Below are 72,089 nucleotides of genomic sequence, written 5' to 3' on the forward strand. Positions count from 1 at the left end.
AATAAACATATACAAGAGCCTTTAGTCCCAAAAACTGTATCCTGATGTACATGGAACATTCTACTAGATAGGTAGTATATTGGTATGCAATGAAAGTATACGATAGAATTACAAAGGGATAAATTATATCAAATATTTTAGATTGCAATGCCAAAAATGTAGAAATCAATCATAAAACAACATTGTGACAATTTCTAGCAAGAGGAATTAAAGCAACATATTGTCAAATAAACATTTTATCAAAGAGGAACTCAAAGAAGAAATAAAATATAACTCCAAATGAAAAGCAATAAATACAAAATATAAGAACCTATGGGAAACAACAAAATCTGTGGGGAAAGTTTATAACAATGCGGGGTTAAAAGAGACAGTTCAGAAGAATACAAACGTTCATTAAGAAGAAAACGGTATAATCACTTAAATAAAATAACAACTCAAGAAACTAGGAAAATAAGAGCAAACAAATCTGACAATAATAGAATTTATTTGCATTGAATTTGTATATTCCTTGATATATTTTCATTGATTTCATTGATTTCTGATCTTACTTTTATTATTTTAATTATTTTACTGTCAGATTTGTTTGCTCTTATTTTCCTCATTTCTTGAGTTGTTATTTTAAGTGATTATACCATTTTCTTCTTGATGAAAAAGAATTAAAATAATAAAAATGATATCAGAAATTAATGAAAAATATATCAAGGAATATACAAATTCAATGCCAATAAAACTTCATTTTTCAAAAGAAAATGTAAATTTGACATACCATTACTAGAATATTGAAGAAAAATGAACAGTAAACAAAAATAAGTAGGCTCAGAGATGAAAATGAAAAAAATGTTAAGAGGTAATTCAGAAACATGATAGAGCATGAAATGTTAAAATGAGCAACTTTATGCCACTAAGTTGAAAAATGGAAAATAAATGGCTGAATTCTTTGAAACATACAGCCTCCAAAATTGAGTCATGATAAAGCAGATAACATGAACTGATCAATCATAAATAATGTAATTGGGAGAGTAATTTAAAAACGCCCAAGTTTCTCAGAGTTAGTGCAGGATGTAGGACACTTATTTTTCATGCAGTTAGCTGACCTGGGTTTATACTCAGCACCATATAAGGTCTCCTGAGCACTGCTGGGAGTAAGCCCTGATATGTGCTTCCTTCAAAAAAAAAATCCCCATAACATAACCCCAGGTCTAGATGAATTCATCAATAAGTTCTACTAAACCTACTATGAAGACATAATATCCATATTCTTTCAAGATAGAGAAATATATTGTATTACATTGTACGAAGCCAATACTACCCTTATTACAAAAGCAGATCATTGTACACGAAAATGGATATCGCTAGTAAACATCAATGCAATTATCATAAAAAAAATCTTAACCAATTTAAGTCAACAATATATAAAAAGGACCATGCATCACCAACAAGTAGAATTCATTCCAGCAATGCAAATATGGTTTAATATATGATAGAATTTAGTGAATCAAACCATATAAACAAACGGAAATATTTAAAAATATTGCAGGGACTGGACAGATAGTACAACAGGTAGGGCTCTTGCCTTGGATGCAGCCAATCTATGTTCAATCCTCAGCAACACATTTTTTCCCTGAGCACTGCCAGGAGTAATTACTAGGTTCAGAGCCAAGAATAACCCTTGAACACTGCTATGGTGGCCCACAAACCAAAAAAAAAAAAAAAAAAAGGATATTGCTTATCAGTAGAGTAGAGAAAAAGAAAGCTTTTAACAAAAGTCATCATTTACATGAGTGATAAAAATCGACAAGTTAAGGATAGAAGAGCTATATCTCAGGATAGTAAAGGTAATATTCAACAAATCCACATTCAACATCATATTAAGGGGTGAAAAGCTGAAAGCTTCTCTAAGAGATTAGGCACAGGACAACAACATCCTCATTCTCCTCTTTTATTAAATATAGGTTTCTAAGATGTAGCCCAATAATAAGTCAAGAAAAAGTAAAAATACTTTAATTTAAAACTAATAAGTTGAACTACAACTACTTGCAGGTGACATAATATACTCGTAATCCTAAATTCCTAGAAACTATAAACCAATACATCAAAGTAACATTTTATCAAATTAACAAACAAAAATACCTGCTTAATTTAGTGAAATATAAGTGAAAGAATTTTAATAAAAAGTCTACCCAATACAAATGTGTTATGCAACATTAAATACCTAGCTATCAATTTAACAGTGTGGGAAAGACTGAAACATTAAAAAGTATAAGTCACTATTGAAGATATTGAAGAGGATACCAGGAAATCAAAAAATATTTCATTTTCATGAAGTGTAAGAATCAATGTTTTTAAAATATCTGAGCTACACAAAACATTTATACAGATCTGATGCAATTCCCATCAACATTCCAGTGACATTATTCAATAACTTAGGAAAAATTAAATTTAAATTAGTAAGGTATAATAAAATTCCCCACAAAAAAAATCCTGGTAAAAGAAGATAGAAAATATTGTGTGCTTGTACCTTAAAATATTCTATAAAGTTCTTAGTATAATAAACAACATGGAAAACCCACAAATGTCCAATAATAACAACATAAGAAAATGCTGTGTATATACATACTACTAAATAGCTTATTAAAAATTAAATTAGGTATTTCAATCAAACATCAATGGAACTGGAGGGCATCTGTTGCATAATATTTTTTGGTCAGAGGCATGGAGATAAAACCCGCCTACTCATACATTAATTGGCAGTACAAGGCAGCAGTTTCCCCCTCTCTTATGCATCCTTAATCTGGATTTACCGTCAAGTATAAGTACAGGCCATCTCTTTGCCCTATTTGTAACCGACCACAAGAATGTGGGAGACTAATCTGTAAAACCTACGTGTCCAGTTCCACATCTTCCTCTGACATATTTAATCGTAACAACATAGCTTTGACAAGACAAAGTATACCTTGATGTTCCTTTTACGAATGCTCATACTATAACTGTTTGAACTCTCGCTAGTGAGTCTTTCTCTGTGTTGAAGTCATTAGGATGTAACTGATAAAATATAGAATAAAAGGAAGCCTCTGGCAGTTGCTCTTTGCCTTGAGTCAGAATGAGCCTTGGCCCTCCGTGCTCTGTACATTTCTCTTGCGTGTTCTATCTTCATGCCTCTGACCGAAATAATGTTCATGCAACAGAAAAATAAGTCATCTCCTAAACAGAACACAACATTTGAATAACACTACTTTATATACTAAGTGAACATATTAATCAGGATTCTTCAGAGAAACACAACCTCTATGTATATCTATGTTCGTGAGAAATTTTCCTTTGTTGATGGATTATTTCTCTGTGCTTCAAAAAGTAAAACATCAATCCAGATGGGGGATGGCAAATACCAGGTTATCTCAGTCATCTGTGGTATACAGAGAATAAACAGCATTTAAAAATGACAAGCCATTACTCTTTGATTGCATAACTGAGAGTACCAACCAATGGAGCTAGAATTGAGGAAGGTATGAAAAGGTGGACTAGAGGTGACATAAGAGCAGTGGTGGAGGATGATAGGCACTTTGGTGGTTGTGGGGTGCAGTAACTTTGTACATCAATACCATAAATATTAACTGCACCATAACCATTTTATCTTAGCCAACATATCAAATAAATTATTTTAAAAATTAAAACAATTACAAGGCATATCTGAATTTACCAAAAAACAACTTATTTCTGTAAATAAAAAAATCCAAACACTTGAGTGGAATGGGAGAAACCAAGATCAACTGTGAAGGCAGTGTAGCAGGTTTCTCAAAATGGTGCTTCTACAGTGGCGTTTAGAAGTTCCTTTTTCAGGTGAGAATCTATATGGTAACATAGGACATCACTTTAGAAACTTGTCCTTATGAGATATACGGGGAGAAATTACTGTTAGGATTTCAATCTTTGGTTTCTCACCTTTTGGGGTCTCAGTAGCTGTCCTGAGACTTTGACTAAATCCCCTGCCACTGAAAGAAAGAGCTGGCCCTGTTTACAGGAGTCCAGGGGCTTGCTCCAGCACTCCACACACGTAGGCACTCTGGCTGAGGATGAGGGATATAATAGTTGCCATCTGCCTGAGCTAATACACCTGGTCCTGAAAGCGGGAGATGTAAATCACGAACACCTATATTGAGCCTGACAAGCTAAGTGTGATACACATGGATTGCCCACTGCAATGTATGTATAAAAATCCCTGTGTGAAAGCCAATAAATGGATTGCTGATTGACCACCAGCTTGCTCGCCTCCACGTGGTTCCTTCTCGGTGGCAGCGGGAGTCCGTGGGTGCGCAGAGGGCCAGGGTAGAGGCTTCTCCCCTTACCACTCCCTCTCCTATAGGGAGTAAGTCCGGCGACCAGCGGGGTCATACTCCAGAGTAATGGGGTCGACTGGCCAGGACCCCGACATCACCTTGTAGTAGAAGGGGAGAGAAGGTTTGGAAAGACTTTTATTTAACTTCCTGTACTATATGCCCCATGTGCTTAGATCAAACCAAAACTTCCTGGTAGGGGAAGGCACAACCTATCCTAAAAAAGAGTCTTTGTATAGACTTTCATTAAGTGACAAGGGATATTAAAGTGTAGTAATGATAAGAACAAAAACAATTAATAACACTTGTATATATTATTGTCTCATGATTATGGCGGCTGAGAAATCCCACATCTGAAAACTGAAACTATCTGAAAACCATGTGAAAACTGAAGAGAGAATATGTAACTGTGTACTTCAACTCTCAGTCTGAAGGCAGATCAGAGAAGTCAGTGGTGTGAATTCTGGTCTGGAACTGAAAGGCTGAGAACAAAGGCAGAAATAGTGTACAAGCCAGTAAAAAGACTGATTTCCAGCTTAGCAGGCAGATGCAAAGGAAAAAGGAGTGAAGTTCTCCTTTCCTTTGCATTTTTGCTCATTACAGGTCCTTAATGAATTAGATGAAGCCTATATACATTGGGAATGTCAATCTACTGAGTCCACTGATTAAAATGTTAGTCTTACATGTAAACACCCTCACACAGAAACAATGTTTAATCTGGGAAGACCTTGGACTATTTAACTGGACACAAATTCTGTTTCCTGTTAGACAAATGTCATGCACATCATGGGAAGGGATAATGTTAACTTTAAAAGTGTATTTCTTCTTCTCCCCAACCCCCAGGTCAGTCTTTGCACCATTTCTCGAACGAGGGACTTGGATTTCACCGTGCAAGCCCGGAGGCGTCCCCCGGACGCCAGGAGACAAAGCAGACCTGAGCCTCTCTGCCTCTCCCTTTCTGCCGCCCAAGCCAAGCTGGCCTCTTCTCCTCAAACTCCAGGTCAATCTTAGTGCCGTTTCTCAAACCGGGGACTTGGATTCCACCGTTCAAGCACGGAGGCGTCCTGTGGACGCCGGGAGACAAAGATCTGAGCCTCTCTGCCTCGCCCTTTCCGCTGCCCAAGCCGAGCTAGTCTCTTCTCCCCACCCGGACTTCACTCCCCGGACACACACCAGGTATCCGTGGAGGTGTGACCACCTTAGAAGTGGGCGTGGCTTTTAAAAAGTGTGCGTGGGCTAATTTTCAGGGGCTCCAGGTAGTTTACTCAAATCAAGAAATCTGACCACTACACCTACATAACAACATGAGGAAACAAGGCAAATCCCTGCCACAGGGAGATGACGAGGAAACAAGTCCAGAAACCTCAGTAGGTGCTAGCCAACTTAGGGACATCTGTGACAAGGAATTCACATATGTAGTTATGAAAATGTTCAATCAACTCAAAGAAACAGTCAGACAGATATCCACTAAATTGAAAGAGGAGATGAAAGAAACAATCAATTGCACAATCGACAAAATACAGGAAGAAATGAGAGCAAAAATTGGAAAGCTTCGCACAGAAATGGCACGCATCACAGATTCCCTAGATGAAGTCAAAAACTCACTCTCTGCCCTCAAAAATATAATGACCAAAGCTGAGGAAAGAATCATTGAGCTGCAAGATCAGCTGCACTAAGCCAACATGCAACAACAAACAATGGCAAAGGACCTCAAAATAGAACGGAAGAGAATCAGAGTCCTAGGAGACGATTCCAATAGAAACAACATTAGAATCATTGGACTACAAGAAGCTCAGGGAAACAATCCCAATGAAAAAACCATGGTTAAACAAATCATTGCCGAGAAATTCGCAGAGCTCCACAATGCAGCCATTCAGATTCAAAAGTCCGAAGGGTGCCAGCTAAAAGAGACCAGAACAGAAACACTCCAAGACATATCACAGTTAGAATGATCAATGCTGCTGATAGAGACACAATACTGCAAGCAGCAAGAGCAAAAAAGGAAATAACATACAAAGGAGAACCCCTGAGATTCACAGCAGACCTACCAGAGGAAACCCTCCAATCCCGAAGGCAGTGGCGAGATATAGTGAAAAAACTCACTGAAATGAATGCTTCACCAAGAATACATTATGCGGCTAAACTCTCACTCAAAATTGAAGGAACGCTACACTATTTTCTAGATGAACAGCACCTCAGGAACTTCATAAACTCAAAACCAAACCTAAAGCAAGGCCTAAAGGGGCTACTATAAGACAAGACAAACCCTACAACCACAACACACCTGCACAGAAGGATGACACAAAACCCCATAACCATACTCTCTCTCAATGTCAATGGTCTAAATTCAACATTTAAGAGACACAGAGTGGCAAAATGGATACAGAGACAGAAACCAACATTCTGCTGCCTACAAGAAACTCATCTCAATACTCAGAGCAAACACAGGCTCAAAGTCAAAGGATGGAAAACAATCCAGCAAGCAAACAGCTCCCTCAAAAAAGCTGGGGTGGCCATACTAGTATCCAACAACATTAAATTAAACTTGAAAAAGACTAAAAGGGACAGTGAAAGCTATTTTCACTGCATCAAGGGATACGTAAAACAGGAAGATATCACACTCCTAAATGTATACGCACCTAATGATGGAACAGCTAAATATTTAAAACAACTGCTAACAGATTTTAAAAAGGACATTGCTAGCAACACAATGGTAGTTGGAGACTACAACATTGCCTTATCACTTCTGGATAGATCAACAAGAACAAAACTCAGCAAGGAATAGCTGGCTTTGAAAGAAGAAATATAAGAGAAAGGGCTTATAGACCTATACAGAGCTTTAAAGAAAAGAAAGAATACACATTCTTCTCCAGTGCACACGGAACATTTTCCAAAATAGACCATGTGCTAGGATACAAAACATACCTCAACAGACTCAGGAAGATAGAAATAGTATCAGTCATCTATTCAGACCATGATGCACTGAGGATAGAAGTGAATCACACACAGACACGGAGACCCAATTCAAACACTTAGAAATTAAACAACTCAATGCTGAACAATGAGTGGGTCAGGAATGAAGTCAAGGATGATATCAAAAGATACTTGGAAACAAATGAGAATGAAGACAAGAGCTACCAGAACCTATGGGATGCAGCGAAAGCCGTATTAAGGGGAAAATTTATACCTCTGCAAGCATATCTCAGGTCTGTAGAAAGGATGCACATAAACAACTTGACCTCACAGGTCAAGACCTTAGAAAAGGATCAACAGAGAGAGCCTAAATCAGGCAGAAGGAAAGAGATCATAAAACTTAGAGCAGAAATCAATGACATGGAAACCAAAGAAACAATCCGAAAGATCAGTGAAACCAAGAGCTGATTCTTCGAGAAAATAAACAAGATAAATAAACCACTACCAACAGTCACAAAGAAACAGAGAGAAAGAGAACCCTAATAAGCCAAATCAGAAATGAGAAGGGGGATATCACAACAGAAACCAAAGAAATCCAAATGATCATCAGAGACTACATTGAAAGTCTGTATGCCACGAAACAAGAGAACCTAGAAAAAATGCATACATTCCTGGACTCCTATAAACTCCCAAAGCTGCATCAAGAAGATCTGGAGTATCTGAATAGACCTATTAACATCAACAAAATAGAAACTGCAATCAAAAGTCTTCCCAAAAACAAAAGCCCAGGTCCAGATGGATTCACTAGCGAATTTTTCCAAACATTTAAAGAGGACCTGCTGCCAGTCCTTCTCAAGCTTTTCCAGGAAATTGAAAAAACGGAAACTCTCCCAAACAGTTTCTATGAAGCCCACATCTCTTTAATACCAAAAGGAAACAAAGACACCACAAGAAAAGAAAACTACAGGCCGATATCCCTGATGAACACGGATGCGAAGATTCCCAACAAAATACTAGCAGATAGAATTCAACTACTCATCAAAAAGATCATACACCATGACCAAGTAGGATTCACCCGGGAATGCAAGGCTGGTTTAACACGGAAATAAATCAACATAATCCACCATATTAACAAAAGAAAATATAAAAATCATATGATCATATCAATAGATGCAGAGAAAGCCTTTGACAAGATCCAGCACCCATTTATGATGAAAACCCTAGCCAAAATGGGGATTGAGGGGCTTTCCTCAACATAGTTAAAGCCATCTACCACAAGCTTGCAGCAAGCAAAGTCCACAATGGCGAAAAATCTGAGAGCCTTCCCTCTAAGATGAGGGATGAGACAAGGATGTCCACTCTCTCCACTGCTATTCAATATAGTACTGGAAGTACTTGCAATAGCGATTAGGCAAGAAAAAGATATTAGGAGCATCCAGGTAGGAAAGGAAGAAATCAAGCTCTCACTATTTGCAGATGATATGATACTATACTTAGAGAATCCTAAAACCTCAACCAAGAAACTCCTAGAAACAATAGGCTTGTATAGTAAAGTGGTAGGCTATAAAATTGATACCCAAAAGTCCATGGCTTTCCTATATGCAAATAGTGAAAGAAAAGAAAGTGACATGAAGAAAACAATCCGTTTTACAATTGTGCCCCAGAAAATCAAGTACCTAGGAATCACCTTAACTATGGAAGTAAAGGAATTGTACAAAGAAAACTATAAAACCCTACTTCAGGAAACAAAAGAGGATACGAGGAAATGGAAAAATATCCCCGACTCATGCATCGGGAGAGTTAACATTGTCAAAATGGTAATACTTCCCAAAGCACTGTATAAATTCAATGAGATCCCTATTATGATACCCATGACCTTCTTCAAAGAAGTGGAGCAAACTGTCCTGAAATTTATATAGAACAATAAGCCCCCACGAATAGCTAAAGCAATTCTTGGGAAAAAGAATATGGGAGGAATCAACCTCCCTAACTTCAAACTCTACTACAAGGAAGTAATAATTAAAACAGCATGGTACAGGAACAAAGGCAGAGCTGTAGACCAATGGCACAGGGTTAAATATACTGACATCTCCCCCCAAGCATATGAGCATCCAATTTAGATAAGGGGGCAAGAAAAGTGAACTGTAGCAGGGAAAGCCTCTTTAACAAATTATGTTGGCAAAATTGGACGGCTACATGCAAAATAATGGGCTCAGATCTCTGCCTAACTCCATGTACAAAAGTAAGATCTAACCAGATTAAAGACCTCAACATCAGACCGGAATCAATAAGGTACATTGAGTAAAAAGTTGGCAAATCCCTCCATGACATAGAAGCTAATGGTGTATTCAAAGATGTCACACCACTGGCCAAACAAGTGAAAACAGAGATAGACAAATGGGACTATCTTAAACTAAGAAGCTTCTGCACCTCAAAAGAAACGGTGACCAAAATACAAAGACAGTCTACAGAATGGGAAACGATATTCAACAACTACACATCTGATAAGGGGTTAATTTCAAGGATATACAAAGTACTCGTTGAACTTCACAAAAAGAAAACATTCAACTCCATCAAAAATGGGGAGATGAAATGAATAGAAACTTTCACAAAGAAGAAATCCGAATGGCTAAAAGGCACATGAGAAAATGCTCTACATCATTAATCATCAGGGAGATGCAGATCAAAAACACAATGAGATATCACTTCACACCACGGAGACTGGCCCATATCCACAAGAACAAAAGCAACCGGTGCTGGCGCGGATGTGGTGACAAAGGGACACTCCTTCACTGTTGGTGGAAATGCCGACTGGTTCAGCCCTTTTGGAAAACAGTATGGACAATTCTCAAAAAATTAGAAATTGAGCTCCCAATTGATCCAGCAATACCACTCCTGGGAATATATCCCAGAGATTCTAAAAAGTTTAGTCGAAGTGACCTCTGCAATTGTCTGTTTATTGCAGCACTCTTTACAATAGCCAGAATCTGGAAATAACCTGAGTGCCCGAGAACAGATGACTGGTTAAAGAAACTTTGGTACATTTGCACAATGGAGTACTATTTAGCTGAAGAAAAGACGAAGTCTCGAAATTTAAATACAAGTGGTACTACATGGAAAGTATCATGTTAAGCGAAATGACTCAGAAAGAAAGTGATAGACATAGAAAGATTGCATTCATCTAGGGAACATAAAGTAACAAATAGGAGACTAACACCCACGAATGGCCGAGATTAGTATCAGGAATTTTACTCCATGGCTTGGAGGCCAACCACACATACTAGGGGGAAAGGGAGCTCAGATAAAGAAGGGAACACGAAATAAAGGTGTTGGGAGGATTCTCCCAGGATGGGAGAATCATGCGGAAAGTAGACTATAGACTAAACATGATTGTCACCCATTGCCTCCTTTGCAAACCATAACACCCAATAAGAGAGAGAGAACAAAACGGAATGCCCTGCCACAGAGGCAGGGTGGGATGGGGAGGATGGGGGGTGGGAGGGATACTGGGATCCGTGGTGTTGGGAAATGGGCACCGGTGCAGGAATGGGTATTTGATCATTGTATAATTGAAACCCAAGCACAAAAATGTGTAAGTCTACAACTGTACCTCATGATGTCTCACTATTAAAATTTTTTTTAATAAAAAAAAATAAAGGTGTATTTAAATTTGTTTTATTATAGAGTAGGTAGCATAGCACAATGCTACCTACTCTATAATAAAACAAATGTATTTAAATTCATTCTCTTCTTGCTTGGGCTGGAGCGATAGCACAGCGGTAGGGCATTTGCCTTGCAGGCAGCCAACATGGCCGACCCGAGTTCGATTCCTCCGCCCCTCTCGGAGAACCTGGCATGCTACCGAGAGTATCTCGGCTGCACGGCAGAGCCTGGCAAACTCCCCGTGACGTATTTGATATGCCAAACACAGTAACAACAAAGTCTCCAATGGAGATGTTACTGGGCCTGCTCGAGCAAATCCACGAACAACGGGAGGGCCTTTGCCTTTACCTTTCACCTTTACCTCTTCTTGCTTGTAGTTTCATTAAAGAAAAATGACATAAGTGTATGTTCTTTCTCTTTTTTTTTCCTTTTTGAGTCATACCCGGTGATGCTCAGGGTTTACACCTGGCTCTGCAATCAGGAATTACTCTTGGCAGTGCTCAGGGGACCATATGGGCTGCTGGGAATATAACCCCAGATGGCCGCCTGCAAGACAATCGCCCTACCCGCTGTGCTATCACTCCAGCCTCTGTTCTCTTTTTTGTGTGCCATTGCTTCCCTCTTTATCTTTTGTTTTTGACATTTTTATTATAATGTGTTTTGATGATTTTCTGTTTGATTTTGTTCAGCTTTCATCGTACTTGCTGCATTAATGCACAGATCTCTCTCCCTCTCTCTCTCTCTCTTCAACCTGCAGAACTTCTCACCTATTATTTATTCAAACAGTACTTTTTCTTATTCACTTTCTACGTTGGAGTTCCTAAGATTCAAGGGGTGTTCCCATTAATGTTATTTTATACATTTCTTAAATTGTCTTCATTCTCACAGTATTTTCAGTTATCTCTTCTTAATTTACCCTTGTCATATACTTTGCCTTCAGACACTGAATTGATTTTCAACTTCTGTTCAGCTAATGATTTCTGCTACTGTAATACTTACCTTTTTTCTGTTTAAATGAATGTATTTATTTTTTTCAATCAAACCTTCTTTGAACTTATTGATCCAATTACTTTTTTCAGATAATTTATCACTGACAGTTTTCTTCTACAATATTAGAAAATTAAAATAGTATGATGAGTTTGATGGACTTATATACATTTTTTTCTTTTTGGGTCAAACCCAACAAAGCACAGGGGTTACTCCTGGTTCTGCACTCAGGAATTATGCCTGGCAGTGCTCAGGGGACCATATAGGATGCTGAAAATTGAACCCAGGTTAGCCGCATGCAAGGCAAACGTCCTACCCGCTATGCTATTGCTCCAGCCCCGGACTTCTGTACTTTTGTCAACATCTGTTGATGTAATTGAATTCCTTTTTTTAAATTGCACATTATATTATGTGGTCCTTAAATTGGGCCTGGAAGTTAGCCACTGCAGAAACTCAGTTTTCTCAAGATCAGGCTGTTGCCTGCTACTCTACTAATTATTTTAAAGCCACAGATGCTATCAACAATGTTGAAGGACCTGGATGTTTGCAGGCAGTGACTCAGTATAGTGATGATCACAGATATTTACACACTAAATGTTCCCACTGATTAGTGATAAGCAGTAGAGAGATCTATTATTTATAATAGTTTTAAAAAGATTCAATTTAAAAGTATATTTTATTTCCTAGGTGAATAATTTTGGCAATTAAATCAAAATCTTCATATCACTTAGACGTGTTCCTAAAACAGTTACTATTTCAGTTGCACTTTGTAATATTTTGCAGATATAGGTCCACCCCTAGTTGCATTCTCTTTTGTTGACATATGTCATTTTCTGAATAAAGGCCAAGGCCCTCCCTTTGATCATCGATTTGCTCGAGCGGGCCCAGTAGTGTCTCCATTGTTGTTACTGTGTTTGGCATATCGAATACGTCACGGGGAGCTTGCCAGGCTCTGCCAGGCGGGCGAGATATTCTCGGTAGCTTGCCGGGCTCTCTGAGAGGGGTGGAGGAATCAAACTCAGGTCGGCCATGTTGGCTGCGTGCAAGGCAAACGCCCTACTGCTGTGCTATCGCTCCAGCCCTAACCAGTACACAAAATACTTTCTCAGGTTTTATTTTTCTAAGCTCTATGAACATGAGAGATACAGTAGTTTTTGAAGAAACAAAATAAAAATTATACCAAATACCATTTTATACTCCAAATCACAAATATAAAAATCATTCATAAAAAAGTTGGGAAAAGATTGAACATTTTAAATTGAACAACATTCTGTTAAATAACAATTGATCAAAGTTAAAATAAAAGTATAACTTCAAAGGATCTTTTAAATCAAAGACAATGAATACACAAACTATCAGATCCTAAGGGATACAGAAAATGTAGAACTGGGGGGAAGTTCATAGCTATTACATGCTTATACCATGAAAAATGAAAAGCTCAAATCAACAAAACTAAACTCACAGCTTGAGAAACTAGAAAAGAAACAGCAAAGTAATCTGAATGCAAGTTAAATAAAAGTTAGGAGATAATAAAAATCAGAGTGAAAAATAAATGATATGGCAAATAATAAATTAACATAGAGTTAATTAAACAGGGAGATGGTTCTTTGAATGAGTAAGTAGAACTGACAAAGCCTTAGCTAGACTTACAAAGGAAAACATAGAAAAAATATAAGTACATATGATGATCGAGGAAAATTGCAATAGACACCTCATAAATGCATGCTGAAGCGATATGAGGCTAGAGCGATAGCACAGTGGTAGGGTGTTTGCCTTGCACGCAGCCAACATGGCAGACACGAGTTCTATTCCTCTGCCACTCTCGAAGAGCCCGGCAAGCTACCAAGAGTATCTCGTCCACACAGCAGATTCTGGCAAGCTACCCATGATGTATTCGATATGCCAAACACAGTAACAACAAGTCTCACGATGGAGACGTTACTGGGCCCACTTGAGCAAATCAATGAACAATGGGAGGACAGTGACAGTGACAGTGATCTCATAAATGCAAAATGGCAAAAGATACATGTCATAACATGCAATAAAGTAGCATGTATTAACATGAAATAAAATGTATTACTTGTGATAACATATAACATGTTATATCATGTTATAATCTTGTTACTATGAACAACATTATTTCACCAAACTTAGGAGCCTTAAGAAATGTGCGGCTTATAGTCTACTTTCAGCATGCTTCTCCCATCCCAGGATTTGGCTATGACCATACATGATTGCCACTCATTGCCTCTTTTGCAAACCACAACACCCAAAAAGAGAGAGAGAACAAAAGGGAATGCCCTGCCACAGAGGCAGGGTGGGATGCGTGGGGTGGGGGTGGGAGGGATACTGGGATCCGTAGTGGTAGGAAGTGGGCACTGGTGGAGGGATGGGTAATTGATCATTGTATAATTGAAACCCAAGCACAAAAATTTTTAAGTCTACAACTGTACCTCATGGTGTCTCACTAATAAAAGTTTAAAAAAATAAATCCATAAAGCAATGAGAATCACAAAGAAAAAATAAGAAATGTGTGAATTCTTAAAATCAAATAGTCACCCAAGACTGAGCTCAAAGAAAGAAGACTTGAACAGACCAATCATGAATAGGATATTGATTCAATAGCACTGTCGTCCCATTGTTCATCGATTTGCTAGAGTAGGCACCAGTAATGTCTCTATTGTGAGACTAGTTGTTACTGTTTTTGGCATATCAAATATGCCAAAGTAGCTTGCCAGGCTCTGCAGTGCGGGAGGAATGCTCTCGGTAGTTGGCCATGCTCTCCAAGGGGGAGAGAGGAATCGAAACTGGGTCAGCCTCATGCAAGGCAAACGCCCTACCCACTGTACTATTGATCCAGCCAGTATTCACAAATAGTTTAAAGAACAAAAAGCCCTGGTTAAAGTGGTCTCAATCACAACTTCAAAGAAGAATTTCTGCCTCATGTTCTGCAAAAATATTAAATAAACAAAAAATTTCCCCTAGAAATTTTGTAAAGTCAATACTATAAAAATACCAAAACCTGATAAAGATATTCATTAAATGGAATATAAACCAATATTTTTAATGCAATTTTATGCAAAGATCCTGAATATAAATGTAGAAAAGTGAATCCAACTATATAAAAAATAATAGTACACCATAATCAAATGGGTTTTATCCAACAGTTGCAAAGATCTTTGAATAGGTGGAAATCCCTTCCTAAAACCCAGCAACAAAAGGAAAGATATGAGGGTATGGTGCTGCCAGCAGGTCACCTGTAACTTCTGGGTCAGTGCATCAGCAGCCTGATGGTGACTCCCAGACACCCAAAAATTGCTGCTGTTCCTTTGTCTAGGAACCAACAACTTGGGGCAAAGTTTATCAAGAAAGTAAATGGCCAAAAGTTAGGTTTGTGGGAAACATACACACAAACCACCTCAGTCTCAACTATATAAGCTCATTTATTGGCCTTTTTTCTGAGACCCATAAATCTCAAGAGAGATCAACAGATGCAGTTAGGGCCTGTAGTGAGGAGGTAGGCGGGAACCCAAGACTGAATGCTCCAGGCTAGTTTGGATCAGGAGTGGGCCTCCTTTCCCAAGTCCCCAGTTTTCCAGTAGGTTGGCAGTCACACCCACAAACTGCCCCCAGCGTCATTTAATCTCATCAATGGCCAAGACTCAGGGACTAAAATAAAATCACTGTCACTGTATCACTGTTATCCTGTTGTTCATTGATTACCTCGAGCAGGCCCCAGTAAGGTCTCCTTCATCCTAGCCTGAGATTTTTAAAAGTGCCACATTCGAGGCTCTTTCAGGATCAGGAGAATGAGACCCATCATTGTTACTGTTTTTTGGCATATTGTATATGCCACAGAGAGTTTGCCAGACTCTGCCATGTGGACAGGATACTTTTGGTAGCCTGCCAGGTTCTCCAGAGCAAGAACTAGATAATAAGATGCTTCTGGGAGCAGGGTTTTATAGTCTCTGGGTCTTCGCTGTTGATGGGATTACACAGTGGGGGCAGTTGGTGGGTGTAATGCCTACATACTGGAAGAGAGGGGATCTGGTTGGATGAGGCCCCAGTCTCAATCCAGCAGGCTTGGAGATCTACACCCCGGGTTCGGCACTCATGGTTTCCTCTGCCGGTTCCTTCATCAGTGAGGCTCATTCGAAAGTGTGGAGAGTGGTCTTAAGCATGGCTGTGGCTGGAACCATAGTTTTCAGCATTATTGTATTAATAAAATAATACAATGAAATTAACATTGTTTTATTAATAAAATAATACAGTGAAATTAACATTGTGGATGAAAAAAATACTATGGATTTCATGCCCAATTCAATCAGTTTAATCAATGGCTTAATAAATAACAGTACTCCTACATTATATAAAAAAGGAAAAACAAATATGTACAGATATATACTGTTGGAAACCCTGCTGTCACTGTTTCTGAACTGCGTGGTTGATGCCACCCTATTGAGCATTCCCTCCGGGATTCTCCTGTGAGAGGGCTTTAGAGACACCACTCCAGAGATGTGGAAGGAAGCACAAAAATGCATTTTGTCTCCCCATAATTTGTAATTGCTGTAGTTCAATTAACAAAATTTGCTGAATCATATGTCCCCTCATAGTTTAGAGCAGCTTAGTCTTGACTTTGGGTTGTCCATCCTCCCTATTAGACTTTATGTTAATGAATAGCCTCTCACCTTGCAACCATTGTTACCACCCACTCTAGTGCTCCTAGACGCTCCTAGTTCCTCCATGGCATTCTTAATTTCCATTGCATATGTGTAACTTCTCCTTTGTGTTTTTCTTTCCCCTATGTTAATCATATTTGCAGCTGCATGACATCTTATTATCTCATTCCTACTTTGGACAAACTGGCAGGCTACCAAATGTAACCTGCCCACACGGCAGAGTCTGGCAAGCTCCCCGTGGCGTACGCAATATGCCAAATACCAGTAACAATGATGGGTCTCATTCTCCTAACCCTGAAAGAGCCTTGAATATGGCACTTTTTAAAAAATCTCAGGGCTAGGACGAAGGAGACGTTACTGGGGCTTGCTCGAGGCAATCCACGAACAACAGGATGGTCGTGATCGTGATGTTAATCATATATATCATTGTTTCCCATTCTATCCCTATGCACTACCCTACATGTAGCACAATATAAAATGATGCATAGAATGCTTTTGAAAAGATTCAATATCTGCTTATGATTTTTAAAAACCTTTAGAACAAAAGCGGACCTGAGCCCTGTCCTGCCTGCCTGCCCCCAACACTGCTCCATCGGTCTCCTCCCCATCCAGGTCAGTCCGCTCACCAGCATTTGAGTCCCGGACTTGGCTTTTGACCTGGAAGCCCTGCAGGCATCCTCCAGAAGCTGGGAGACAAAGAAGCTCTGAGCTCTGCCTCGACCTTTGCTTCGCCCACGCTGACCTGATCTCTTCTCCCCACCCAGTCTTTAAACCCCAGACACACACCAGATACCCGTGGGGGTGTGGACACTTTAGAAGCAGGCGTGGCTTTAGAAGTGGGTGTGGCTTTTAAGAAGTGGGAGTGGCCAAATTTTCGGCCTCAAGTAGTTTACTGATACCAAGAAATCTACTCCCTACACCTACACACCAACATGAAGAAACAAAGCAAATCCCCGCCACAGGGAGAGGACAATGAAACGAGCCCAGAAGCCTCGGTAAGTGCTAGTCACCAAAGCGACCTCTCTGACAAAGAATTCAGATATGAAGTCATCAAGATGTTCAATCAACTCAATGAAACAGTCAGACAGATATCAAGTAAATTGAAAGAGGACATGAAAGAAACATGAAAGAAACAATGGATCGTACAATCAAGAAAATACAGGAAGAAATGAGAGCAGATATTGGAAAGCTTCGCACAGAAATGGCATGAATCAAAGACTCCATAGATAAAATCTAAAACTCAGTCTGTGCCCTCAAAAATACAATGACCACAACAGAGGAAAGAATGAGTGAGCTGGAAGATCAGCTGCACCAAGCCAACAGGCAACAGCAAACAGTGGCAAAGGACCTCAAAATAACTCTACAGAGAATCAGAATCCTAGGAGACTATTCCAAAAGAAACAACATTAGAATTATTGGACTACCAGAAGCTCAGAGAAACAATCCCGATGAACAAACCATGGTTAAACAAATCATCGCCGAGAAATTCCCAGAGCTCCACAATACAGCCATTCTGATTCAAGAAGCCCGAAGGGTGCCAGCTAAAAGAGACCAGAACAGAAACACTCCAAGACATATTATAGTTAGAATGACCAATGCTGCCAATAGAGACACAATACTGCAAGCAGCAAGGGCAAAGAAGTAAATCACATACAAAGGAGCACACTTTAGATTCACAGGAGACCTATCAGAGGAAACTCTCCAAGCCCGAAGGCAGTGGGGAGATATAGTGAAAAGACTAACTGAAATGAATGCTTCACCAAGAATACTCTATCCGGCTAAACTCTCACTCAAAATTGATGGAATGGTACAGTATTTTCTAGATGAACAGAAGCTCAGGAACTTCATAGATTCAAAACCAAACCTAAAACAAGGGATAAAGGGGCTACTTTATGAAGAATATGAAGAATACACATTCTTCATCTCAGAAGATGAATAATACACATTCTTCACAAGTGCACATGGAACATTTTCCAAAATAGACCATGTGCTAGGCCACAAAACATACCTTAAAAGAATTAGGAAGATAGAAATAGTATCAACCATCTTTTCAGATCATGATTCATTGAGGATAGAAGTGAATCACACTTATGACAAGACAAACCCTACAACCACAACACACTCTTACAGAAAGATGTAACAAAACCCCATAACAATAATCTCTCTCAATGTTAACAGTCTAAATTCACCATTTAAGAGACACAGAGTGGCAAAATGGATACAGAGACTGAACCCAAGATTCTGCTGCCTACAAGAAACTCATCTCAACACTCAGAACAAACACAAACTCAAAGTCAAAGGATGGAAAAAATCCTGCAACAAATAGCTCCTTCAAAAAAGCTGGGGTGGCCATACTAGTATCTGAAAACATAAATTTCACGTTGAAGAAGATTTGAAGGGACAATGAAAGCTATTTTCTCTTCATCAAGGGATACGTACAACAGGAAGAAATCACACACTTAAATGTATACACACCTAGTGAGGGAACAGCTAAATATTTAAAACAACTGCTAACAGATGTTAAGGAGACATTGCTAGCAACACAATAGTACCTGGAGACTTCAACATCGGCTTATCACCTCTGGATAGATCAACAAGAACAAAACCCAGCAAAGAATTATTGGATTTGAAAGAAGGAATAAAAGAGAAAGGGCTTATAGATCTATACAGGGCTTTACACCCCCAAAAGAAAGAATACGCATTCTTCTCCAGTGCGCACCGAACATTTTCCAAAATAGACCATGTGCTAGGGCACAAATCATACCATAAAAGAATCAGGAAGATAGAAATATTATCAACCATCTTTTCAGACCATGATGCATTGAGGATAGAAGTGTATCACACAGAAACACAGAGAACCAAATCAAGAACCTGAAAATTAAACAACTCAATACTGAACAACAAGTGGGTCAGGAACGAAGTCAAGGAAGAAATCAAAAAATACTTGGAAACAAATGAGAATGAAGACACGAACTACCAGAACCTATGGGGTGCAGCAAAAGCCGTATTAAGGGAAAAATTTATAGCTCTGCAAGCATATCTTAGGTCTGAACAAAGGATGCACATAAACAACTTGACCACACAGCTCAAGACCTTAGAAAATGATCAACAGAAAGAGCCCAAATCAGGCAGAAGGAAAGAAATCATAAAACTTAGAGCAGAAATCAATGACATGGAAACCAAAGAAACAATCCAAAAGATCAATGAAACCAAGAGCTGGTTCTTCAAGAAAATAAACAAGATAGATAAACCACTAGCAACAGTCACAAAGAAACAGAGAGAGAGAACCTTAATAAGCCAAATCAGAAATGAGAAGGGGGATATCACAACAGAAACGAAAGAAATCCAAAAGATCGTCAGAGACTACTTTGAAAGTCTGTATGCCACGAAACAAGAGAACCTAGAAGCAATGGATAAATTCCTGGAATTCTATAACATCTCAAAGCTTATTCAAGAAGATCAAGAGTATCTGAATAGACCTATTAGCATCAACGAAATTGAAACTGTAATCAAAAGTTTTCCCAACAACAAAAGCCCAGGTCCAGATGGATTCATTAGCGAATTTTTCCAAACATTTAAAGAGGACCTACTGCCAGTCCTCCTCAAGCATTTCCAGGAAATTGATAAAACGGAAACTCTCCCAAACAATTTCTATGAAGCCCATATCTCTAATACTAAAAGGAAACATAGACACCACGAGAAAAGAAAACTACAGGCCAATATCCCTGATGAGCGCAAATGCAAAAATTTTCAACAAAATACTAGCAAATAAAATTCAACTACTCATCAAAAATATAATACACCATGACCAAGTAGGATTAATTCCCGGGGATGCAAGGCTGGCTTAACACTCGGAAATCAATCACCATAATCTATCATATCAATAAAAGAAATGATAAAAATCATATGATAATATCAATAGATGCAGAGAAAGCATTTGACAAGATCCAGCCCCCATTCATGATGAAAACCCTAGCCAAAATGGGGATAGAGGGGACTTTCCTCAATATAATTAAAGCCATCTACCACAAGCCTACAGCAAGCAACATCCTCAATGGGGAAAAACTGATATCCTTCCCTCTAAAATCAGGGACATGACAAGGAAGCCCACTCTCTCCACTGCTGTTCAATATAGTACTGGAAGTAATTGCCATAGCGATTAGACAAGAAAAAGATATTAAGGGCATCCAGGTAGGAAACAAAGAAATCAAGCTCTCACTATTAGCAGATGATATGATACTATACTTAGAGAACCCTAAAACCTCTACCAAGAAACTCCTAGAAACAATAGGTATGTATAGTAAAGTTGCAGGCTATAAAATCAATACCCACAAGTCCATGGCTTTCCTGTATGCAAATAGTGAAAGAGAAGAAAGTGACATGAAGAAAACAATCCTGTTTACAACTGTGCCCAAGAAAATCAAGTACCTAGAAATCACCTTAACTAAGTAAGTAAAGGACCGGTACAAAGAAAACTACAAAAGGCCACTTCAGGAAATAAAAGAGGATACGAGGAAATGGAAAAATATCCCCTGTTTATGAATCGGGAGAATTAACATTGTCAAAATGGCAATACTTCCCAAAGCACTGTATAAATTCAATGGGATCCCTGTTCGGATACCCATGACATTCTTCAAAGAAATGGAGCAAACACTCCTGAAATTTATATGGAACAATAATCCCCACAAATAGCTAAAGCAATTCTTGGGAAAAAGAAAATGGGAGGAGTCAACCTCCCTAACTTCAAATTCTACTATAAAAGAGCAATAATTAAAACAACATGGTACTGGAACAAAGGAAGAGCTGTAGACCAATGGAACAGCATTGAACATACTGACGTCTGCCCCCAAGCATACGAGCTCCTAATCTTCGATAAGGGGGCAAGAAAAGTGAAGCTCAGCAGGGAAATCTTCTTTATCAAATTGTGCTGGCAAAACTGGATATCTACAAGCAAAATAGTGGGCTCATGTCTCTGCATAAGTCCATGTACAAAAGTAAAATCAAAGTTGATTAAAGACCTCAACTTCACACAGGAATCCATAAGGTACATTGAGGAAAAAGTTGGCAAAACCCTCCATGACATAGGAGCTAATGGTATCTTCAAAGATGTTACCCTGCTGGCCAAGCAATTGCAAACAGAGATAGACAAATCGGACTATCTTAAACTAAGAAGCTTCTGCACCTCAAAAGAAACAGTGATCAAAATACAAAGACAGTCTACAGAATGGAAAAGGATATTCGCCAAATACACATCTGACAAGGGCTTGATATCAAGGATATACAACTTTGTATATCCTGGTTGAACTCCACAAAAAGAAAACATCCAACACCATCAAAAAATGGGGAGACAAAATGAATAGAAACTTTCTCAAAGAAGAAATCCGAATGGCTAAAATGCACATGAGAAAGTGCTCTACATCATTAATCATTAGAGAGATACAGATAAAAATAAGATATCATTTCACATCACAGAGACTGGCCCATATCCATAAGAACAAAAGCAACGGGTGCTGGTGCGGATTTGGTGAGAAAGGGACACTCCTTCACTCTTAGTGGAAATGCCAACTGGTTCAGGCCTTTTGGAAAACAGCATTGTCAATTCTCAAAAAACTAGAAATTGAGCTCCCATTTGACCCAGCAATACCACTCCTGGGAATATATCCCAGAGAGGCAAAAATTTATAGTCGAAGTGAAATCTGCACTTGTTTGTTCATAGCAGCACTCTTTATAATATCCAGAATCTGGAAAAAACTTGAGTGCCTGAGAACAGATGACTGGTTAAAGAAACTTTGGTACATTTACACAATAGAGTTCTATGTAGCTGTTAGAAAAGACGAAGTCATGAAATTTACATACAAGTGGTACTACGTGGAATGTATCATGTTAAGCGAAATGACTCAGAAAGAAAGGGATAGACATATAAAGATTGCATTCATCTGGGGAACATAAAGTAACAAAATAGGAGACTAACTCCCAGTAATGGCCGACATTAGTACCAGGAATTTTACTCCATGGCTTAGAGGCCAACCATACATGCTAGGAGAAAAGCGAACTCAGATAGAGAAGGGAATACCAAATAAAGGGTGTTGGGAGGATCCTCCCAGGATGGGAGAAGCATGCTGAAAGTAGACTATAGACCAAACATGATTGTCACCCTTTGCCTCTTTTGCAAACCACAACACCCAGTAAGAGAGAGAGAGAACAAAATGGAATGCCCTGCCACAGAGGCAGGGTGGGATCAAGGGTTAGGGGGGTGGGTGGGATACTGGGATCCATGATGGTGGGAAATGGGCACTGGTGGAGGGATGGGTATTTGATCATTGTATAATTGAAACACAAGCCCAAAAATTTGTTAGTCTACAACTGTATCTCATGATGTCTCACTAATAAAAGAAGAAAAAAATTATTTAACAATATCTGCAAAGATTTATATCTGAGCAAAAAAAAAAATAAAAACCTTTAGAAAGTAATAAAATTAAAAGACCCAAACATAGAAACTAGTATCTGTTGGAGTACACGGAGCTTAGGTTTATCAGGTTGCACCCATCACATTGCTCCCGAGTCAGTACTATTACTTTGTTTGTCTGTAACCACTTCTATGCTCTCTTCCTCAACCAATTTGTAAGGTCTCATCCTTCTTAGACACTGAAGCTGTACTGTATGTTAATATTGCCTTTCTCCTCTCCTTATGTCTTTTGAACAGTTTACTTTAATGCAATGTCCTTTTGTATAGATACAGGAAGACAGTTAATTAATATCATGCTTTATAACTTAGGATTTAATTGGCTTTGGATGTTATTCACTCCCGGGCATCTGCCTTCTCAACTTAAGCCTCAGTTGCCCTTACTTTCTAGCACTCCAAGAGCAGGGTCCCGATGTGGGACTGGATGGAACCAGGGCAAGCCGGTAAGTTATGTGCTACCCTGGCATCGCGATGGGCCAGGCCAAGGTGCCACGATTCTTAAATATAGGTAAAGAGTTTGATCATAGGCAAATGCTGTCATGATCCAAAAGTAATGACGAGACTAGGACCCTGCTGCTAAGAATAGGAAAGATATCTGGCCTGAGCACTGCAGTCTGAGATCGAGATGGCCCTGGGAGAGCAATTCTATAAGCTCAAAGTATTTCTTACTGTGTCCATACAAAATGATTAATATTATGTATGCTTATATGTTGGTTGGACAAGGAGAGGAGAAACACGTCCTAGAAGCAGTTTTCCTGTGTGTCCTGACTAGCTGGGATAAGACTGAACTTTCTCCCCTTCAAACTGCCTTCAGTAAATGATTTCAGTATATTGAGGCAGTTTCTCTTATCTCACAGGAACCTAGCTGGCCTTAGGTATGCAGATCCCAGGTGCTAAGCCAGGTCTGATCTTTGAGATGTAGATGCCTGGTTCCAGGCTGGCTGATTTTGGAGATGTAAATTCCAAGCTCTAGCAGACAGGTCTTTGTTGTGCTAATTCAAGTGTTTGTAGCTTGTAAAAAGGTGAGGCCAGGATTACTGGCCTGCAGATGTAAAGAAACAATGTATGTTTTGCCTCAATGTTCTTTCTGTAACTCCTTTTGATGATATCACTATATTGTGCCCTTTAGAGGTATTATGATCTATATAAGGGAGATTTCAGGGCTCTCTGGGGGGACACGTGCATCAGAGAACCTGGGAAGATGGGGCTGAGGACAGAAGCTGAGAGAACAAAGGTGCACATGCTTGAGAGATCCTGGAGCCTCCATGACATACATCTCTTCCATGTAATAAACTGCTGATAAAACCAACCAGCCTGGCCCTCATTTCCTTCCTTCTCCTGACCATCGCCATCGACCTCTGTGGAGTGGGAAAACGGTCTGAGACTACCGAATGTGGGCGGCAGGAGAGATAGACCGCCGGCCTTTTTATTTTTTGTGTGTTTACACAACTATCTATAGTAAATATACAGCCCAAAGCATACACTGTGGTGAAAATGATGTAAGCAGGTAGATTAGGGTAAGGACTCCTCCCTTCCCCCTCCCCAAACACACATCATGGCAATGTGGCATTGGAATTCCTGGCACGTAATAAAGCCCCTAGTCCTGAGGCTGACCCACCTTGTGGATACAGGAAGCAAGTTTCCAGCAGCAAAACCTGAGAAGACGGGACCCCTCCCCACAGAAAGGGCCTGAAGGAAATTCCTTGATAACTTGAAATAAGGTTCTTGATAACTTGATAACAGTTCCTACCTTTAATCTGATTAACCCTCAGCTAACCCAGACCAGAGATGGCCGGACTCACTCTCTGAGAGAAGATCTAGCAGGAACAAAAGTCAAGAAATGAAGTTTTATAAGAGAATAATCTACCACTCCAAACTCTATCTCCTTGGTAACAACCCTGGCAACAGTCTGCCCCATTTGTGGAAGGTTGGGAAAAACCCTATAAAAGCCACCTAAAACAAAAGAAGGGTGTGCATATTCTGCCAGAGACTATGTGCTGCTTGTGCCTACATGGTTGAACACATGTGGCACACAATCCAGGCGTCGCCCACATCTCCCTCTTGAAATATGTCCTTTCATGCTCCCATATCTAATGCTGGGATGTGTGTAGGGAATTTTTCCGCTTTTATATAAACCAGAATTTCTGTTTTGTATTGATCATCATCTCTCTCTCTCTCTCTTTTTCTCTCATTTTCTCTTGCTCATTCCCTTCCCAAAAAACCTCCAAATAAAAAAATCTGTTTTACTTAAGTGCTCATATAGTCCTGAAATTCTTTTCTTTTTGAAGTAAATAGACTTTATTTGGAGTATTTTTGAAAGTGTGGAGGTAAAGAGAATAAGAGAGAGAGATAGAAAGAGAGAGAGAGAGAGAGAGAGCAACGTGCTCAAGAGAGAATGGAGACTTCTCCAAGGAGAGAATAAAACCCTAGACACATCCCATCTCAGTATTAGGAAAGAATGAAAGTACACATCTCAAGAGAGGAGATGTGGTTGACACATGCTTAGGCACCACATGTACTTGTCCACGTGGGTGCAAGCAGCATAAGGGCCTGGGGCAGCATATATGCCTACTTCTGGAATTCTTATCTGTGATGCAAAACAAAAACCCAGTAACCCTGAGTAATGTCTAGGACTGATGTTCCTTTCCTGCAAAGAGCAATTTCTCATCCCAACCTGAGTCTGTGGCTCCCTGAGGATTCAAGTTGCATGAATAAACTCCCTATCCAAGAAGACCAAGTGGACATCAGGTGTGGATTGATGGACACCTTGTGGGGCTGGCAAGGTTCTGGCCTGTGCCACACAGGGAATTATCACAGACTTTATCAGCCCTAGGTTTCCCAGCATGTCCTTTGATAGCAGAAAAAGATCAGGAGAAAGTGACTATCTCTCTTCTTTCTGCCTCACATAAGCCACCCATGATGGCTACTGTCATTGTATCACTGTCATCCTTTTGTTCATCGATTTCCTCGAGCAGGCACCAGTAACGTCTCCTTCGTCCGAGCCCTGATATTTTAGAAAGTGCCACATTCGAGGCTCGTTCAGGGTCAGGAAAATGAGACCCATCATTGTTATTGGTTTTTGGCATATTAAATATGCCACGGGGTGTTTGCCAGACTCTGCCGTGAATGTGGGCAGGATACTCTCGGTAGCCTGCCAGGTTGTCCAGAGTGAGAACTAGATAATAAGAAGTCGCTTGGTCTTGGCCGTTGATGGGATTACACGGTGCCAGTGGCATTTAGTGGGTGTAACACCTAAATACTGGAAAATGGGGGATCTGGATGGAGGAGGCCTAGTCCCAATCCGAGAAGACTTGGAGATCTAAGCCCCAGGTTCCGCACACCTGGGTACCTCTGTCGGTTCCTTCATGTGTGAGACTTATCCAAATGTGTGGAGAGTGGTCTTAAGCATGGCTGTGGGTGCCTTTTCCCGCCGAACCCCAGCTGGGAGACCCCCGCCACAGGTCCATTTCCGTGGAACTGTCCATCAGCCAATCGGCCCCTCCTATCCAGGTGGGTAGGGGCAGCCCAAGCCGGGAGCCGCTCCTCCCCCCCAGCTGTGTGCCATTTCCCGCTGAACGCCAGCGGGGAGACCCCCGATGAACATTCAGCTCCGTGGGACTGTCCACCACCCTTCCTCCATTACATTCCTGGATGGGAGCGACCTGAGACAGGCTAGGGGCGTGGCTATTATGAAGGGGGCATGGCATGCCAAAGTGGCCGTGGCCTTCTTCTCTCTTACAAAGGAGCATCCTTAAAATTCACAGCAGATTTTTCTGATGAAACCCTCATGACCCGAAAACAGTGGTGGGAAATTGTGAAAAAACTCAATGAAATAAATGCCTCTCCAAAAATAATTTACCCAGTGAGACTCTCATTCATAATAGAAGGAATAACACACAGTTTCACAGACAAACAACAGCTCAGGAACTTCATAGACACAAAACCATGGTTACAAGAACAACTAAATGGGCTACTTTAAGGCAAGAAAGGCCCCTCAAATACACCAAATTTCAACAGAACAATGGGACAAAATCCCATAACAATAATCTCTCAATGTCAATGGGCTAAACGCACCAATTAAAAGACATAGAGTGGCAGGATGGATTAGAAAATTGAACCCAACATTCTGCTGCCTGCAAGAAACACATCTCAATAGTTAAAGCAAACACAGACTCAGAGCCAAAGGCTGGAAAATAATCCTACAGGCAAACAGCTCCCATAAAAAGCTGGGGTAGCCATCCTAATATCAGACCACATCGACTTCAGAGTGAAGATGTTCATAAGAGACAGTGAAGGCCATTTTTTATTGATCAAAGAATCTGTACAACAGGAAGAACTTACAATAATAAATGTATATGCACCTAATGAGAGACCAGCAAAGTACTTAAAACGACTATTCATATATTTGGAAAAAGACATCAATAGCAACACAATACTAGTGGGAGTCTTCAAAACCGCTTTGTCACCTTTTGATAGATCAACCAGACTCAAGTTTAGCAAGGACATACTTCATCTGAGGGAACCAATGGAAGAAAGGGACTTAGAAGATGTACACAGGACACTTCATCCTCAAAAAGCTGACTACACATTCTTCTCAAGCGTACATGGAACAGTCTCCAAGATAGACCACATGCTGAGCCACAAAACGTACCTCCATAAAATTAAGAAGATAGAGATTGTATCAACAATCTTCTCAGACCATAATGTGCTGAAATTAGAAGTAAATCACACACAAAAACAGAAAAGTAAATCAAACACCTGGAAATTAAACAGTGCGCTATTGAGCAACAAATGGCTTAGAAAGGAAATCAAAGAGGAAATCAAAAGATTCCTAGAAACGAATGAAAATGAGAACACGAGTTACCAAAACTTATGAGACACAGCAAAAGCTGTGGTAAGAGGAAAGTTTATAGCTCTACAAGCATTCTTCAGGAAGGAGGAGCGAGCCCACCTAAATAACATAACCTCACAGCTAAAGAGCTTGGAGAAGGACCAAAAAAAGGAGCACAACCCTAACAGGAGGAAAGAAATAATAAAACTCAGAGCAGAGATTAACGAGATGGAAACCCAGAAAACAATCCGAAAGATCACTGAAACCAAGAGCTGGTTCTTTGAGAAAATTAACAAGATCGATAAGCCTCTAGCAAAACTCACAAAGAAAGGGAGAGAAAACCCTAATAAACCAAATCAGAAATGAGAAGGGGGTCATTACAACAGAAAATACAGAAACTCAAAGAATCCTCAGGGAGTACTTTGAGAAGCTTTATGCCACAGAACATCAAAACCTGGAGGAAATGGATAAATTTCTAGAATCCTAGAGAATCCCAAGGCTGAACCAAGAAGACCTGGAATACCTGAACAGACCTATCACCATCAAGGAAATTCAAATGTAATAAAGAGTCTCCCCAAGCACAAAAGTCCTGGACCGGATGGATTCACTGGTGAATTTTTCCAAATCTTTAAAGAGGAATTACTCCCAATCCTCTTTAATCTCTTCCACGAAATTGAAATATCAAAAACACTTCTGAACAGTTTCTACGAAGCAAATATCACACTGATACCAAAAGCAGAAAGAGATACCACAAAGAAAGAGATTTATAGACCGATATCCCTGATGAACACAGATGCAAAGATCCTCAAACAAACTACTAGCAAATAGAATCCAACTACTCATCAAAAAGATCATACACCATGACCAAGTAGGATTCATCCCAGGGATGCAAGGATAGTTTAACATTTGGAAATAAACAACATAATCCATCATATCAACAAAAGGAAAGATAAAAAGCATATGATCATACCAATAGATTCAGAGAAAGCATTTGACAAGATCCAGCACCCCTTTACGATGAAAACCCTAGCCAAAATGGGTATAGAGGGTATTTTTCTCAACATAAAGCCACCTACCACAAGCCTACAGCAAGCATCATCCTCAATGGGGAAAAACTGAAAGCTTCCCCTATAAGATCAGGGACGAGACAAGGATGCCCACTCTCTCCACTGCTGTTCAAAATAATACAGGAGATACTTGCAATAGCGATTAGGCAAGGAAAAGATATTAAGGGCATTCAGGTAGGAAAGGAAGAAATCAAGCTCTCACTATTCGCAGATGATATGATACTATAATTAGAGAACCCAATAACCTCCACCAAAAAACTAGAAACAATAGACTTGTATAGTAAAGTTGCAGGCTATAAAATCAATACCCATAAGTCCATGGCTTTCCTATATGCAAACAGTGAGAGAGAAGAAAGTTACACGAAAAAAACAATCCCATTCACAATTGCCCCAGAAAATCAAGTACCTAGGAATAAGCTCAACTAAGGAAGTAAAGGCCCTGTACAAAGAAAACAACAAAACGCTACTTCAGGAAATAAAAGAGGACATGAGGAAATGGAAAGATATCCCCTACTCATGGGTCAGGAGACTTAACATTGCAAAAATGGCAATACTACAGAAAGCATTGTATAAATTCAATGCAATTCCTATAAAGATACCCATGACATTCTTCAAAGAAATGAAGCAAACACTCCTGAAATTTATATGGAACAATAAGCCCCCACGAGTAGCTAAAGCAATTCTTGGGAAAAACTAAATAGGAGGAATCAACCTCCCTAACTTCAAACTCTACTAAAAAGCAGTAATAATTAAAACAGCATGGTACTGGAACAAAGGCAGAACTGCAGACCAGTGTAACAGGGTTGAAAACACTGACGTTTCCCCTCAATCATATTATCATATAATCTTTGGTGAAGGTGCAAGAAATGTGAAGTGGAGTAAGGAAAGCCTCTTTAACAAATTGTGCTGGCATCACTGGACGGCTACATGCAAAAAGATGGGCTCAGAACTCTGCCTAACACCATGTACAAAAGTATAATCAAAATGGATTAAAGACGTCAACATCAGACCAGAAACCATAAGGTACATTGAAGAGAAAGTTGGAAAAACTCTCCATGACATTGAAGCTAATGGTATCTTCAAAGATGCCACGCCACTGGCCGAGCAAGTGAAAACAGAGATAGATAAATGGGACTATCTTAAACTAAGAAGCTTCTGCACCTCCAAAGAAACAGTGACCAAAATAAAGAGACAGTCTACAGAATGGGAATGGATATTCGCCGAATACACATCTGACAAGGGGTTAGTATCAAGGATATACAAAGTACTGGTTGAACTCCACAAGAAGAAAACATCCAACCCCATAAAAATGGGGCAATGAAATAAACAGAAACTTTCTCAAAGAAGAAATCCGAATGGCAAAAAAGCACATGAGAAAATGCTCTACATAATTAATCATCAGGGAGATGCAGATCAAATCCACAATGAGAAACCATCTCACACCTCAGAGACTGGCCCACATTCAAAAAAACAAAAGCATCTGAATCTGGCGCGGATGTGGTGAGAAAGGGACAGCCCTTCACTGTTGGTGGGAATGCCGACTGGTTCAGCCCTTTTGGAAAACAGTATGGATGTTTCTCAATAATTTAGAAATTGAGCTTCCATTTGACCCATCAATACCGTTCCTGGGAATATATCCCAGAGGGGCAAAACTGTATAGTCGAAGTGACATCTGCACTTTTTTATTCATTGCAGCACTGTTTACAATAGCCAGAAACTGGAAGAAACCTGAGTGCCCAAGAACAGATGACTGGTTAAAGAAACTTTGGTACATCTACACAATGGAGTACTATGTAGCTGTTAGAAAAGATGAAGTGATGCAATTTACATACAAGTGGTACAACATGGAAAGTATCATGCTAAGTAAAATGAGTCAGAAAGAGAGGGATAGACATAGAAAGATTGCATTCATCTAGGGGATATAAAGTAACAAAATATGAGATTAAAACCTAAGAATAGCTGAGATCAGCACCAGGAGGATTACTCCAAAACTTAGAGGCCAGTCATGCATTCTAGGGGAAAGGGCAGCTCAGATAAAGAAGGGAGCACCAAATAAAGGGTGTTCGGAAGATCCTCCCAAGAGGGGAGATGCATATTGAAAGTAGACTATGGACTAAACATATTTGCCATTCAATGCCTATTTTGCAGACCACAACATTCAAAAGGAGAGAGAGAACAAAAGTGAAAGCCCTGCCACAGAGACAGGGTGGGATAGGGGGATGGGGGTGGGAGGGATATTATCCATGGTGGTGGAAAATGGGTACTGGTGGAGGGATGGGTATTGGATCATTGTATAATTGAAACCCAAGCACAAATTTTTGTAAATCTTCAACTGTACCTCATGTTGTTTCACTAATAAAAAAATACTACTAATAATTTTTTTTTAAAAAAAAGCATGCTGTGGCTGAAACCGCAGGTCTTCAGCTGCTGGAGCTCTGCTTGGTGAGGGGAGGGAAACTCAACCCGCTCTCCTCTAAGGGGGTCCAGTGAGGATAGCCACGCACGGAGGCAGGAGAGTCTGAGTTGTTCTCTTCTGGTAGCTGTATTTAATAGTCTGTTTCTTGGCCATTGATGGGTTACACGCCAGGGGCAGTTGGTAGGTATAACGCCTACATTCTAGAAGATGGGGGATCTGGGTGGAGGAGGTCCAGTTCCAATTCGACCAGGCTTGGAGATCTAAGCTCCAGATCCCATATACCTGGGTTCCTTGGCCGGTTTCTTCATGTGTGAGGCTCTTCCAAACGTGTGGAAAGTCCCATCCCCACCCCTAGCAGAGCCCCAGCAGCTGAAGACCTCTTGTTCCAGCCACAGCCATGAGGGCCATCTACTTCATAAATATGTACAGTTTATTTTTTTCTTCCTTGATATCAGGCAAGGCAAGGATACCCATTTTCACTCCTTGTATTCAATATAGTTACAGCAGTTCTTGTCATAGCAGTCCTACAAGAAAAATGTATCAAATAACAATGAAAAACTTAAATCATCACATGTTGAAGACATGTTAATTTATATAAAAAACTGTAAATAGTCCACCACAAAGAACTGAGAAGCAAGAGACCAATATTTTAATGTAATAGAATACAAAATTAACAAAAACTATTGGGATTACTTTATGAAAGATATAAACTAAAAGAAAAATAAAAAGTATACCCCTGTCAGCAGAGTGTCCCAAATTATGATTTTCCTAGGAATCAACTTAACAAAGGCGGTAACAGGCTTATAGAGTGAAAACCCATTTTACTAACGAAAGAATTAGAAAACAGCAGGATGCAGGAAAAAAAAATATAACTTGTACATTAATTGAAAGAATCTACTTTGTCAAAATGATATTTCTACAAAAAGCTATATGTACATTAAATATAAACCCCATTAAAATTTCAGTGACTATGGGCACTGGTGGAGGGATGGGTATTTGATCATTGTATAATTGAAACCAAAGCACAAAATTTGGAAGTCTACAACTATACCTCATGGTGTCTCACTAATAAACATTAAAAAAAAATCAGTGACTACCTTTCTTAAAGAACTTGATACCAAATTCACTAAAATTTATGGAACAGTGAAACTCCACAAATAGCTAAAGAAAATTTTGAGAAGAAAAAAAATATGAAAGGTATTAAATTTTCTGAACTTGAAGTACACTGTATAGCTACAGTATCCAAAACTGTAAGGTATTGAAGTAAAAATACATTCATGAACCAGTGAGACAAAATTAAGAGTCCTGAGATAAATGCTCATATATTTGGATAGTTAATCTGTAACAACTAAACTAAGTAAATAATTCTAAGCAAGGAGAGAATCTTCAATATATGGGGCTGTGAAAATTGGATAATCACAGGAAATGTGAAAAAGAAGCTGTAATTATATCTTATATAAATAATGAATACTTATTCATAAAAAAAAACAAACACTGTCCTCCCGTTGTTCATCGATTTGCTCGAGCGGGCCCAGTAACGTCTCCATTGTGAGACTTGTTGTTACTGTGTTTGGCATACTGAATACTCTCGGTAGCTTGCCAGGCTCTCTGAGAGGGGCGGAGGAAACAAACTTGGCTCGGCCAGGCTGGCTGCATGCAAGGCAAACGCCCTACCGCTGTGCTATCACTCCAGCCCTATATTCATAGCACAGCGGGTAGGGCGTTCGCCTTACAAGCGGCCAACATGGCCACCCGAGTTCGATTCCTCCGCCCCTCTCGGAAAGCCCGGCAAGCTACTGAGAGTATTCGATATGCCAGACACAGTAACAACAAGGTCTCCAATGGAGACGTTACTGGGCCCGCTCGAGCAAATCGACGATCAACGGGAGGGCCTTTACCTTTACCTATATTCATAGTGGATTAAAAACTTTGAAGTTAGAGCACAGCCTATAAAACGCTTTTGAGAAAACTTTGAAGAATTCTCCAGGAAATGCATCTCAAAGGTGACTTCAATGATCTGAGCACAGAAGTATAAAAACAAACACAAAAATTAACAAATAGTATCACATAAAATTAAAAAGTTTTAATATAGCAGAAGAAACTCAAGCTGCTCCTCTCCCCCCAGCCCAGCGCCTTTTCCTGTCGAACCCAATACCCTCCAGTGGGGGACACCCGCCGCAGCTCCGCTGGACTCCCCATCGTCCCTCCTCCATTCCAGGATGCTGGGTGGAAGTGACTCTGGGGCGGGCCCGGGGTCATGGCCACTACCTAGGGGCGTGGCCTCCCAGAAGTGGGCGTGGCCTTCTCCTGGGCGGGCAGCCACTAATGCGGCCCCAGTTATCCTTCCCAATCCGAGCACTCAGGACTTTCATCCCACACTTTGTCGCCTAATACCAACCAAAAATTTCTGACCACCTCTACTACAATACAACATCCCACTCGCCTACTCCATTTCTAACAAAAGACCAGTATGAAATAAGCTGTACAAGCTCAATACTAAAAAGCACCTCTTCCAAAGCTTCACTCAATGTCGGTTATAAAACAAAGAATAATGCCTGATTGAGAAGAAGGTCGGACTCTAGAAAGGGAGAAGGGTGGCTAACATTGACGAACATTATCCAAAATCCTTTCCCATGATAAGAGGGAACAGTACCTGTGATTTCAGGGTTCTACCTCTAGGCAACCAAAACATGAAGAAACAGCGCAAATCTCCACTACAAGGAGAAAATGAAGAAAAGAATCCCGAATCCTCAACCAAGGTTGTACACAATTATGCTCTCTTCGATAAATAATTCTGGGATGAAATGCAGAGGGCTTTCAAGGAACTAATCAAATCTCTTCGATAGCCATGTCCACTTGCCGACATACCAAATTCCACAGGATGGATATGTCGTTCCCAACGTTCTCCCTTCTGAAATCCGACACTCCATTTCGTCGGTAAAGAAACAAACAGCACCCGGCCCAGACAAGGTCAGACCTGAACAACTGAAGAACCTGCCATCAGTACTCATCAATTCACTGGCTCGGCTCTTCACTCGCTACCTGTCTGAATGCAAGGTTCCGTCCCAGTGGAAAACCAGCAGGACCGTACTACTGTTCAAGAAGGGAGATATCCATGACATTGGCAACTATCGCCCGATCTGCCTATTGTCTGTCATCTACAAGTTGTTTACTCGAGTAATCCTAAATAGGATTGGCAGAACACTAGATGAAGGACAACCATGCGAGCAAGCCAGGTTCCGCAAAGGATTCAGCACCATCAACCATATCCACACGATAACCAAGCTCATTGAGGTTTCTCGGGAGTTCAAGATGCCGCTCTGCCTAACGTTCATTGATTTAAAGAAGGCCTTTGATTCTGTTGAGAGGGAAGCAGTCATTGAAGCCCTAGCCAATCAGGGCATTCAAGTCCAATACATCAGCATCCTCCGTGAGCTGTATTGAGGATTCACTACCAGGATCTCACCATTCTACAAAGAAGTGATCGTTGATGTCAAGAGAGGGGTACGGCAGGGTGATACCATTTCACCGAAACTCTTCAGTGCCACCTTCGAGAACATCATGCGACGACTAGAATGGGAAGGAATGGGAGTGAAGATAGATGGTCGGCAACTACACCACCTCCGCTTTGCTGATGACATTGTTTTAATAATACCAAACATCAGCCAAGCGGCACAAATGCTGGCCGACTTTGACCGTGAGTGTGGAAAGGTAGGACTACAGCTGAATCTTACGAAGACAATGTTTATGAGAAACAACCTCGTTCCTGATGCCCCATTCGCTCTCAATGGAAGCATCATCTCCGAATACAACAGCTATGTGTACCTAGGTCGAGAGATCAACATGAGAAATGACCTGGCACCCGAGCTGCGCAGGAGGAAGAGAGCGGCTGGAACGCCTTCAAGAACGTCGAAGAAATAGCTAAGAGGACGAAGAACCTCCAGCTCCGGGCACATCTCTTTGATTCCACTGTTATTCCTGCATTAACATATGCCTCAGAGACCTGGGCCCTACAGAAACAAGATGAGAACGCTATTCAGGTCTCCCAAAGAAGAATAGAAAGAGCTATGCTTAGAATATCACGTTTCACTCAAATGAGAGAACGAATCCGGAGTTCTGACATCTGTCGATGATCAAGAATCAGGGAAGCTGTCTCATTTGCCAAAGTGTCGAAAATCAGATGGGCTGGTCACGTAATGAGATTTAAAGACGACTGCTGGACTAGAGCTGTTACCAACTGGATTCCACGGGATGTCAAAAGACCGCGTGGCCGCCCACCTACCAGATGGTCAGACTTCTTCGTCAAGATCATGAACGATCGGTTTGAGGCCCTTCATGTTCCGAGAGCGAACAGATGCCATTGGGCTACACTAGCACGCGACAGGGACAAATGGAGACGTTACTGGCACCCGCTCGAGCAAATCGACGACTAATGGGAAGTTAAGTGATTAAGTGATTAAGTGACTCAAAGAATCATGGAAGAGATATCTAGAAAAGTAAAAGAAAAAATAAAAGAAACAATACAACAGATAGTCGAGAAAATAAAGGAAGAAATGCGAGCAGAAATAAAAAAACTACAAAAAGAAGTGTCACAAAGAAAGGATTCAGTAGATGAAATTAAAAAGTCAGTAAGTGCCCTTAGCAATAGGGTAAGTACAGCTGAAGACAGAATCAGCGAGCTTGAAGATGAGCAACAGAAATCCCATAGGGAACAACAAACAATAGGAAAAGACATCAAAATGGCTCTAAGGAGAATCAGAGACCTAGGGGATGACACCAAGAGGAACAACATTAGAATCATTGGAGTACCAGAAGGACAGGGAGAAAACCCCAATGAAAAAGCTACAGTCAAAGAAATCATTGCTGAAAAGTTCCCAGAGTTATGGAATGCAGACATCCAGATCCAAGGAGCCAGAAGTGTACCAACTAAAAGAAACCCCAGAAAACACACTCCAAGGCATATCATAGACAGAATGATGGATGCTGTGGACAGAGACACATTATTACAGGCAGCAAGGGCAAAGAAGGAAATTACATAAGAAGGAGCACCCCTTAGATTCACAGCAGACCTATCAGAAGAAACCATCCAAGCCAAGGCAATGGTGGGATATAGTGAAAAAAAAAACTCAATGAAATTAATGCCTCACCAAGAATACTCTATCCAGCTAAACTCTCACTCAAATTCGATGGAACTATACACCACCTTGTAGATAAACAACAGCTCAGGAACTTAATAGACTGAAAACCAAATCTAAAAGAAGGACTAAAGGGGCCCCCGTAAAATGAGAAGGAAAACACGTATAAACACAACCAACTCCTACAGAAAGATGGCACAACACCCCATGACAATAATCTCCCTTAATGTCAATGGTCTAAATGTACCTAGCAAGAGACAAAGAGTGGCAAAACGGACCCAGAAACTGAAACCAACATGCTGCTGTCTTAAAGAAACTCATCTGAACAATCAGAGCACACAGAGACTCAAAGTTAAAGGATGGAAAACAATCCTGCAAGCAAACAGTTCCCTCAAAAAAGCTGCGGTGGCCATACTAGTATCCGACAACATAAATTTGAGGCTGAAAAAGATTAGAAGGGAGAGCGAAGGTCATTTTCTCTTCATCAAGAGATATGTGCAACAGGAAGAAATCACACTCTTAAATGTATATGTAACTAATGAAGGAACAGCTAAATACTTAAAACAACTGCTAACAGATTTTAAGGAGGACATTTCCAGCAACACAATAGAAGTTCGAGATTTCAACATCGCCTTATCACCTCTGGATAGATCAAGAAGAACAAAACTCAGCAACATTGGCTTTGAATGAAGAAATAGAAGAGAAAGGACTTAGAGAACTATAGAGGAATTTACACCCCAAAAAGAAATAATACACAATCTTCTCCATTGCGCACAGAACATTTTCCAAAGTAGACCATGTGCTAGGCTACAAAACAGACCTCAACAGAATCAGGAAGATAGAAATGGTATCCACCATCTTTTCAGACCACGATGCACTGAGGATAGAAGTGAATCACACACAGACACGGAGAACCAAATCAAACATCTGGAAAATTAACTACTCACTGGTGAACAACGAGTCGGTCAGGAAGTAAGTCAAAGACGAAATCAAAAGGTACCTGGAAACAGATGAGAATGAAGACACTAGCTACAAGAATTTATGGGATGCAGCTATAGCCGTATTAAGGGGGAAATTTATAGCCCTGCAAGCATATCTCAGGATGGAAGAAAGGATTCACATAAGCAACTTGACTTCACAGCTCAAGACCTTAGAAATGGATCAACATAAAGAGCCCAAATCAGGCAGAAGGAAAGAGATCATAAAACTTAGAGCAGAAATCAACGACATGGTAACCAAAGAAACAATCCGAATTATCCATGAAATTAAGAGCTGGTTCTTCAAGAAAATAAACAAGATAGATTAACCACTAGCAACACTCACAAAGAAACAGAGAGAGAAACCTAATAAACCGAATCAGAACTAAGAATGGAGATATCACAATGGAAACCAAAGAAATTCAAAAGCTCATCAGAGACTATTTTGAAAGTCTGTATGCCACAAAACAAAAGAACCTAGAAGAAATGGACAAATTTTTTGGATTCCTATATTCTCCCAAAGCTGAGTCAAGAAGATATAGAATACCTAAATAGACCTACTAACATAAACGAAATTGAAACTGTAATCAAAAGTTTTCCCAAAAACAAAAGCCCAGGTCAAGATGGATTCACTAGCGAATTTTTCCAAACATTGAAAGAGGACCTACTACCAGTCCTTCTCAAGCTAATCCAGGAAATTTAAAAAAAACAGGAACCTCGAAAACAGTTTCTATGAAGCCAATATCTCTCTAATACCAAAAGGAAACAAAGACACCACAAAAAATAAAACTACAGGCCGATATCCCTGATAAACACAGATGAGAATATTCTCAACAAAATACTAGCAAATAGAATTCAACAACTCATCATCAAAAAGATCATACACAATGACCAAGTGGGATTCATCTCAGGGATGCAAGGATGGTTTAACATTCGGAAATCAACATAATCCATCATAACAACAAAAGGAAAGATAAAAATCATACGATCATATCAATAGATGGAGAGAAAGCATTTGACAAAATCCAGCACCCGCTTATGATGAAAACCCTCGCCAAATTGGAGATAGAGGGGACTTTCCTCAATATAGTTAAAGTCACCTACCACAAGCCTACAGCAAGCATCATCCTCAATGGCGAAAAACTGAGAGCCTTCCTCCTAAGATCAGGGATGAGACAAGGATGCCCACTGTCTCCACTACTGTTCAACATAGTACTGGAAATACTAGCAATGGCGATTAGGCAAGAAAAAGAGATTAAGTACATCCAAATAGGAAAGGAAGAAATCAAGTTCTCACTATTCGCAGATGATATTATACTATACTTAGAGAACCTTAAAACCTCTACCAAGAAACTCTAGAAACAATAGACTTGTACAGTAAAGTTGCAGGCTATAAAATCAATACCCAAAAGTCCATGGCTTTCCTATACACAAATAGTGAGAGAGAAGAAAATGACATGAAGAAAACAATCCCGTTCACAACTGTATGCCAGAAAATCAACTACATAGGAATTAGTTTAACTAAGGAAGTAAAGGACCTGTACAAAAAAAGTACAAAACCCTGCTTCTGGAAATAAAAGAGGACCCGAGGAAATGGAAAAATATCCCCTGTTCATGGATCAGGAGAATTAATATTGTCAAAATGGCAATACTTCCCAAAGCACTGTACAAATTGAATGCAATCCCTTTTCGGATACCCATGACATTCTTTAAAGTAATGGAGCAAACACTCCTGAAATTTATATGGAACAATAAGCCCCCACGAATAGCCAAAGCAATTCTTAGGAAAAAGAAAATGGGAGGAATTAACATCCCGAACCTCAAACTCTACTACAAAGCAGTAATAATTGAAACAGCATTGTACTGGAACAAAGGCAGAGCTGCAGACCTATGGAACAGGGTTGAATATACTGCCATCTCCCCTCAAACATATTATCATCTAATCTTTGATTGAAAGTACAGAAGATCATTTTTGACTTTCTTCGTTGTGGCAGCCTAGTTCGGCCTTGAGATTTTATCGACCTCTCCTTTCTCATCCTTCTCAGTGCTGCCATGTTCGTGAAGGCTTCAGGGTCAGGCGAATGAGACCCAGTGAAATTACTGGTTTTGGCATATTGAATACACAATGAATAGCTTGCCAGGCTCTGCTGTGTGGGCGGAATACTCTCGGTAGATTGCCAGTCTTTCCAAGAGGGATAGAGGCTTTTAGGGGGACCTCTAATTGCCCTCCTAGGTGCTATCATATTTGAACCCTATCAAATATGGTACAGAAATTCCAGAATATGGGTATTTAGTGTCTTGTGATGTGTGGCGCAGCCACATGGTTCAGGAAAGCGTCCTGGAGTGTGGCGGTGGCTGGGTAGTGGAGGTAGTGTCGGTAGTGGAGGTCTGCCAGTGGGGTATTTATCTGGTCCCGGTAGGGGTAGGGTGGGTCTTTTTTGCGCAATCCGATCCCTGGGTCTCTGGTGGTTGGTGGGATCAGAAAGGGTAGGGTAGGGTGAGGTTCCTGATTACAATCCCTTTGTCCCCTGTGGCTGGTGGGAGCAAGCAGAGAATCTCTGTTCCTGGGTCCATTGAGCCTGGAATCCAAGGTCTCAGAGAGTTCTGCTTATCTTGTTCTGTGGGTCTTCAGTCGTGTGTGAGTCTCGACCAGAGCTGCCACGCGGGTCCAGAAATCATCCTGGAGTGTGGTGGTGGCTGGGTAGTGGAGGTAGTGTCGTTACTTTCAATGCACGTGTGCTAGCATCAGATGCATCCATCGAGGACCTGATGGTACAAGCTCGAAAGATCAAGTACGACATCATTGGTCTGACTGAGACAAGAAGGCATGAATCTCATCATGCCGTTTTTGACACTGGAGAAGAATTGTTCCTCGGAACATGCAATAAAAGAGGTGTCGGAGGCGTCGGTGTCCCTGTCAACACAAACTTGGCCATGAGCATTGATTCATTCGAATGATTAACAACCAGAATCTGACGTTTACATTTGAATAGATGTGGCTCACTGCCGGCAGTTTCTATCTTCATTGTCTACGCACCAACATCTCATTATGATGAAAGAGAAATTGAAGAAAAAATGATGTCATGAAATTTACATACAAGTGGTACTAAATGGAAAATATCATGCTTAACAAAGTGAGTCAGAAAGAGAGGGAAAGATATAGAAAGATTGCATTCATCTGGGTAACATAAAGTAACAAAATAAGAGAATAACACCCAAGAACAGCTGTGATAAATACAAGGTTGTTCACTCCATGGCTTAGAGGCCAGACGCACACTCTAGGGGTAAAGGCAGCTCAGGTAGAGAAGGTAGCACCAAATAAAGGGTGCTGGGAAGTTCCGCCCAGGATGGGAGATGCATGCTGAACGTAGTCTATAGACCGAAAATGATTGCTACTCAATGTCTCTTCTGCAGACCACAGCACCCAAAAGGGAGTGTCCTGCCCAGAGGCAGGGTGGGATGGGGGATGCTAGGGTTGGAGAGATACTAGGATTGGTGGGGGTGAATAATGGGCACTGGTGGTGGGATGGGTACTCGATCATTTTATAACTGAAACCCAAGCACAACAACTTTTAAGCCTACAGCTGTACCTTGTGGTGTTTCAATAAAAAAAAAATCAAAAAAAAAAAAAAAGAAACTCAAGCTAAAATAAAGAGATCCTACTTAATGGGAAAAGTATCTCCTCACAGTGTGTGAAATAAAGGGCTAGTATCACGTTATAAAGCAATAAAAAAGATAAACTACAGAAATGTTAAAACTTCATGAAAAATGGCAAAATGAAATGAATACACTTTTTAAAAAATCATATTGATGTAGACAAAGAAAATGTCCTTATTGTCACTTTATTAAGAAAACACAAGTCAAAACAATGATAAAATGTCATTTCAAATTTGTCATAATGCTGTGTATAAGAAAAAAATAAAAAATCATTGTTGAAAGGCACCCTAAATACTGTTGGTATTATTGTTTTTGGTTCAACCTCTATGGAAAGCACTATGGAGTTTTCCCAAAATACCAGAACTCCATATGACCCAGCAGTACATCTTTCTGGAATCTCGTCCAGAACACAAAATCATTAATTTATTGTAAAATATTGTGAATCAAGTACTGTAACTTACTGGGCTGGAGCAATAACAGACTGACTAGGGTGTTTGTCTTGCACATGGCCAACACGGGTTTGATTCCTCCACCCCTCTCAGAGAGCCCAGCCAGCTACCAAGAGTATCCCGCCTGCACGGCAAAGCCTGGAAAGCTACCCCTTATGTATTCGTTATGCCAAACACTGTAACAACAAGTCTCAAAATGGAGATGTTACTGGGCCTACTCAAGCAAATTGATGAACAATGGAAGGACAGTGACAGTGACAGTGACTGTAACTTGCTATTTTATTTTCATGCTACATTTTCAGGCATAAAACTTCCCAACACCAATTCCACCACTATTATCAACTTCCCTCCATCAAGGTGCCCAAGTTTTCTATTCCCAAACCAATCTGAATTCTTTACAGACATATGTTTCAGATTAATTATTGTAGATTGAGTTTCATGCTTCAGAATAAAGCTACGATCAGCTGTGTTAAGGCTTTTTTATTTCTCTGTTCCCAGGGGTAACTCCTGCCATTGATAAGAGGACAATATGCATGCTGGTTATTGAAATTGTACTATTTCTATAAAAATATATTGATTGATGTATTATTATAGACGTTAACTGATTTTATTCTTGTAAAATAAAGTGGGAGGTGCTGGGCTGATGGTGCATAAGGTAGGGTGCTTGTCTTGCACATGGCCTCATATTTGATTCCCAACATTCTATATAGCCTTTCAAGCCTGTCAGGATTGATCTCTCTCAGCACAGTGCTAGAAGTGAGACATGAGCACCACTGAGTTTTACCAAAAATAATTAAATATAAAATTTGAATAAAATGCAGCTAGAACAAGCTTTGGATGAACAAAAAGTTGAAATTCCTATAGCCTCCAAGTCCTTGATTAAAGTTCATTTTGTATGAATTAATTTAATGTATTTTTAATTCAATGTTTGCAAATTTTCCTACATAAAGGTAAAACTACTTGTTCCTGTATTCAAGAAACTTAAGTTCTGCAGAAGGTACTTCGAGTGATGTTTACAAGAGTTATAAATTTCTGAGTGTTGACATCTGGTTATAACTCAATCTTCTTTACTACCCTTATTTTTTAAAATTTTATTGAATCACCATGAGATAGTTACAAGCTTTCATGTTTGGGTTACAATTACACAATGATCAAACAACCATCCCTCCACCAGTGCACATTCCCCACCAACACTATCCCCAGTATACCCCCCTTTCCAACCCTCCCCCTGCCTCCATGGCAGTCATTATTCCCTATAATCTCTCCTCTCTACTCTTGGGCATTATGGTTTGCAATACAGACACCAAGAGGCCATCATATTTGGTCCTTTATTTACTTTCTGCACACATCTACCATCCTGACCGATTACTCCAAACATCATTTTCTTAGTGATCAATTCTCTGTTCCAGCTGCCTTATCCCCTTTGCTCATAAGGCAGGCTTCCAGCTATGGAGCAATCTATCTATCCCGTGTATATACTCTCCTTAGGACTCAGCCTCATGCTATGTTGTCTTATACTCCACAAATGAGTGCAGTCCTTCTATGTCCATCCCTCTCTCTTCCTGACTCATTTCACTTAGCATTATACTGTCCGTGTCTATCCATTTATAAGCAAAGTTCATGACTTCATCTCTCCAACAGCTGCATAGTACTCCATTGTGTAGATGTAACAAAAGTCAACTGTTCTAGGGCACTTGGGTTGTTTCCAGATTTTGGCTATTGTGAATAGTGCTGCAATGAACATATAGGTACAGATGTCATTCCTACTGTGTTTTTTGAATTCTCGGGATACATTCCAAGAAGTGGTATTGCAGGGTCATTAGGAAGCTCAATTTCTAGTTTTTGAAGGACTGTCCATATTGTTTTCCAGAAAGTCTGGACTAGTGGTCATTCCCACCAAGAGTGAAAGAGCGCCCCTTTTCCCCCACATCTATGCCAGAACTGGTTGCTTTTGTTCTTTTGAATGTATGCCAGTCTCTGTGGTGTGAGATGATACCTCATTGTTTTGACTTTCATCTCCCTGATGGCTAGCGATGTGGAGCCTTTTCATGTGCCTTTTGGCATTTGTATTTCTTTTTTGAGGAAACTTCTGTCCATTTCTTCTCCCCATTTTTGATGGGGTTGGAGGTTTTTATCTTGTACAATTCTACTAGTGTCTTGTATATCCTGGATATTAATCCCTTGTCAGATGGGTATTGGGTAAATATTCTTTTTTCCCATACTGTGGGCTCTTTCTGTATTTTGGTCACTGTTTCTTTTGACGTGTTTATTCACTGTTTTTGTGTTTTGGTCACTGTTTTTTTAAGCTTCTTAGATTGATGTAGTCCCATTTGTTTATGTTTGCTTCCACTTGCATGGTCAGTGCTGTTTTTTCCTTAAAGATGCTTTTATCTTCAAAGTCGTGGAGAGTTCTACCTACATTTTCCTCTGTGTAGCTTATGGATTCAAGGATCAGGGACGCTGTCTCATTTGCCAAGGTGTCGAAAATCAGATGGGCTGGTCACGTAATGAGATTTAAAGACGACCGTTGGACTAGAGCTGTTACTGATTGGATTCCACGGGATGTCAAGAGACCGCGTGGCCGCCCACCTACCAGATGGTCAGACTTCTTTGTCAAGGTCATGAACGATCGGTTTGAGGCCCTCCATGTTCCCGGAGCGAAGAGATGCCATTGGGCTACACTAGCACGCAACAGGGACAAATGGAGACGTTACTGGCGCCCGCTCGAGCAAATCGACGACTAACGGGAAGTTAAGTGATTAAGTGATTTAAGCTTATGGATTCATGTCTGATATTAAGGTCTTTAATCCTCTTTGATCTGACATTTGTGCCTGGCATTAGACATAGGTAAGAGTTCATTTTTTGAAGTCTAATATACTTCTTTTTTTTCTTTTTGGGTCACACCTGGAGAAGTACAGCGGTTACTCCTGGCTTTGCACTCAGCAGTTACTACTGGCGGTGCTCAGGGAACCATATGGGATGCTGGGAATCGAATCCAGGTAGGCCACATGCAAGGCAAATACCCTATCTGCTGTGCTATCTCTCCAGCCCCTAATATATTTCTTAAATGCTTTGTTATGGAAGCAAATGAAAACATTGCTTTTTTAAAGAAAACTGAATTATCTACTGTATAAAAGCATTGCAATCTTTGTTGTCTACACACCAGCATCCAATTATGATGAAGGACAAATAGAGAAGTTCTACATGGAGCTGGAGAAGTTCTCTAAAGAAGACCATATCTTCTACAAGATCATTGTCCTTGATTTAATGCCAAGATCGGACTGAGAAGATCAGCTGAAGAACTCCATATTAGGACCCATGGCCTAGAATTGAACAAACAGGGGGAGAAACTGTCTGAGTTCATCATGTCGACCAAGACCATCCATGGTAACTCACAGTTTCATAAGGCTGAATCTAAACATTGGACATGGGAGTCTCCAGGTGGACAGTTCCAAAACAAAATTGACCACATCATATTCAATCGACGGTTTTGCCTGACCAATGTCACTGTTGTCCCAAAATTCCAAATGGGAATCAGACCACCATCTCCTTCATACAAAATTCTACTTCACGGAGCAGGGATAACGGGCTATAAAGTTTAAGAAGAAAACTCTCAGACGGACCACCAACTGGGAGCTCTTTGCCACTATTTGGGCAACTTGGGAAGATGCCATCATTGACAACATTGACGAAGAATACGATGGACTGGTTCAGCACCTCCATGATGGTGCGAGGAATGCCGAGAGAGAGATAGCCCCAAAAAGACACCTGTCTTAGAAAACTCTTGAGCTCATTCGCCAACTGGCTTGGCACGAGCCTCAGACCACCACAAGTAAACATCCGAGCTGTTGTCTGTTGTCTACAAGCTGTTCCCTCAAGTCATCCTGAATAGGATTGACAGAACACTAGATGAAGGAAAACCATGCGAGCAAGCCGGGTTCCGAAAAGGATTCAGCATGATAGACCATATCGAGATGGTAAACAAGCTCATTGAGGTTTCTCGGGAGTTCACGATGCCGCTCTGTCTAACATTCATCGATTTAAAGATGGCCTTTGATTTTGTGAGACTGAAGTGGTCATCAAAGCCCTACCCAAACAGTGCATTCAAACTCAATATATCAGGATCCTCCATGAGCTGTATTACGGATTCACTACCAGAATCTCACCATTCTACAAGTAAGTGATGATCCATGTCAAGAGGGTTTTGGCAGGATGATACCATTTCACCGAAACTCTTCAGTGCCACCATGGAGAACATCATTCGGTGACTGGAATGAGAAGGAATGGGAATGAAGATAGATGGTCGGAAACAACACCACCTCTGCTTCGTTGATGACATTGTTCTCATAACACCAAACATTAGCCAAGCAGCACAAATGCTGGCCGACTTTGACAGTGAGTGTGGAAATGTCGGACTACAGCTGAATCCCAGGAAGACAATGTTTATGTGAATTGGACTCATTCCTGATGTTCCATTCGCTCTCAGCAGAACAAACAGGAATGCAACAGTTATGTGTACCTAGTTCGAGAACTCAACATGATGAATGACCTGGAAAACTGAGTTGTACAGGAGGAAGAGGGCAACTTGGAACACCTTCAAGAACTTCGAAAAATAGCTAAGAGGACGATGAACCTCTGGCTCTGGGCACATTTCTTTGATTCCACTGTTCTTCCTGCATTTACATATGCATCAGAGACCTGGGTCTACAAAAACGAGATAAGAATGCTATTTGGGTCTCCCAAGGAGAAATCGAAAGAGCTATGCTTAGAGTATCATACTTCACTCAAGTGAGAAAAAAAATCCGGAGTTCCGACCTCTGTTGATGGACAAAAATCAGGGACTCTGTCTCGTTTTCCAAGGCGTCAAAAATCTGATTGGTGGACACATAATATGGTTTGGAGATGACCACTGGACTAGAGCCATTACCGACTGGATTCCACGGAATGTCAAAAGATCGCATGACCGCACACCTACGAGATGGACAGACTTCTTTGTCAAGACCCTGAACGAAGGGTTTGAGACTCTTCGTGTTTCTGGAGTGAGTAGAGGCCACTGGGCTACACTAGCACGTGACACGGATTAATGGAGAGGCTACTGCGTCAATTCAAGCAATCAATGAATAACGGGATATCATTGATCAAGTGATTAAAATATTGCAAAATTTGATACTTTATAAACAGCATCAAATTACATATGAAAACCTCATAACAAATTCTGAATGTCTATAGTTGTTAGATGCTGCTCTTTGGCCTATACATTTTTTACTTCTGTCTTTGCTGTTGCTATCAGGCTATATTAGTGTTTTAGAAAGTGATTTTGAATAATTTCTGTTTCATCCATTTTTGGAAAAGCTTGAGATGGATATATAATCATCTCTTAATTTTGGAAGAACTCAGTAGAAAATCCATTAGACATGCCCTCCCTTTGGTATCTCTGTTTTAATTTGTTTTATTTTTCCTAATTTATTTTTTATTTATATGTACACCATGATATATGTGGTTGTTTTAATAGTTTTTCAGCCACACATTGTTCTAAACTCCACCTCCACCATCCATATCCCAATTTCTTCTTTGCACTAGATTCCAGATTTCCTCCCCTCTCTAAATAGATTCCTTCACTATTACATTTGTTAATTGTTTAATTTTTCTGTTTGACTTTGTCCTCAATAGACGAAATACTCCTTTTAAACATGACACAATTGCTTGATTCATCAAGAAATAACACCTAACTTTCTGTTGGATACAAAAGATGCACTTGACCTTTCACAATAGTCACAGGTTCAGAATAATAGAGTGAAAAACAGCATGGCAGGCAAATAGTAGTTTTTAAAAGCAACGGCAATGATACTTGTAGCACATGAGATAGCATTTAATATAGATAAAATACTCAGAGAAAGGTATGGATATTGCATATGAGATTAGTGACAAATTGATCAAGAAGACTAATCTATCACTACATTTAGATGTTAGGGTAAACAGAAACCCTAAGACTATTTCAAGCGATATTAGTAACTATAAATCAGCACATCAAATTGGTAGACTACAAAATATTAAAAGAAAATCCATGGCAATTACATATGCAAACAGCAATATAGAAAATAAATCAAGAGAAAAATCCCACTTATGATTGCCTTTTGAAAAACTAAGTAAACAGGCATTAACTTAACAAAGGGAATGAAATGATTTGCAGCAATAGTAATAAGTCACTTTAAAAAGAAATAGAAGAGATAATTTTATGGAAAAATAGCACATGTTCATGAATTGTAAGAAGTTATTTTATGTTGTTGTTGATTGGGCCACACTGGTTGTGCTCAGGAGTTACTCTGGGCTCTGCACGCAGGGATCACTCCTGGCAGTGTTTGGGGGGAACATATAGATGTTAAGGGCCTGAGCAATAGCATCGCAGGTAGGGCATTTGCCTTGCATGTGGCCACCCTGGGTTTGATTCCTCCGCCCCTCTCGGGGAGCCTGGAAAGCTACCAAGAGTATCCCGCCCGCACGGCAAAGCCTGGCAAGCTAGCTGTGACATATCTGATATGCCAAACACAGTAAAAACAAGTCTCACAATGGATATGTTACTGGTGCCCACTAGAGGCTTGTCAAACGTGTGAAGAGTGACCTTGTGCATGCCTGTGTGGTTGGGTTGTGCAGGTTTTTCGTATCACTATCACTATCACCCCATTGTTCATCAATTCGTTCTAGCGGGCCCAGTAGCATTTCCATTCGTTGCTGTCATGTGCTAGTGTAGCCCAATGACATACTGGGGGCTCCTTCAGGATCAGGGGTATGAGGACCATTCATTGTTACTGTTTTTGACATATCAAGTACGCCACAGTTAGCTTGTCAGGCTCTGCCTTGCAGGCGGGATACTCTCGGTAGCTTGCCGGGCTCTCCGAAGGGAAGGAAGCTTTTGGGGTAGCCTCTAATCACCTTTACAGGTGTTCCTAGTCAGGTATATAGGCGTGTATGATACTCTCAGTAGCCTGCCGGGTTCTCTGAGAGTGAGAAGTAGAGAAAAAGAGGTCCGAGAGCTTGGTTTTAGAGTCTCTGGATCCTAGCCATTGATAGAGTTACACGGCAGTTGGTGGGTGTAACTGTCTAGCTACTGGAAGGTGGGGGATCTGGGTGGAGGAGGCCCAGTTCAGAACTGAGCAGGCTTGGAGATCTCAGCCCCAGGTCCATCACACCTGGGTTCCTTTGCTGGTTCCTCATCCAAGCGTGTGGAGAGTGGTCTCAGCATGGCTTTGGCTGGTCCTGGAGGTCTTCAGGTGTCGGTGCTCTACTCAGGGCTGGGGAGGGAAACTCAATCCACCCTCCTCCAAGGGGCCCCGGTGAGGTTTTTGTAGAGTTTACTTTTTTTTTTGCTCTTTGGGTCACACCCAGAGATGCTCGGGGGTTACTCCTGGCTCTGCACTCAGGAATCATTCCCGACAGTGCTTGGGGGATCATATGGGATCCCGGGGATTGAACCTAGGTCGGACGATTGCAAGGCGAACACCTTCCCTCCTGTACTATCATTCCGATTCCATAGTAGAGATTACTTTTAAAGAGTAAATACTTTTGATATTTTTAGTTTGAAAAGCATTTTTATTATAATAAATATTTGAATCAAGTTATTTTAATTATAATTTCGATGGGTCAAATATTCTTGATGGAAGATTTTCATTTTTTCCAAATTGTATTTTATTAAAGCATAGTTAGTTAATAAGGTACTCATAGTTGTGTTTTAGACATACAACAATCCACTACCAATTCTGCCACCAATGTTACGAGGTTCTTTCTTCTATCCACCCAAAACCCTAGCCTGCCATCTTGACAGGTAATTTTTTAAAATTTTTATTAGTGAGACACCATGAGGCACAGGTGTAGACTTACAAATTTTGTGCTTGGGTTTCAATTATACAATGATCAAATACCCATCCCTCCACCAGTGTCCATTTCCCACCACCATTGATCACAGTATCCCTTCCACCTCCCATCCCCACCCCCATCCCACCCTGCCTCTGTGGCTGGGCATTCCCTTTTGTTCTCTCTCTACTTTTGTGTGCTGTTCTCTAATTTGGTTGTTCTTTAAGCTCCCTAGACATGTGTTTAATACTTTGATTAGGTTTGGGAAACTATAAAATGTTATTTAAATTTTTGTTTCATTTGCTCATTACCTTCTGGTTCATCTGTAATTTTGATGTTTATCATTTAAATGGGCTGGAGCAATAGCACAGCAGTAGGTAGTTTGCCTTGCACGCAGCCAACCCGACCGACCTGGGTTCAATTCCTCCGCCCCTCTTGGAGAGCCTGGCAAGCTACTGAGAGTATCTCGCCCACACGGCAAAGCCTGGCAAGCTAACCAATGACATATTCGATATACCAAACACAGTAATAACAAGTTTCACAATGGAGACGTTAGTGGGCCTGCTCGAGCAAATCGATGAACAACGGGAGGACAGTGGACCTTTCAAATGGAATCTCTTATTTCTAGTAGTCTGTTATTTTCCTCCTTCCTTCCTTCCTTCCTTCCTTCCTTCCTTCCTTCCTTCCTTCCTTCCTTCCTTCCTTCCGCAATCCCTCTCTTCTTCTTTTCTTTCTCTTTCTTTCTTTCTTTCTTTCTTTCTTTCTTTCTTTCTTTCTTTCTTTCTCCTTCCTTGCTTTTCTTCCTTTCCCAACTTTTCTCCTTCCCTCCATCCTTCCTTCCTTCCTTCCTTCCTTCCTTCCTTCCTTCCTTCCTTCCTTTCCATGCTTCCATCCTTTCTTCTTTCTTTTTCTTTCTTTCTTTCTTTCTTTCTTTCTTTCTTTCTTTCTTTCTTTCTTTCTTTCTTTCCCATCCTGCCCCCTTCCCTCTATCCTTCCTTTCTTCCTCCTTCCCTCTTTCCTTCCTTCCTCTTTCCTCCTTCCTTCCATCTTTTCTCCTTCCTTTCTTTCTTTCTTTTCTTTCTTTCTTTCCTTTCCCATCCTTCCCCCTTCCCTCTATCCTTCCTTTCTTCCTCCTTCCCTCTTTCCTTCCTTCCTCTTTCCTTCCATCTTTTCTCCTTTCTTTCTTTCTTTCTTTCTTTCTTTCTTTCTTTCTTCACATCCAGTAGTGCTCAGAGCTTACCCCTGACTCAGTGCTCTGCATTGTTAATGACTGATTCAGAGATTATATGGAATGCTATGGACTGAACCCATGTCAATCATGTGCAAAACAAGTGCCCTACTCCCTATAATCTCCCTATAATATTGCTCTGGCCTTTTGATATTCCATTTCCAAATATTGTTTCTTACTCTCTTTGAGTCACTGCTGTGATTTTTTTGAACTTCTGATTTTTTATCTGTGATATTACACTTACCTGTTATGACTTTCTCTTTTATTGAATTTCATTCTGTGGGTTATTCATCAAATAAAATTTATTGGGCAAAGTTTATCCTCAGTTTTTTTGTTAAGTGTTCCTCATACTCTGATGGTTCTTTTCTAATATCTTGGACATGTTCCCTGTATTTAGCAGAATTCTCTAATTTTGTTGTATTTTATTATTATGCTTAGTCTCCATTCTTTGTTGCGTCCTCAAATTCCGTGAATTTTATTTTTTCGGATATGTGTTGTTTTATTTAAGAATTTCATCTTAATATCATGATGCTTGAAATGAGTCAGAAGTAGAGGGACAGGTATGAATGACTGCATTCATTTGTGGTATATAACATATATAATAGAAGACTAATATCCAAGGCCATGGAAACAAGTAGTACGATGATGAGTCAATGGTTAGAATCTACCATAAATGTGTGTCAGACAGAGGGTAGGGAAGATAGAAAACAGACAAGTATAGCAATCATAGTTTAAAATGATCACACTGAAGACTGACACACTGGCAGAGACTCCTGTCCCTGCGCCTGGCTGTCCCCGCCGGGGCCCCATGGAGGGGGGCGTGTTGAGTTTCCCTCCGCAACCCAAGCAGAGGAACAAAGGGATGCAGATCCCGGGGCTGAAATCTCCAAGTCTGCTCGGATTGAGGCTGAGCATCCTCCAACCAGATCATCCATCTTCAAGTAGGCAGGGGTCACACCCACCAACTGCCCCCACCCCCCCGGCACTGTGTAATTCCATCAACGGCCAAAACCCAGAGACTATAAAACTCAGCTCCTGGAAGCATGTGGCTGCATTTGCGGCCGTGCAACATCTTATTATCTCATTTTTACTTTGGACAACCTGGCAGGCTACCGAATGTAACCTGCCCACATGGCAGAGTCTGGCAAACTCCCCATGGTGTACCCAATATGCCAAATACTAGTAACAATGATGGCTCTCATTCTCCTACCCTGAAAGAGCCTTGAATATGGCACTTTTTAAAATCTCAGGGCTAGGGTGAAGATGTTACTGGTGCCTGCTCGAGGTAATCGACGAACAACAGGATGATTGTGATCGTGATCGTGATCACACTGGACAAGAATGAGTGTTGAAAGTAGGTAAAGGGATATGCACATAACATTTCCGTATCTGTGTTGCAAACTACAATGCTCAGTAGGAGAAAGAGAGCAAGCAAGAAGTGCCTGCCATCTCAGATAGAGAAGGAAGCACCAAATAAATGGTGTTCGAAAGATCCGCCCAGGATGGGAGATGCCTGCTGAAAGTAGACTATAGACCAAACATGATTGCCACTCAATTCCTCTTTTGCAAAACACAGCACCCAAAAGGAGAGAGAAAACAAAAGGGAGTGCCCTGCCACAGAGGCAGGGTGGGACGGGGGGAATGGGGTGTGGGAGGGATACTTTGATTAGTGGTGGTGGAGAATGGGCACTGGTGGAGGGATGGGTACTCGATCATTGTATAACTGAAACCCAAGCACAAAAATCTGTAAGTCTACAACTATACCTCATGGTGTTTCACTAATAAAATTTTCAAAAAATATGACCTGCAGATATATATTAAGAAATGGACTGCTGTTCGTTCCCTAGCAACCTAATAAAATCCATAGCACCGAGAAAAAAAAGGATTCAGCATGATAGACCATATCCACACGGCAACCAAGCACATTGAGGTTTCTCAGGAGTTCAAGACACTGCTCTGACTAATGTCCATTGATTTAAAGAAAGTCTTTGATTCTGTTGAGACTGAAGCCATCATAGAAGCCCTAGCCATACAAGGAAGGCATTCAAACTCAATACATCAGGATCCACCGTGAGCTGTATTATGGATTCACTACCAGCATCTCACCTTCTACAAGGAAGTGATCATCCATGTCAAGAGAAGTGTTTTGACAAAAGGGAATGCCCTGCCACAGAGGCAGGGTCGGGTTGGGGGTTGGGGGTGGGAGGGATACTGGGACCCTTGGTGGCAGAAAATGGGCATTAGTGGAGGGATCAGTATTTGATCGTTGTATAATTGAAACCCAAGCACAAATATTTGTAAATCTACAACTGTACCCCATGGTGTTTCACTAATAAAAATTAAATTAAAACTATCACACAATACTATAAAAAGATACCATTTCACCGAAACTCTTCAGTGCCACCCTGGAGAACGTCATGCGATGACTGGAATGGGAAGGAATGGGAGTGAAGATAGATGTTTGGCAACTACACCACCTCTGCTTCGATGATGACATTGTTCTCATAACACCAAACATTAGTCAAGCAGCACAAATGCTGGCCAACTTCAGTCTTGAGTGTGTAAATGTTGGACTGCAGCTGAATCTCATGAAAACAATGTTCATTAGAAACGGACTCATTCCTGATGTTCTGTCCGCTCTCAATGGAACGAACATTTCAGAATGCAGCAGTTATGTGTACCTAGGTCAAGAACTCAACATGATGAACGACCTGGCACCCGAGTTGCACAGGAGGAAGACATAAGCATATAGCGCCTTCAAGAGCATCAAAGAAAAAGTTAAGAAGATGCATAACCTCTGGCTCTGGGCACATGGCTTCGACTCCACTACTCTTTCCGCATTAGCATATGCTTCAGAGACCAGGTTTTTCAGTGTTCGGGTCTGATCTTGTCTTGGCTGGGTGCTGTTCGCTTTTTTACCATGTAATGGCGTTTTGGATTTCGGAAGGGAGAATTTTGGGAATGAAATATCCATCCTGGATGGATATCCATTCAGGCATCTTTTTGTGGCTTTCTCTCTCTTGGCATTCCTCACGGAATCATGGAGGTTCTAAACCAGTCGATTGTATACCTTGTCAATGTTTTCAATGACAGTGTCTTCCCATGTTGCTGCAATGGTGCCAAAGAGCTCCCAGTTGGTGGGCATTCTGGGAGTTCTCTTCTTAAACTTTGCAGCCCTTTCTCCCTGCTCTGTGAAGTAGAGTTTTGCATGAAGGAGATGGTGGTCCGATTCCCGTTTGGAATTTTGGGACAACAGCGACATCGGTCAGGCAAAACCGTCGATTGAATATGATGTGGTCGATTGAATTTTGTTGTGGAACTGTCTACCGGGAAACTCCCATGTCCAATGTTTAGATTCAGCCTTCTGAAACTGTGAGTTACCATGGATGGTCTTGGTCAACATGATGAACTCAGAAAGTCTCTCCCCCTATTTGTTCCATTCTAGGCCATGGGTCTCGGTGTGGAGTTCTTCAGCCTATATTCTCGGTCCTATATTGGCATTAAAATCAAGGACAATAATCTTGTAGAAGGTGTGGTCTTCTTTATATAATACTTTTCCAGCTCCATGTAGAACTTCTCAATTTCTTCTTCATCTTAATTGCATTTTGTTGCATAGACAGTGAAGATAGGAACTGCCAGCAGTGAGTCACATCTATTCCAGTGTGTTCGTCTGATTTGGGTTGTTAGGCATTTTACTATAAAATTATTATTTGTATATGATAATAATAATAAACAATTTAATAGAATGAAGCTGTCACTAAGAATACTCTGTCCAGCTAGACCCTTGTTCAGATTCAAAGGAATGATAAAGAATTCCACGGATAAGAAACAGCTCTGGAACTTCATAGACTCAAAACTGATTTTGAAAGAAGAAATCAAGGTACAGCTGTAAGGCAAGAAATATGCCACGAAAACAAATCTTCTGAAAATGGCACAAAACCCCACTACTATAATCTCTCTCAATGTCAATGGTTTAAATGCATCCAATAAAAACACAGGATGGAAAAATGGATTTAAAAATTTAATTTAAAATTCTTCTTCCTAAAAGATACATATTTGAATAGTCGCAACAAACAGAGAGTCAAAGTTAAAGGCTTAAAAACAATTCAAGCAAACTACTCCTTCATAAAAGATAGGGGAGGTATACTTTTATCAGATGACATAGATTTCAGGCTGAAAGGAAGAGAAGAGATAACGAAGGTCTATTATTAGTATCAAGGGATAGGTACACCAGGAAGAAAATCCACTAATCCACTCCTGATGAAATATGCACCCAAATGAGACAGGAGAAAAATACTTAAAACAACTGCTAAGAGACTTCAAGGAAGATATTGGCAGCCACACAAATTAGTTGAAGACTTCCACACAACTCTGTCACTTCTTGATTGATCAACTGACTAAAACTTAGCATGTGAATAGTGGCATTAAAAAATGGAAGGGGGGGGGGTTTAGTAGATCTATACAAGTGCTTGTAATTCCCCCAAAGCTGAACATACATTCTTTTCCAGTGAACATGTGACATTATCCAAGACAGACCATATGTTGGATCATAAAATATATATCCATAAAATCACTGTCATTTCACTGTCCTCCCATTGTTCATCGATTTTCTCAAGCAGGCCCAGTAACGTCTCCAGTGTGAGACATTTATTGTTACTGTGTTTGGCACATCAAATACATTACGGGTAGCTTGCCAGGCTTTGCTGTGAGGGCGAGATACTCTTGGTAGCTTGCCGGGATCTCCGAGAGGGGCAGAGCAATCGAACTCTGGTCGGTCATGTTTACTGCGTGCAATGCAATTGCTCCAGCCATCAATAAAATCAAGAGGAAAAAATATATCAATTGTCTTTCAGAATATGAAGCACTGAAAATAGAAGTTAAAAATACAGAAATGGAGAATAAAATCAAATACCTGGAAATTAAAGAACTCTCTACAGAGCAAACCATGACATACAGAGGAAATCAAAAGGCTACTGGAAAAAAGAATGAGAATGAGGACACGAGCTACCAGAACTTTAGAACACAACAAAGGCAGTGCTAAGAGGAAAGCTGATAGCTGTGCAAGCTTTCATCAAGACAGATAGAAGGGCCAACATAAATAATTTTACTTCACAGATTAAGATCTTTGAAAATGAGCAACAAAAGGAGACCAAACCAGAAAGAACAAACAAACAAACAAACAGACAAACACTGTCCTTCCGTTGTTCATTGATTTGCTCGAGTGGGCCCAGTAACGTCTACATTGTGACACTTCTTGTTACTGTGTTTGCCATATTGAATACTCTTGGTAGCTTGCCAGACTCTCTGAGAGGTGCGGAGGAATCGAACCCAGCTCGGCCGGGCTGGCTGCGTGTAAGGCAAATGCCCCACCGCTGTGCAAAGAAGTAATAAAACTTAAAACAGAAATTAATGAGATGGAATCCCCAAAAGCAATCAAAAAGATCAATGAAATAAAGAGCTGGTTCCTCATTTAATCAATAAACAAGATTGATAAACTACTAATAAGACTCACAAATGAAAGAGAAATAGAGAGTGAACTCTATTAAACGAAAACAGAAATGAAAGGGGAAACATCACAACAGAAACCACAGAAATTCGAAGGATTATCAGAGATTACTTTCAGAATCTTCATGCCATGAAATAAGAGATCCTGGAAGATATGGATAAAGTTCTGGATTCGTATAACATTGCAAGTCTAATTCAAGAATATTTTGAATACCTGAATGGACTTAACACTATTGAGGAAATTTAAATTGTAAACAAAGCCTTTCCCAAACATAAGTCCAGGCACAGATGTGTTCAATAATAAATCTTTCTTTTAATGTTTTCCGGATTGAAGAAACAGAAACACTCCTAAACAGATTCTATGATGCAAATATTATTCTGATATCAAAAGAAGACAGAGACACCACACACACAACAAGAGTTATAGGCTAATATCCCTGATGAACACAGATGCAAATATCCTCAACAAATATTTAGCAAATAAAATCCAACAACTCATCTAAAAGACCATGCACCATGACCAAAAAGGATTCACCTGGGGCACAAAAAGACAGTTTAACATTTGCATGTCAATTAGCATCACAAATCATATCAAGAAAAGAAAAATGAAAAACCATATGTCAATAGATGCAGAGAAAGCATTTGGCAATCCAGCATCCATTCAGGATTAAAAAAAACTCTCAACAAAGTGGGAATTGAAGGAACTTTTCTCAATATATTCAAAGCTATCTACCACAGGCCACAGCAAACATTAACCTCAGTGAGGAAAAGCCAAAAACCTGTATAAGTTCTGGTAAAAGACAACGTTGCCCACTCTCACCACTCCTATTCATTATAGTACTGCGAGTGCTTGCATGAGCAGTTTAGGCAAGAAAATTTCAACGACATTCTGATAGAAAGAATGAAGTCAAGTTTTCACAATTTGCAGATGACATGATACTATCCTTAGAATGTCCTAAAGATTCTAGAAACAATAGATTTATATAGTAAAGTGGTAGGTTGCAAAATTGTTGCCAAAAGTCTACAGCTTTCTTATAAAAACCATGAAATATAAGATAGAGATGTTTTTTTAAAAGTCCCTTTCATAATAGTACCTCAGAAAATCAGTATCTCAGAATCAGCTTAGCTAATGGTATGAAGGACCTATATAAAGAAAACTACAAAACACTACTTCAAGAGATAATAGGACAAGGAAATGGAGTGGAGACACATTCCCTACTCATGCATTGGGACAATTAAAATTGTGAAAATGTCTATATACCCCAGAGCCTTATACAGATTCAATGCAGTACCTATAATGTTTTTATCTATTTCTTAGATACCCATGATATCTAAGAAATAGATAAAACATTCTCAAAATTTTGTACAGAACAATAAACTCCCACAAACAACAAAATCAATCCTTGCAAAAAAGAAGATAGGTGGCAGCACCTTCCCCAACTTCTAAGTGTACTACAAAGTGGTAGTAATTTAAACAACATGATATTGGAATAAAGGCAGACCTGAAAATTAATGGTGTAGAGTTAAATACACTGACACAAACCCTATAACTTATGATTATTTGATCTTTGATAAATGAGCTAGTAATACACAGTGAGCAAGGAAATCCTCTTCAAAAGGTAGTGCTGGGAAAACTTGGAAGCTGCATGCAAAAAAGTGAACTCAGACTTCTTTCTAATGCCAGCCACAAAAGTCAGATCAAAATGGATTAAAAACCTCCATATCAGACCTGAATCCATAGGTTCATGGAAGGAAATGTAGGCAGAATCCTCCATCATACTGAAACTGAAGGAATCTTCAAAGATGTAACACCACTCACCAAGCACATGGTATCAAAGATAAACAAATAGGACTACATTAAACAAAGATGCTTCTACACCGTAAATGAAATGGTGGCCCGCATACAAAGACAACCCATGAAACAGGAAAAATTATTTATCTGATACCCATCTGATTGTGTTTAACACCAAATATACAAGGCACTGGTAGAAATTTACATGAGAAAAACGATGAATCCCATCAAAAATAGGGAGAAGAAATAGAGTCTTCCTCAAGGAAGAATTTCAAATGGCCAAAAGGCATATGAAAAAATGCTAAACCTCACTAATCATTCAGGGAGATGCAAATTAAAACAACAATGAGTTATCAACTCACATTGCAGAAACTGACACACATCAAAATGAACAAGAGCAACCAGTGCTGGTCTTAATGTAGGGAATAAAGTACTCTCTTTCTTTGTTGTTGAAAATGCCTACTGGTCCAGCCTTTTTGTAAAACATTATGGATTTTACAAAAAAAGGGGAAAAAACCTAGAAATTGAGATTCCACTAAAACCAGCAATATCACTTCTGGGAAGATACCTTAAGGGCTCCCACACTCACTGGAGAATAGCCACCTAACCTCCTATATGCATTATAGTTCAATGTAAAATAGCCATAATTTGGAAATAACCCAAGTGCCCAAAAACATATGACTGCATTAAGAACCTATGGTACATCTACAAAATGGAATATTACCCAGCTTAGGAAAATTTAAGTCATGAAATTCGCTTATAAATGGATCGGTTTGGAGAGTCTCATGCTGACTGATATGAGTCAGAAGGAGAGAGACAGACATAGAATGATTGTACTCATTAGCAGGGTTTAAAAAACAATGCTATGGAAGTAATTCCCAAGGACAGTATAAGTGAGAACAAGGGCGATTGGTCCATATTTGGAAGCTTGCCAAGTAGGGGGCTAAGGGTCGTTAAGATTGAGAGGGAACAGTATTACAATGATTGTTGGAAATGATCACTCTGTAAAAGAATAAATTGTGGAATGTAGATAAAGGGATATACATGATAACATTTCAGTACCTTTGTTGTAAACTGTGATTACTAAAATGAAAGAGACCGACAGATAGACAGAGAGACAGGACAGAGACAGAGACAGAAACAGAGAAACACAGATAGATAGAGAGACAGAGTGAGTGACATCATGCTGTAGATACAGACTGGTGGGTATCTGAAGGAAAACTGGGAACAGTGGTGAAGGGTTGGGTGTTGCAACATTGTATGACTGAATTCCAATCATGAACAAATTTACATCTGTGTGTCTCATTCAAAGCAACAGAATCTGGGGCTTGAGCAATAGCATAGCAGGTCACATTTGCCTTGCATGCAGCTGACCTGGGTTCAATTCTCAGCATCCCATATGGTCCCCTGAGCACCGCCAGGAGTAATTCTTGAGTGCATGAACCAAGAATAACCCCTGCGCAACTACGAGTATGACCCCCCACTAAAAAAAAAACCCTACTTATAACAATGAGCATTGAAGTGGCAGGTCACAAAAGCAACATGCAGAAGTTTATGAAACTTCTAAATGTAAACAGTAAAATAGATATAAATATTTTAAAAATCCTGCTGACAATTGTACTAAGAAAACAAGTACATAAAATCAGCTTAAGTAGTTATAAATATACACAAAATTTATAAATCACTATTAAAATAAAACCCCTCTTGGAGAGCTTGATAAGCTGCCGAGAGTATCTAGCCCGCAAGGCAAAGCCTGGCAAGCTACCTGTGACGTGTTCAATATGCCAAAAACAGTCTCAAAATGGAGATGTTACTGGGCCTGCTTGAGCAAATCGATGAACAACAGGAGGACGGTGACGGACAGTATTAAAATAAATAATTAAATGAAATCACATTTTAAATTTGTGAATTTATTTTGTAATAATATTTTTGAAATTACAATTTTACTAACAAAATCTCCTGCCCACATACCAGGCTGTCTTCACTGGGGCACCTTGGAGGGGACGGGTTGAGTTTCCCTCCACACCCCAAGCAGAGCACTGGCAGCTGAAAACCTACAGAACCTAGTCACAGCCCTACTCAAGGATACGCTCCACATGCTTGGACGACCCTCACCCATGAGGGAACCAACAGAGGTACCCACATATGTGGGACCTGTGGCTGAGATCTCCAAGCTTGCTCGGATTGGGACTGGGCCTCCTCCCCTGAGGTCCCCAGTTTTCTATTAGTTTGGCAGTCGTACCCACAAACTGCCTGCGGGGGGGCCCACCAGACCACTCCTCTGGCCCGCGGAGGTGGCCCTAGGGTCCGTAGGTGCAAGGAGGGACCAACCAAATGAACACAAGACACAAGAAACATAATGCAGTTTAGAAACAGAGAGAAAAAGGGACAGGACAGAGCAGACAGGAAAGCAGACAGGATAGGACAGGACAGGATTTTATTCAAGGCAACAGGGGTATTTTATACTTTGCGACACAGGAAACTATGCTTACATCACAGAAGGCAATTACATCACTAGGTCATATCCATATGGTTAGGAGAGTTACAAAGTCTGCATGTTTCATATGCTTGGTTAGTCAGTTACTTCTTATTCTTGGGCTAGCTGTGACAAATGTTTTCTTTTAGATAACCATACATAAATAAGGATATGCATAGGCTGCAGTCAGAACAGACACAGTACCAGATTTGCGCAAGTCAGGACCCGCTAGTTCAGGGTCACGTAGGCCAAGATAACCATGCATAGCACAGGCACGTAGGCCCTTGGTCAGTTAAAGGGCCAGCTTCCCACAACTGCCCCCAGCGCCATGTAATCTCATGAATGGCCAAGATCCAGAGAATATAAAACAAAGCTCACAGAAGAGAGTGACACAATTTCTCCCTCTCGTAGAGCACAGCAAGCTACCGAGAGTATCCGGCCTGCACGACAGAGCCTGGCAAGCTACCCGTGATGTATTCAAGATGCTAAAAACAGTAACATTAAGGGGTCTCATTCCCCTGACCTTGAAAGAGCCCCCAATATGCCATTGAACGATGCTAGCATGTGACAGGGATGAATGGAGACATTACGGGCCCCCGCTCGAGCAAATCGATGAACAATAGGACAAGTAATACAAGTGACAAGAGATACAATTCTACCAAAGCACTATACAGATCAAAAGCTATCCTTATTTTTTTAAAAAAATACATTTTTAGAGCCAAAATAAATTTAATTGAAATTTCACTATCACTATCACTTATCACCCTGTTGTTCTTCAATTGTCTCGAGTGGGCCCAGTAAAGTCTCCATTCGTCCCTGTCACATGCAAGTGTAGCCTGATGACATATTGGGGGCTCCTTCAGGCTCAGGGGAATAAGGACCATTCATTGTTACTGTTTTAGACACATCGAGTATGCCACGGGTAGCTTGTCAGGCTCTGCCGTGCAGGCGGGATACTCTCAGTAGCTTGCCAGGCTCTCTGAGACATATGGAGGCTTTTGGGGCAGCCTCTAATTACATTTACAGGCGTTGCTAGTCAGGCAAATTGAAATTTATATAAATTAATAAATCACCGTGAATAACCAAACCAAGCAAGCAGTAAAAGATAGGGAATTGTTTTATAAAACTTTAAATTATTCCATAAAACTCTACTGACTGAGAGAGTATGGTATTAAAATAACAATAGGATTTATGAAGCAATGAAATAAAACATCCCAGAGACAGGTATTCAGGTGTATGACCAGCAAATCTTTGACAAAGTAGGTAAGAGTAAAAAGTGGAAAATGGGCACTGATGGAGGGATGGGTGTTTGATCATTGTACAATTGAAACCCAAGCACAAAAATTTGTAAATCTATGGTGTACCTCATGGTGTTTCACTAACAAAAATTTATAAAAATGTAAATGATGGAGAATGGGCACTGGTGGAGGGATGGGTAATGGATCATTGTATAACTGAAACAGAAGCACAAAAATTTGTAAGTCTACAACTGTACCTCATGGTGTTTCACTAATAAAAATTAAAAAATTAATAAATAAATAAATAAAAGTAGGGCCAGAAAAACACTTCAAGCAATGGCATTGACAAAAACTGTTTAGTCACATCTAAGAAACAGCAACTCAAGCCCCTATCTCAGATTATGCGCAAAATCAATTTAAAATGAATTAAAATTTTGATGCTAAATCTGAACCCACAAATTATATTGAAAAAAACATAGGAAGATTCCTTTATGACACTGAATCTATATGAATCTTCAAGTATCCAATGCTTTTACCAAAGAAATGAAAGTAAAAATAAACAATTGTGACTACATAACATTAAAAGTCTTCTGCACAGGGCCAGTCTTCTTCCACCCTCAGCTCAGTGACTCAAACCAGAGACTTGGCTTTCCACATGAACACACTACAGGAGTCCTCTAGGACCCCTGGGACGATCACCATCCTTGAGCCTCTTCCTGTTCATCCCCAACATTGTGCCTGGTCTTCTTCCAGGCCCAGGTCAGTGACTCGAATCCGGGATTTGGCTTTCCTCGCCAGCGCACCCCAGGCATCATCTAGGGACCCTGGAATGCAACTATCCCTGAGCCTCTTCCTGTTCGTCCCCAGTGCTGTGCTCAGTCTTTTACCTCCCCCAGGTCAGTCAGTACTCGAACCCAGAACTTGGCTTTTGGCATGTACACGCCCCAGGCGTCCTCTAGGACCCTGGAATGCTCACCATCCCTGAGCCTCTAAATGTTCATCCCCTACATTGTGCCCTATCTTCTTCCATACCCAAGTTGTAACCCCCCACAGACACAAGGAAGCATGGCTTCTGGAGAAATGGGCGTGGTCTCCTGAGAAGTGGGCGTGGACTAATTTTTGGTCAAATCCCCACCACGAAGGGTGTAAGCTAAGAAGAGTCCAGAAAGCTCAGTAGGTGCTACTCACCTAAGTGACCTCTCTGAGAAGAAATCAGATATGAAGTAATGAAGATGTTCAAGGAACTCAATGAAACTTTGAGAGGGATATCCTGTAAATTAAAGGAGGATATGAGAGAAATAATAGAGAAATTATGGGAAGAAATGAGAGCAAAAATTGCAAAGCTACACACAGAAATCTCTCAAAATCTTAAAAGATTTGGTAGATGAAATAAAAAACTCAGTCTGTACCCTCAACAGTAGAATGACCACAGCTGAAGAAAGAATCAGTGAGCTGGACCAAGCTGCACCAAGCCTACAGGCAATAACAAAAATGCAAAGGACCTCAAAATAGCTCAAGAATGAATGAGAGTCCTAGGAGATGATTCCAAGAGGAAAAACATTATAATCATTGGAGTACAAAAGATCAGAGAAACAATACCAGTGAAAAAGACACAGTTAAGCAAATCATTGCTGAAAAGTTCTCAGAGCTGGACAATGCATCCATTCAGATTCAAGAAGCCCAAAGGGTGCAAACAAAAAGAGACCCTAACAAAAACACTGCAAGACATATAATAGTTAAAATGATGGATGCCGTGGTTAGAGACACAATACAGCAAGCAGCTAGGTCAAAGAAGGAAATCACACACGAAGGAGCATCCCTTAGATTCACAGTAGACGTATCAGAGAAAATCCTCCAAGCACGAAAGCAATGGTGGGATAGAGAAAAACCTCACTGAAAGGAACACTTCACCAAAAGTACTTTATCTGGCTAAACTCTCACTCAAACTCAAGGAATGGTATGCTATTTTCTGGATAAACAGCAGCTCAGGAACTTCATAGACTCAAAACCAAACCTAAAAAATGGGCTAAAGGAGCTACTATAAGACAAGACAAACCCTACAAGCACAACAGACCCTTACAAAAAGATGACATAAAACCCCATAACAATAATATCTCTCAATATCAATCGTCTAAATTCACCAATTAAGAGACACATAGTGGCAAAATAGGTTCAGAGGCAGAATCCAACATTCTGCTGCCTACACGAAGCTCATCTGAACAGTCAGAGCAAACACAGACCCAAAGTGAAAGGATGGAAAAAAACCTGCAAGCAAACAGCTCCCTCATAAAAGCTGGGGTGGCCATATTAGTATCCAACAACCTAAATTTCAGGTTGATAAAGATTAGAAGGGACAGAGAAGGTCATTTTCTATTTATCAAGGTATACGTATAACAGGAAGAAATCACACTCTTAAATGTATACGCACCTAATGAGGGAACAGTTAAATATTTAAAACAACTGGTAACAGATTTTAAGGAGGAAATTGCTAGCAACACAATAGTAGCTGGAAACTTCAACATCGCCTTATCACCTCTGGATAGATCCAAAAGAACAAAACTCAGCAAGGAAATATTGGCTTTGAAGGACGATATAGAAGAGAGAGGGCTTATAGACCTATACAGGGCTTTACACCCCCAAAAGAAAGAATGCTCATTCTTCTCCAGTCCACATGGAATATTTTCCAAAATAGACCATGTGCTAGATCACAAAACATACCTCAACAGAATCAGGAAGATAGAAATAGTATCAACAATCTTTTCAGACCACGATGCACTGAAGATATAAGTGAAAACCACACAGTCACAGAGAACCAAATCAAACACCTGGACATTAAACAACTCAATGTTGAACACGAGTAGGTCAGGAAGGAGGTCAAAGACAAAATCAAAAGATACCTAGATAAAATGAGAATGTAGCCATGAGCTACTAGAACCTATGGGATGCAGCTAAAGTCATCACGACGGACGACCATCCTGTTATTCGTCGATTGCCTCCAGCAGGACCCAGTAACGTCTCCTTCATCCTAGCCCTGAGATTTTTTAAAAAGTGCCATATTCAAGGCTCTTTCAGAGTTAGGAGAATGGGACCCATCATTGTTACTGGTATTTGGCATATTGGGTACGCCACGGGGAGTTTGCCAGACTCTGCTGTGTGGGCAGGTTACACTGGTAGCCTGCCAGTTTGTCCAAAGTAGGAATGAGATAATAAGATGTTGTGCTGCCACGAATGCTCCGCGCAATTCAGGGAGCTGGGTTTTATAGTCTCCGAGTCTTGGCCGTTGATGGGATTACATGGCGCCAGGGGGCCAGTTGGTGAGTGTGACCCCCGACTACTAGAATTTGGAAGATCTGGGTGGAGGATGCTCAGCCCCGATCCGAGTAGGCTTGGAGATCTCAGTCCCAGGACTCGCATGCCTTTGTTCCTCTGCTGGTACTTTCATGTGTGCGGAGAGTGGTCTCAGCATGGTGGTGGCTGGTTCTGAAGGTCTTCGGCTGCTGGAGCCCTGGTCGGAGCGGGAAGGGAAACTCAACCTGCTCCCCTCCAAGGGGCCCCGGCAAGGACAGACAGGCACGGGGGCAGGAGACTCTGCTAAAGCCACATTAAGGGGAAATTTATAGCTCTTCAACCCTTTCTTAGGAAGGAAGAAAGGGCCCACATAAACAAGTTGAATTCGCAGCTGAATACCTTAGAAAAGGACCAACAAAAGGAGCCCACACCAGGCAGAAGGAAAGAGATCATAAAACTTAGAGCAGAAACCAACCACATGTAACTCCCCCCATGAAAAATCAAACCGAAACATCAAGGAAACCAAGAGCTGGTTATTTGAGAATTAAACAACATAGATAAACTACTAGCAAGATTCACAAAGAAAGAGAGAGAACCCTGACAAACTGAATCAGAAATGGTGATATCACAACAGAATCCAAAAAAATTCAAAAGAACATCAGAGACTAATTTGAAACTCTGTATGCCACGAAACAAGAGAACCTAGAAGAAATGGATAAATTCCTGGATAACAATAATTTCCCAAGGCTGAATCAAGAAGAACTAGAGTAATCATATAGACCTATTAACATCAAAGAAATTGAAACTGTAATCAAAAGTCTTCCTAAAATCAAAGACGATGTCCAATGGATTAACTAGAGTTTTTTCCCAAACATTTCAAGAGGATTTATTGCCAGTCCTTTTCAAGCTTTTCCAGGAAATTGAAGAAACAGAATCTCTCCCAGTTTATATGAAGCCTGTATCTAGCTAATACCAAAAGGAAACAAAGATACCACAAGAAAAGAAGAGTACAGGCCGATATCTCAACAAAATACTAGCAAATAGAATTCAATAACTCATCAAAAATATCATACACCATGACCAAGTGGAATTCCTCCCAGGAATGCAGGGATGGTTTAACAATTGGAAATCAATCAACATAATCCATCATATCAATAAAAGAAAAGATAAAAACCATATGATCATATTAATATATGCAGTAAAGCATTTGAGAAGATTCAGCACCCGTTTATGATGAAAACCCTCACCAAAATGGGTATTGCAGGGACTTTACTGAATATAGTTAAAGCCATCTACTACAAGCCGACAGCAAAAATCATCCTCAGTGGGGAAAAACTGAGAGTCTTCACTCTAAGATCAGGGACAAGACAAGGATGCTCACTCTCTCCACTGATGTTCAATATAGTACTGAAAGTATTTGCAATAGCAGTTAGGCAAGAAAATGATATTAAGAACATTCAGGTAGGAAAGGAAGGAATAAAGCTCTCACTATTTGCAGATGATATGGTTTGGAGGCCAGCCACAATGCTAGGGGATAATGTCACTGAGATAGCGAAGGGAACACCAATTAATGTGTGTTGGGAGGATCCTCCCAGGATTGGAGAGCATACTGAATGTAGACTATATACTGAACATGACTGCCACTCATTGCCTCTTTTGCAAACCTCAGAACCCAAAAGGAGATAGAGAACAAAAGGGAATGCCCTGCCACAGAGGCAGGGTGGGAATTGGGTATGTGGGGGGATGGGGGTGTGGGGGATGCTGGGATCATGGTGGTGGAGAATGTGCACTGGTGGAGGGATGGGTACTAGATCATTGTATCACTGAAACCCAAGCACAAAATTGTAAGTCCACAACAGTGCGTCATGGTGTTTTACTAATACAAATTTTAAAAAGAAAAGGAAATGCTTCTGCGCAAAAGAATAAATGACCAGAATATAATGACACCCTATAGACAGTAAGAGAATATTTCCTCACCACTAATTTGTGAAAGAATTCATTCCATTTCTTGTATTTCTATATTTTAAAAATATTACTATTTTAATTTGTTCATGATATTGGAAGTGAAGGAAGAAATTATTTGAAAAGTGTTTTAAGGTTTGTGCTTGTGCTTGGCATACTTATTATTTATACTTCTATATTTTTATTGCTAAAAACTTAAAAAAATGATTTAGGCCAAGACTAAATAAGAATTTTTCACAATGCAAGCATGCAACTTTATTATTTTACAAAATGCCACAATTTTGTTCTACTTAAAAATTAATTTACTGATATTAATAAGAAATTGCAGTTATTACTATTGATTGTAATCATTTTTTAATTTCACGGCCAGATTAGCATATTACTTGGGATCGCACATATTTTCTATTGAAATCTGTATAATTTTTATTTTTATGTTTACCATAGTAACTATCACTATTCTATGATGTCATGATATTATGTGTCCAATGCCCTAATAAATACCAAAAAAACCCTCCAAGAAACAATGAACCTATAGAGTAATGTGACCTGATCAAAATCAAGATACAGAAATACGTTTAATTCCTACATAAAAACAACAAAATTCAAAAGAAATAGCAAACGTTATCACTCAGAATTATACCCCCAAATATAAAATACTCTGGGAATCATCCAAGCAACAGAAATTAAATATATATACATATTTATTACATATACATATATGTTAATTTATATATAAAGCTCTAAATCACTGCAAAAAGAAATAAAGTAGTATAGATAGACATGGAAACATCCCTTGATTATTGATTAAAAAGATTAATATTGCTAAAATTAAAATCAACCCAAAGCACTATACATATTTGATATATTGCCTATTCAAAATAATCATAATAACTTTTAAAGGCATGGACCAAATGCCTTTGAAATGTATGTGGAGTAATAACCTCCATCCATAGTCAAAGAACTCCTAGGAAAAATAAGGTAGAATCTTTATTTATCCAAATTTTTAATATATGCACTCATTTTACTTTTTTGATTGGGGGGCTACATTCACCTGTGTTCAGGGCTTACTCCTGGCTATGAGCTCAGAGATCACTTCTTCAAAGACTTCAGGCACTGTATCGGATGCTGGGAATTTAACCCAGATCAGCAGCTTGCAAGGCACGTGCCCTACCCACTGTACTATCACACTGACCCTGTTATTCCAAAGTTATACTGTATTATAAAGCTATACAAATCAAAACAGTGTGACAATTGAATAAGAAGTCACTCAGAAAGTTACAATTGTATTGAGAACACAGAGGTAGACCTTAAGTATATGATCATCTAATGTTTGATACGAGAACTATGAATTTGAATTGAAGGAAGAAATTCTCAATGAACTGTTTAGATAACTGTCCAGTCACATATAAGACAATGAATTTAGACCCCTATAACATATTTTACACAAAAGTGAGTTCAAAATGCAACGGATACCTTTATGTCGTTGTTGAATTGTTAAATTTTATTTAGGAAAGCATTGCAGAATGTAGAGGTTTATTTCAATGATTCAATGCTAGTGGCTTAGGAAAAAAGAATCAAATATAAACAAATTAGACCAAAACATATTCAGTGTTATTTGAACCACAGAAGGAATAATGATAAGAATAAAAAGATATTCCACAGACTTAGGAAAATATTTTCCCACCACTCCTTGACAAAGAGTTAATATTTAAGATACATGACTAGAGAGTCACTACTGTGGGTAAGGGGCTTGCACTGCATGGTACCAATCCAGTTCAATCCATAATACTACATATGGTCTCATAAGAACCAATATGAGTGATTCCTGATCACAGAACCAGGAGAAGCCGTGAACATCAATATATATGTATATATACATATACCTGTGTATGTATGTATATAAATATACATCTATATATAACTTCAAAATATATAAAACACTTTAAAATATAACAATAAAATATAACAATAAAAGTAACAAGCAACCACATCAAAAATTAGGGAGATGAACAAAAACATCCACATAGAAGATATACAGATAAATAATATGCATAAGAAAAATGCTCTGCATCACTTACATCAGGGACGTGTAAACCAAAACAATAGTGAGATGTCATTCACACAAGTGAGACTGACACACATCAAAACAAACAAAAACAAAATAACCAGTGTTGGCATGGATGTGTGTTATAAATGAATTCTGGTTCACAGGTGGTGGAAATATCGACTCATTAAAGCTTTTTTTGAGAAAATAATATGGGTATTCCTGAAAAGAGTGGGAGAATAGGCAGGGAGGGAGTGCAGAGTGACAACAGTATAGAAGGGAAGCAGACACTCTGGTGATGGGTGTAGTATTGGAATGTTATAAACACAAAACCCTATTGTTAGAAATATTTTAAATCACAGGGCCTCATATAAAATATTTCTTAAAGTTCATGTAACTTTCATTATCATAAAATCCCAGAGAGTACACTGTTTTAACCTTTTCTATAGTTAAATAAACCTCTTTTTTTAAGGTTCTAGGAGTTTGCACTTCCGTTGTAAGGCTGTTTTTTCTTTATTCTTTTCTGAACCTCTATATGTAAAAACTGAAAGAAGCTTAAACCTTAAAGAAATTTCTTTAAAAGCAAACTTTCTTTCAAAAACTTTTCCTAGAAAGGAAAGATGTAGGTGTTTTGAGGATGAGAAATCTGCCCACCTGGAAATTGTGTTATATATGAAAGGGGTGGTTTACAAAAGCATAGAGCAGAAGAACAAAAAACCCCTTAAGATCATCTACTTTATATTGAATAGAAATCCACATAAAAGAATCTAGTGAAGGTAAGAAAAATGATCCAAGAGACCAGACTATATTTTGCATATATATATATATATATATATATATATATATATGCTAGCTTGCATTTTCTTTCACAATATCTTACAAGGGCTAAAGTTATGTGTTTCCACTGCCTACGTATTTGTAAATACTTCATCATATAGCGTATTATGAAATAAAAAAAAATTGTGTTTAAGAGGTAGATTTTTTTGTCTCTGGCATACACAATAGCAGTCGTGGTAGAGAATAAAACATCTGTGCAGAGACTTTATAGTCTTGAACTTACACTACAGAATTTTGAGAAAATACACTTTGTAACACATCACACCATACACAAAATATATCACATTTTTGTAAGTAAAAGAAACATCCTTGTTGCTGTTTGTTTCATTTTGTTCTTTACCTAAAGTAGGATGCGTCCCAACTAAACTGATTGCTATGCAATATTTTTAGAAAACAGTTTGTGTCACATTAATAGTGCTCAGGACTTACTTTTAGGTGTCTGCTCAGGGATGACTATTGGCAGTATTTGGAGAATCCTTTGCGGTTCTGGAGATCAAACCCATGATGGCCACTTGCAGGGCAGGCTCTTTACCTGCTATTCCAGCCACCCAACAACCTTCTTTACAATTAGTAAGAGAAAGATGGAGTTTGCTACAAATTAGTTATGGTATTCACTCTGAGATAAAACTCTAAATGTAGGACAATGGGAAAATCTCTGGCTAAACAGTCTGGACAATAAGATACAACATCCCTGTATGTGTACGTGAACATTGTTATTTATTTGTATAACTAAATAATTAGATATATTTGCAGAATTTTTCTGGTTAATTTATGTGAAGGTCCTTCCTGATATTCAAAACATCTGAGTTTGGTTTTATTTTATTAAAATCATTTGATAATGATTTTAAATTATGTAGTTCATTAATCATGTACAAATATGCATGCACTCTTCTTATGTTTAGAATAAAGTCAGTTAATCAAAGAGTGGCTTCTATACTGAATTTCCCTACTTTGGAACATACACTTTTCAGTAATTTGTGGCATATTTTCACTTGTGCAGTTATACATCTTCCTGGTAGGAATGCTAAGTGTTTGTAAAGCACACTTGGATTCTAAGATAAAAAGTATATAAAGAAACAAAACTTATCAAAAATACAAAAAAAAATCTCATTATTAAATATTTAAAACTAATGAGAAACAAATAATTTTTCTTGATAATTTCTCACCTTTAGTTAATATTAATGAAAATAATAAAACTATTGGCTGTCAGAGACTTTAAAAGGACAAGTTTCTCCTGTGCGTAAGTAATTATACACAAATGCACATTCAAACACACCTTATAGAAAATAATCTACTGTTTCTTTTTATTTCCTATGGAAAATTCTATAGATAATTTTTTTTGGTGGATCTATTATGTATCTTTTTATTCTGGATGTCTTCAGAACAGAATATTTATTTAGCCCTCTCATTATAAAATGTATGAAGGTGTGATTGTTTAAGTTGGGAGGGTAGGATCCTTGAATTTACTGTTTCTTTATCAGAAAATAAAAGCGTGCCTTAAAGTAAGGCCCATCTTTATTGTAATACTATGATGCACTTGCTATCTCTCTTGAAAGTCTCTGTGAACAATGGCTCACCTGCCAAAAGCCAGGTGGTGATGAGGACAAATTTTGTATTGAATAAATGACTGGTCTGTGAGATCAATAATATTGTTCAGGTGACCTAAAGTTTGGGAAGTCCATGTGTGTTTGTTTGTCTCTTTATATGTTTGTTTATCTAATTCTCTGAGACTTGCCTCTGCTGATCAGACGTTGAAGATGCCAATCTGATTGGCTTTAGAAACAGTCATAATAAAAAAAGTTACAGAAAATGTGCCATCGGCATCACATTTGGGAAATACATCACTGTTTGCCAAAATTTCCCTGTATCTTTTGTTATTAATAAGCAATAAGAATGAAATGGAATTTTCACATCTGCAGTACCTAAAACATCAACATGTAAAGCAAATTTCACTTCTTTGACCATAAATTTATGACCATAAATTAGTTTGAAACTTCTCATATTATCATCTATAAAACCATTATATATATTTACATATACTTAGTTTTATACATATTCATCTATATTTATATAGATATAGATATACATGGAGATATACATATATATGAGATATATATCCAATACACATACATATCTACATCGATCTATATATCTCAGGTACTTGAGGAATAAAATAAGAATTCATCTAAAAATTTATTGCAATTTTAGACACAGTAAATAATATTAAGTGATATAGTTTTTGTTATTAGCAGTACTGACTCCATATTTTAAGATTTTTTTTATTAAATTAAAATTACCTTGTT

Source organism: Sorex fumeus, unplaced genomic scaffold (assembly GCF_029834395.1).
Source record: "Sorex fumeus unplaced genomic scaffold, SorFum_2.1 ptg000050l, whole genome shotgun sequence".
NCBI classification, from domain to species: domain Eukaryota; kingdom Metazoa; phylum Chordata; class Mammalia; order Eulipotyphla; family Soricidae; genus Sorex; species Sorex fumeus.